Source organism: Acomys russatus, chromosome 19 (genome assembly GCF_903995435.1).
Source record: "Acomys russatus chromosome 19, mAcoRus1.1, whole genome shotgun sequence".
NCBI lineage: Eukaryota > Metazoa > Chordata > Mammalia > Rodentia > Muridae > Acomys > Acomys russatus.
Window position 1 is genome coordinate 16,625,034 of NC_067155.1, and position 71,508 is coordinate 16,696,541.

Sequence of the window (71,508 nt, forward strand, 5' to 3'; positions counted from 1 at the left end):
AACGCAGTCACTCTTGAAGGCTATCATGACTCAGTAGTATTGCTGGGTTGTGACTTGGAGTTTTCAGTCAGGATGGAGGGAGCAGCCCCCATCACTATTGGTGACCGGAAGTCAAGGTCCAGAACCTGGGTGTTTCCTGGGCTCTAATTGGCTGATACGGAGGCCTCTGTAAGGGAGGGGTCATTACCAAAATCTGTCACCAAGAGGGGGGATACATGTATCTGAAGAGAAATCTGGGACCTTTAGGCAGGATTTTAGGATACTTAGCGATGGACAGACACTGGAAAATGGTGGAACAGCCACCAAACAGGAAAACAAAACTGACCACCAAGACAAACTGACTGCAGTGGGTCTAATGATCTTCCAAAGGAATCCAATGTCTTGGGGAATGCTGGGGAATGGTGGTACTAAAGGAAATTTCACAAATTGGCCACTATCGGATTAAATAGATTCCAACTGTCCTAGAATGTGCAGGAACAGTGTCTGGGATCCTGTACACCCATCACAATTATTATCCCAGTGATGGACACCAATGTAAGGGAGGGTGGTCCCTTTGGATTTGGTACAGGGTGGCCAAAACCAAGTTCTTGGCCCAAAGGATACTTATTATCCTGGAGGCAGAAGCAGGAGAAAGGAGTTTTCAAAGGCAGCAGCTGCGGCCACAGCAATAACAGCAGGTGTTTCTGCATGAGGAGGTTTATTTAGCAAGGGGGGAGAAGCGTAAAAAGAGAAACCTGTCCATACTATGTTTGCCATGCTCGGGCCTGTTTTTTGTTTGCTTTTGTTTTGTTTTGGTTTGGTTTTGGGTGTTTGTTTGTTTTGTTTTGTTTTGGGTGTTTTTTGGTTTTTTGGGGTTTTTTTGTGGGGTTTTTTTGTTTTTTGGTTTTTTTGGTTTTGGGTGTTTTTTTGTTTTGTTTTGTTTGTTTGTTTTTGTTTTGTTTTTTGTTTTGGTTTTGGGTGGGTTTTTTTGTTTTTTGTTTTTGTTTTTTTTTTTGGTTTTGTGTGCTTTGTTTGTTTGTTTGTTTTTTGTTTTTTTGGTTTTGGGTGTTTTTTGTTTTGTTTTGTTTTTTTTGTTGTTGTTGTTTTGTTTTTTGTTTTTTGGGGAGAGTTTTTTGGTTTTTTGTTTTTTGTTTTTGTTTTTATTGGTTTTGAGTATTTTTGGGTTTTTTTTGTTTTATGTTTTTGTTTTGGTTTTGGTTTTGGGTGTTTTGGGGGGTTTTGTTTTGTTTTTTTGTTTTTTGTTTTTGGGTTTTTTTTTGGTTTTGGGTGTTTTTTTGTTTTTTTGTTTTTTTGTTTTTTTGTTTTTTTTTGGTTTGGGTTTTTTTGTGTTTTTTTGTTTTTTTGTTTTTTGTTTTTGGTTTTTTTTTGGTTTTGAGTGTTTTTGTTTTTGTTTTTGTTTTTTTTTTGTTTTGGGTGTTTTTTGTTTTTTGTTTGTTTTTTGTTTTTGTTTTGGTTTTGGGTGTTTTTTGTTTTTTTGTTTTGTTTTTTTTGTTTTTTGGTTTTTTTTTTTTTTTGGTTTTGGGTGTTTTTTGTGTTTGTTTGTTTGTTTTGTTTTTTGGTTTTTTGTTTTTTGCCGTGTCAGGCCTGTGAGAATCCTTCACCTAGGAGCATGTAGTAGTTCGAACGAGACTGAAATCCATAGCCTAGTACACTTGCATATTTTGGCCCCAGTTGAAGGATCTTTGGGAGGATTAGCAGCTGGGTTTCTGTTGGAGGAAGCCTGTTGCCAGGGGCAGGGTTTGAGGTTTAGGAAGTGAACGTTGCCCGTTGTCTCCATTTCCTGTGCAGAGAAATCTAAAAGGAGATTGATCAAGTGGCCGGTTCACACCGACTGTAACAGGACCGCACTGGTTCACACTGACTGTAACAGGACCGCACCGGTTCACACCGACTGTAACAGGACCGCACCGGTTCACACCGACTGTAACAGGACCGCACCGGTTCACACCGACTGTAAAAGGACCGCACCGGTTCACACCGACTGTAACAGGACCGTACCGGAATGCCTTTCACTGAGACAGTCATCCAAGAGATTCACAGACTTTCAGATCTTGCCCCAGCAGGTCTGCCACACACAGTCACCAAAGACACAGCGAACCTGCTCCCCAGGGTGAGACCCACTGTGATTTTCTATACTTCATGTGAATACTCCACTCTCATAATCACCACCTATTCCTGAGTTTGAATTCCCAGAATTCTGTGTTTCTTAGGGATTTACAGCCCATTTGGCATAGGAAGTCAGGATATGTTAATTTTTTTTTTATCTTGTAACTTCCCCTAGAACACTGAATTGTACCCCATCCTGAGCTCATTTCTCTGTGACCCACGGTTCTTTGAACAATCAGACACCTTCAATCCTGACCACTTCCTAGAGGCCAATGGTTCACTGAAAAAAGGAAACTTTTCTACCCTTCTCCATAGGTGAGACCGACCTGTGATTCCATTCCTAGATATCAGAGGGCAGGCCCAGCCTCCTGGACAAAACAGATATAGCTCCCTGCTTGCTGAGCTATTCCAAACATCCCATTTACCCAGACTACCACACATTAGGAAGAGTTTGGGGAAATATTTTAGAACTTCTAACCTGAGCAAATCCATTTTCTATTTTCTTTGATAACTAGACTAGACTAAAACTTTTTTAAAGAAATAAAACGATTTCTTGATCAAATGCCTGACAAAGCAAAATCATTATGGAGAACAAAATGACCTCAGTGCAAAGGCAGGTTTCTACTGCTGCTAATTATATATATATATATATATATATATATATATATATATATATATATATATATATATATAGAGAGAGAGAGAGAGAGAGAGAGAGAGAGAGAGAGAGAGAGAGACAGAGAGAAAGAGAGACAGAGAGAGAGACAGAGGGAGAGAGACAGAGAGACAGAGAGAGAGAGACAGAGAGAGAGACAGAGAGAGAGAAAGAGACAGAGAGAGGGGGGGGGTGGAAGCACAAAGTATTCCCTTGTCAGAAAGTTCAATATATCTTTAAGCCAACACAGTAGTTCCTATGTAAAGTCCTAAAAATGGCAGAAGATAGCTTCTTCATTTTAGAAACTGTAATGACCTGAATACTCCATCAATTCATTTTAGTTTCACCGAACCCATTAATTCTGTTAACTTTCCCATGAGACTTACATTTAATTTTTCCCTTTTTCCCTTTTATTACAAACAGATCCTTTTCTCACACTTTCTTTTTCACTCCCTCTGCTCTTCCCAACCCCCCCACCTCCTCTTCTATCTGGATCCACCCCCTTACTGTCCTTCATTGGAAAGAAACAGGCTTCTAAGAGGTAACGAGATCCCATAACCATTTCTTTCCATCTATTTCCTTGAAATGTGACTTCTTTTTGTTTTTGGCCAGCGGTCTCAACCTTCCTAATGCTGAGACACTGTAACACAGTTCCTCACGTTATGACACCCGCAGTCATAACGCTACTTTTGTTTCTACTTCATACTGTAATTTCTCCGCTGTTATGAGTTGTACTGCAAATGTCTGATCTGTAGGATACCTGATATGCAGTCCCTTAGAGGGTTACCACCTACAGGGTGAGGACCAATAATGTTCTAGAGGTCTCAGGTGTGTTACTAAGTTGCCTCTACGAGATTGCTCCAGTCTTTATTCTTAAATTGAAGTTAATTAAATAGAAATGTGTAAAAAAAAAAATCTGAGAGAAAGCTACCACCACTTAGGACTTCATTTCTTTGGCATATGTACTTTGACCCATTTAGGCACACAACAAAGACAATGTGTAAAGAAACCCCAACCCCCACACACACACTCATAAGTGCCATGTGAGCTGACAGAAGTCAGTCCAGTCAGTACTCCAATTTAGAGAATGCCATGTTTCTTTCATGTGAGGCTATGGGGACTGTCCCTCCTCTTTCAGTTAGCTTGGGCAATTATGGTTCCGGTTCTGTAATTGGACAATGTAGCAATCACCTGTGGGAGATCAAAGCCATGCTTCCAACCTCAGTCCTGCCAGGTGTGGCTGTCATTGAGGTCCACTGCCCAGCTCTCTGCCATGGCCCATTGGAGCGGATTCACACAATAGAGTGTGTGGAAGTCAGGTGTGTGCATGCTGATGGCCTAGCCAAGCTCCTTGGGCTGGAAGCTCGTGGCTCTGATATTTAGGTCCTGATGGATAGTGACTCCACATGGTTCTCCATGCCTCCCCAAAGGGCCCTGAGGTAGTGGCCTATGCACAGCCATGGGGAGCCTGTAGCTGGCCTCGAGGAGTTTGCACTCAAATGTGCCATTCTTTGCTGCTGTGTGGAATAGCTAAACCTCATAGTCTCTTGTTCCTCCTCCGGTGTGGGAGGCTGCAGACATGATTCCAGGATATCTCAGGCACCAGAAATCTAACCCATACCTGTAAAAACAGTATTCTACCATGACGTCTGCATGGACCTTCGATAACCCATAAATGGCCCTGGGCCTTTGAACACAAGAGAGGCATCGCAGCGTTCTGAGCAGAGATAGGTCCAGAACTCCCAATCATGCTTGGCACAAACAATCTCACACTGTATTTCACTGCAGCATCTAGAGTTTTATGCAATCCAGTTATATTCACATGTCTGGCCACGGACACGCGGGCTTCTCTGAAAGCACTCAGCAGAGCCCTGGAATGAAACAACCAGCTAATAATGTGGCTCACAGTGATCTTCTGAAGGTTCCTATAATCCAAGCTGGCCACATAACCAAACAGGCCATGCGCAGGGGCTTGATTGTGTCTCATAATATCACGTTGGCCTTCACAAACAGATCCCCCAAAAAGCTAGCAAGTCCTACTCCCAGCTGGCCAAGACACCCTGAGATCAACACCCAGGGGAGTTCTGTTTCAGAGAAGAAGGTGGCATGGAAGTTGGCATCTCCAGGCTTGGGAACATGGTGTCATTAAATGGTTCTGGGAAAATTTGTGTCACAGAACCAAATATATATATATATATACATGATGCCCAAAGGAATATTATGCTTTCCCTAAACACTCCCACAAAGGCACAATTTCCTAACAACTTGGAGGGCACAGGGCTTGTTGGGAAATCCCTCCTCCACCTGGAGGCATCCGTAAGTCAATTGCAGATTGAAAAATCACTGTGGGATAGGGCAGTCGCTGTTACCTGTGCATGGGTTTTCAGGATCCCATTGCTTTACGGTGCTCTATCCCTGGGGTTCTAAACCAGCAAGTGCTCCCCACACCTTTGAGAACTTACTGGGTGCCACTGAACCCTTGTCATATACGCCTGCCCAGCCTCAAATGTATTATTAACAACTGTGCTTTAGAGGTTGTTCAAGGTTGGGGGATGAAGAAGAAAAGTGGGAAGACAGAAGAAGAAAGAGAGAATGAGAGACAGAGGGTCAGAGGAAGAGGAGAAGCAGAAGGGACGGGGGTGGGGTGGGGGATGTCTTGCTGTGTAGCCATAGATGTTCTGAAACCAGTATCTTCCTGTCCATGTCTCCCTTGTGTTGGGATCACAGGTATGAGCCTCCATGCCCTGCACATGTAGGATTAATTCTAAATAGAGCCCGTACTCTCGGGCAGCCCTGTAAGATGGATATCTATCTCATCATATGAGAAGTGACAGACACTAAAAATATTGCATTATAAATACTTACATGGCCATAATTCAATCTACTGGGTTATTAGAGTCTGGAGCAAGGATGCTGGTTACCTAACAAAAGCCACAAATTTGCCAAAAAGTGTCCATGAAACGTACACCAACATTCTTTCATTTTACAATTTACTTGATATGTGTATTTTTTTTTTCATGTGCATACATGTGGGCTACAGTTTAATGTGTGTCAGAGGACAACTTGAAGGAAGGGGCTCTCTTTTTCTAGCACATGGGTCCAGAATATTGAACTCATGTCCTCAGGGCTGACGTCAGACTCCTTCCCATGCTAGGGCATCTCACTTGTTTGTGCATGGATTCTTTAAGGTGATGAAAATCTCTTACATTCTCTCTTGAATTGCAGGATGGGGGCAAAACTCATTCTTATCCATGGCAACTGGCAGTATTGTCTAAAAGAGTGTAGGGATAGAACAGTCCAAAAGTTGTATAGCGACCCGGGGCTCACATGGATCATCTCGTGTGCCCACAGGAGAGCGCATTTCTCTTGGTGAAGACATTGTCCACAGCTAATTGTTTCTTTTCCTCACCATTGTGCCCCACATCATCTCGGTGGCCATCCTCATGTCTCCTAAGGAAATTGACCTCACTCCCAAGGAGAGTGAACATTGGAACGTTCATTGGAAAGTTATTCCCAACAAACCAGATTTTCTTTGTGGCCCGCTGCTGTTTGGCCTAAGATGGCTAGGTGTTTCCACTTCTGTAGAGAGTGGCTCATCTTTCTGCCTCTGAGAACACTGCAGGAAGCCAGACTCTAGGTCACTGCCACACCCTCCTACCTATTGTAGAGTCTCGAGAGCCCTGACATGTTTGATTCTCCCCCTGGTGAATTGCACTGGAGGAATCCAGCAAGCAACTGTGTGAGCAGAGGTTTCTCAAGGCTATATCTCATGCCGAGTCACTTCTCTGTTTCATTCAAAAGGGTGCAGTCCCCGAGTATCAGCTCACTCGGCTCCATGTTCTGTGGCGTGGACTCCATACGGTCTGAATTCTCTGTCTGCGTATTGGCCTAATATGTATGGTTCATGTCAACAGAATCACATGGTGTGTGATCTTTGGTGTCTTGTTTTTTTTTTTTTTTTTTTTCTTGACACAATGTTATCTAGGTTTCTTTATTCTGCAGGCCAAGTCACACACCTTCCTGTGATTTTTCTCATGAGCTGTCTCAGTATGCTCTTCCTGCATTGTCACTTTATGTGGGAGCCCTCCCCAACCCAAGTCTCCTGGACTGCATGATTCTTAACACCAACCTCAGCCTCCCTTAAATCTCGGGGTTTTTTTTTGTGGGGGGGGAAGTGTTGTTTGTTTGTTTGTTTTTCATGTGCATAAGTTTTTTATAATTTTAAATAATTTATTCAGACTACATCACAAGTGTTATCCCCTCACTTGTATCTTTCCACTCCGCCTCCCTCCCTCTTTCCTCTGTTCCCCTCCCCTAGATCTGTGACAGAAGGGGACCTCCCCCCTCCCCAATATGTTCACAGCCTGTCAGGTCTCATCTGGATAGCCTGCTTCCCCTTCCTCCGAGTGCCATCAGGATTCCCCACCAAGGGGAAGTGGTCAAGTAGGGGGCACCAGAGTTCATGTCAGAGACAGTCCCCACCCTCCCCCACAAGCATGGAGAATGCGCTGTCCATTGGGTAGATCTGAATAGGGGGTATAAGCTTACTGCATGTATCGTCCTTGGTTGGTAGAGCAGTGTGTGCAAGCCACCCCTGGGTCCAGATGTGCCAGCTTTGATGGTCTTCTTGTAGGGTTCCTGGACCCTATGGGTCCTTCTATCTCCCCATTTTTCTGTACCACTCTCACCTGGAGTCCCAATAGCATGTCCCATCAACTGTCCCAATCCCTTGCTGAATGAAGACTCTCAGAGGATGTCCATGTTAGGCTAATATCCAATTACAAGTAAGTATAAAACATAGGTATCTTTCTGGGTCATGGTTAACTCACTCAGGATGATCACTTCTTGTTTCATCCATTTGCCTGCAAATTGCAAGCTTTCCTTGTTTTTAATAGCTGAGTAATACTCCATGGTGTAAATGTACCACAGCTTCTTTATCCATTCTTCAGCTAAGGGACATCTAGGTTGTTTCCAGATTCTGGTTATTATGAATAAGCCTGTAATGAGCATAGATGAGCAAGTGTCCTTGATGCACAGTGGAGCATCTTTAGGGTGTATACACAGGAGTGGAATAGCTGGGTCTTGAGATAGGCTTATTCCCAATTTTCTGAGAAAGCGCCAGATTGATTTCCAAAGTGGTTGTACAAATTTGCACAGCCACCAGCAATGAAGGAGTGTTCCTCTTTCTCCATATCCTTGCCAGCATGAGGTGTCACTTGAGTTTTTGACCTTAGTCATTCTGATGGGTGTATGAAGGAAAGATAAACCTGGTTTTGTCATGATCCCCAGTGTGGGATCGGAACGGTCTTGTGAGAACAGGTGAGGTTAATCCATTAGAAGACAAACCACTTCATGCGGGAGCTTGATTGTTGCCAGCTGAAAAGTCCCATGAACAGACTCTTGGAGGAGATATATAAATGAGCCTAAAGCTGGCGGTGGGGCCCTTTGGAGATGTAGGATAGTTTTGGCAGTTCATCACTCGACTTTGAGACGCTCCTAGAGAGAACCACTCAAGGGAAGGCTTCGGGGCTCTGGGCTCCTGCTGAGGTTCCCTGTTCTGATTACTCCAGGTTCCAGCAGAAGAAATCCTGCTGATTACGCCAGGAGAATTGTTCCTCTGAACTGATATCCTTATGGTTTTGTTATTCTTTAATCCTCTTTTCCTATTGTTTCGGTTAGTCGGGTTATAAGGGACGTACACTCGGTTAATAAGTTCATAATAAAATATATTGGTTAAGAAAAGTGAACCAACAGGTGTAAGATGGAATCTCAGAGTTGTTTTGATTTTCATTCCTCTGATGACTAAGGACATTGAGCATTTCTTTAAGTGTTTCTCGGCCATTCGATATTCCTCTGTTGAGAATTCTCTGAGAAGGAGAGACAGGAGGCTAGGAGAAAGGATGTCCCCGGTGTAATGTATTTCTTTCTGATACATCTTCCATGTAAAGGATTGCAGAAATTCCTTAAAATATTGTTGGTTAGTGACCAACCATTCAAACGCATAGAGCCACGGGAATTATTTTCCCTTTTATCTATTTACTTATTCTTCACTCCTCCAATACATCCTGACCATAACGTCCCTTCCTCCTATCCCTGCCCATTTTCTCTCATTCCTCCCCTTTCTCCAAGATTCACTCCTCTCCCTCTCCCCTTCAGAAGAGAGCAGTCCTTCCAGGGATAGCAACCAAACACAGTGTGACAAGATACAGGGCAAGACACAAACTCTCCTATCAAGTCTAGAGGAGGCAATCTAGTAGGATGGGAAAAGGGTCCCAAGAGCAGGAAAAAGATTTAGAGACAGCCGCACTTTCTTCTAACTATGGCACTTTGTGAACCGATTGATGCCGTCATTGTAGCAGTGAGTCCATTAGTGTGGAGTATTCAGTCTCTTTTTCAGATCTCCTAATCTCGCCCTTTTGTCGTGTTAGACTGCAGCACCAGTGGCCTCACCAGGTGCCGGTGATGTGTTCGTGGGAATAACTGCTTCCAGAACCACAAATTCAAATTATATTCTAATCATAATCACCTAGTTTACAGTATTATTATTCAATAGAAAAAAAATGGACTAAGGAAATCACTGCATCTTACACCACAGAGTCTACAGGGGGAAGAGAGATATTTTCAGGAAGCAAAAAGGGAGGTCAGAAAGGTTCCTTTAGTGTCAGGCAGCCAGGAGGAGGCAATTACCAGTCACAGTGATGAGAGACCTAGAGACCCCAACAGCTCCTCTGCCAGGATGAAGCCTCTCTCTCCATCCCACTGCTGAGCTGCACCAGTTATCTATCTTTTCTCTTCCCTCACTTCTTTATTCCCATCTGTGGCTGTCATAACCTAGATATTGAAATGGAGACTCTGGAGAAATGACATCTGAACTGGGTTTGGAGTATGTACAAACACACAGAGACACAAACAGTAACACAAAACTCTACCCTGCCACTTGTGAAATCAATCCCTCTTGGAATAAGAATACACAGAGTAAGTCCCCAATGCTAGCATATACTTGTAAGCCATGCACAAAATTTGAATCTCAAAAGCCAGGAGGCAGAAGCAAGAGGTTCTCTGAGTGTGAGAACAGACAAGTCTGTAGAGCAAGTAACAGGAAAACCATAGCTAAATAAAGAAATTCTGTCTTCAAACACCGAACAATGAAAGCACACATAGAGACACACACAGAGTCATAGCCACACACACACACACACACACACACACACACACACACACACACACACAAACAAACACACACACACGTACACGCAAATATATCTAGGGAAACACAGAAGCACATACCCGCATTTCCGTAGATGACATCTTCACGTATGCAGCAGCATGCACATAGGTCCAAGGCTGAGGAAACAAACAGATAAAACTGAGCTGACAAGTGCACACCCAACCCCGGAAATCAAGCTATATTACTCTGAATATCCTTTGGCCCCGTGTATCTGTATCACAGTGTCCTTGGCAACATCTAGGATTGGAGTAAGAGAACAGGGAGTGAGCAGATCACCAGCAGCCCAAGCATGGAGTCTGGGTCTCATACTCTTGGACAGTGATGATATAGAAGGCGGGAACAGCTAAAGTTACATAATGCAGTGGATAGTTGGGTTCGTTATAAAATATATAACTTGAGTGTGCAGAAGTCAACGGTGGTTATACCAGGGCCATGGAGCCCAGTGTCTTGACTCTCCCCACTCTCTGTGCTGGCCTCTTGTTACACTTAGACAAGGGCCACACAAGGCTGCTGTCCACTTCCAACCAGGACTTCCTCCTTGGTCCCTCTAGAGTAACCCCTTGAAGATGGACACAGGAGGCCTCCTCAACTCTTCCATACAGGTGAGATATGCAAAGGGACGGAGCCCTGTGTGCTTCGCCCAGTGTTCATTCTTGGAGGTCACTCAACAGGAAGAGCAAGGGACTCCTTCCCGGCAGCAGGTGAGAGTGTTGCTGAAATAGGTGAGATGGTGACTTGCAATGGGGTGGGGGTGGCTCAGATATGCAGGCAAGCCTTGCTCTGTCGGAACTGTGTGAGACCACGTGCTTAGGGTATGAAAGGTGTTGAGGTATAAGGTATAGAGTTTAGTCCTTGGGAATTGCCTTTTCCAAAGGGGTAAGAAAAATGTCAGAGGCGTCAACAAAAGGTTTTGTTCCTGCCAACAAAAGAGATTATCTTGCTGTGTTCCAGGACAAAGGTGAGGAGAGGCAGGGCAGGTGGTGGTTAGGTAGGAAGGTAGGTACAGATAAACAGTTACAAATACCTTCCAGAATTCAAGCCAAGAACAACAGCATGGTCCATACCAGTCTCTGCTTCACAGGTGATATTCCATTTTGAATTACCACTTGTTTTTTTTTTTTTTCAATAAACATCCATAGCCACATTTTGCATTAAGAAAGATAGTAGAGTGGCAATATTCTCAACTTCCTCCTACATTTTTGTTTTTAACAGACTACCCACCTTGATTCTGTGCCATATTTGTTTATTTTTATTTAGCCTTTAAGACAAGGTTGCCCTCTCTTCCTAAGCTACAATAGAATTTTTTGAATTTTTTATTAATTTATTCATATTACATCTCAATGGTTATCCCATCCCTTGTATCCTCCCATTCCTCCCTCCCTCCCATTTTCCCCTTACTCCCCTCCCCTATGACTGTGACTGAGGAGGACCTCCTCCCCCTGTATATGCTCATAGGGTATCAAGTCTCTTCTTGGAATTTTTTTTAAAGCCTACAAACCCATGAAAACTGAACGATGTTCTATTCGATGACAGCTGGGTCAGGGATGAAATGGAGAAAGAAATGAAAGATTTTATAGAGTTCAATGAAAATGAAGGCACAACATATGCAACTCTTTAGGACACGATGAAAGCAGTGCTAAGAGAAAAGTTCATAGTACCGAGCGCCTTCAAAGAGATATTGGAGACATCCTGTACAAGCAACTTAGTAGAACACCTGAAAACTCTAGAAAAAAAAGAAGCAGACACACCCAAGAGGAGTAGACAGCTGGAAATAATCATATTCAGGGCTGAAACCAATATCCTAGAAACAAACAAACAAACAAACAAACAAAAAAACAGTTCAAAGAAAAAAAAACCCAAGAGGTAGTTCTTTGAGAAAATCAACAAATTAGACAAATCCTTAGCCAAAATAACTAAAAGGAAAAAGGTAGAGTGTCCAAATTAAAAAAGAAAATCAGAAATGAAAATGGAGACAGAACAATGGATAACCAAGGAAATCCAAAGAATCATTAGGTCTTACTTCAAATGTCTATATGTCACAAAATTTGAAAAATCTATATTATGTGGGCAATTTTCTTGATAAATTCCACTTACCAAAGTTAAATCAAGATCAGACAAACAAATTAAATTCACCTATATCCCCTAATGAAATAGAGGCAGTCATCAAAAGTCTCCCAACAACAAAAGCCCAGGGCCAAATAGAGTGCAGAACTCTACCAGACGTTCAAAGAAGAGCTAATCCCAATACTCCTCAAACTATTCCACAAAATAGAAACAGAAGGAATTCTACCAAATTCATTCTATAAAGCCAGAATCACCTAGATACCTAAGCCACACAAAGACCGAAAAAAGGGAAAGAGAATTTCAGACCAATTTTCCTACTGAACATTGAGGCAAAAATATTCAATAAAATACTTACAAGTGGAATCCAAGAACACATCGGAGATATCATCCACCATGACCAAGTGAGCTTCATCCCAGGCATGCAGGGGTGGGTTCAACATACAGAAATCCATCAATGTAATCAACCACATAAACAAACAGGGGAAAGAAAACACATGATCATCTCCTCCAAAGTTGAAAAAGCATCTGACAAATTCCAACACCCTTTTATGTTAAAAAGTCTTAGAGAGATTAGGGATACAAGCCACATACCTAAACATAGTAAAGGCAATATACAGCAATCCTATAGCCAACATCAAACTGAAGGGAGAGAAACTTAAATCAATTCCACTGAAATCATGCACATGACAAGACTGTCCACTCTCCCCATATCTCTTGAAGGTAGTACTTGAAGTCCTAGCTAGAGCAATAAGACAACTAGGGCATACAAATAGGAAAGGAAGAAGTCGAAGGATCACTATTCAGAGATGATATGATAGTACACATCAGTGACCCAAAAAATTCTACCCAGGACTTCCTACAGCTGATAAGCACCTTCAGCAAAGTGGCAGGATACAAAAATCAACTCAAAAATTCAGTAGCCCTCCTGCGTACTAATGACAGATGGTCTGAGAAATAAAATATGGAAACCACACCCTTCACAATAGCCTCAAACAATATAAAGTATCTTGGTGTAGCTCTAACCAAGCAAGTGAAGCATTTATATGAAAAAAAAAAACCACACTTCAAGTATGTGAATAAGGAAATTGAAGAAGATACCAGAAAATAGAAAGATCTCCCATGCTCATGGATTGGGAAAAATCAGCACATTAAAAATGGCCATCTTACCAAAAGCAATCTACAGATTCAATGCAATCACTATCAAGATACCTACACAATTTTTTTTTACAGACCTTGAAAAATCAATTCTCAACTTCATGTGGAAAAACAAAAATCCAGGAATAGCTAAACCAATCCTGTGCAATGAAAGATCTTCTGGAGTAATCTTCACTCTCTGATATCGAGCTGTAAGAAAACCAGAATGATACTGACATAGAAATAGGCTGGTCAATCAATGGAAGACCCAGAAATAAATCCACACACCTATGGTCATTTGATTTTTTTTTTTTTTTACAAAGAAGCCAAAACCGTACAATGGAAAAAGGACAGCGTCCTCAAAAAATAATGCTGTCCTAACTGATGTCTTCATGAAGAAAAATGAAAATAGATCCATATTTATCACCTTGTACAAAACTAAAGTCCAAATGCATTAAAGACCTCAGCTTAAAACCAGACACACTAAATCTATTAGGAAAAAAAAAAGTCAGAAAGAGCCTTGAACTCATTGGTGCAGAAGACAACTTCCTGAACGGAACACCAACAGCTCAGGCTTTAAGATCAACAGTAAATAAGACCTCATGAAACTGAAAAGCTTCTGCAAGGCAAGGACACTGTCAACAGAACAAAGCGACAGCCTAAAGATTGAGAAAAGGTTTTCACCAACCCTACATCCAACCAAGGACTAATATTTAAAATATATAAGGAACCAAGAAATTAAACACCACCAAACCAAATAACCCAATTCAAAAAATGGGGACAGAGCTAAACAGAGAATTTTCAACAGAGGAATAACAAATGACTGAGGAAAAAAAAAAAAAAAAAAACAAAACAAAGAAAAGCTCAGTATCCCTAGTCATCAGGAAAAATGCAAGTCAAAACGACTCTGAGATTCCAGCTTACACCTATCCAATTGGCTAAGATAAAAAATTCAAGGAACAGCACATACCGACAAAGATGTGGAGAAAGGGGAACACTCCTCCATTGCTGGTGAGAGAGCAAACTTGTACAAACGTTTTGGACATCACTCTGCCTCTTTCTCAGATAATTGGGAATAGTGCTAACTCATGACCCATCTATACTACTCCCAGGCATATGCCCAAAAGATGCTCCACCTCACACGGAGGACATTTGATCGACTATGTTCATGGCAGCTTTATTTGTAATAACTAGAATCTGGAAACAACCTAGATGCCCCCTCAACTGAAGAATGGATAGAGAAACTGTGGTACATTTACATAATGGAACACTACTCAGCTATTACGAACAAGGAAATCTTGCAATTTGTAGGCAAATGGGTGGAACTAGAAACGATCATCCTGAGTGAGGTAACCTAGACCCAGAAAGACATGTGTGGTATATACTCCCTTGTAAGTGGATATTAGCCCAACACAGATGTCCTCTGAGAGACTCCACCTAGTGGCGGATCGAGACAGATACCAGGATTCAAAGCTGGACTCTGGGTTTAGCGGTGAATGTTGTAGGGAAGAGTGGGGGATGGGGTGTCAGGGGGGTGGGATTGAAGGTCCAGGAGGGAGCATGAGCTCCACATGGGGACCCACAAAGCCTGCAGGTCTTGGCACAAGTGGGGGTGGGCTGTACAGACTGATGCATCAACCAAAGCCAATGCATACAGAGAACCAAGATCCCCTGCTCAGATGGACTGCTGATTCTCCACATTGGGGAGAGGGGGTTACTGCTGCTGAACCTCCGACATGTACTCAGGTACCCACAAATTGATCACTGTCCCTTGGCGAGATGGAGATGCGGTCTATGCTGGTGAAACCTAATGGGCTGTTACCAGAGGCGTAGGGGAGGAGACTAGGCAGAAGAGGGAGGGAACGGGAAGAAAAGAGCAAGGGGATAACAATCGGGGTGTAATTGGAATAAATTATAATAAATAAAAATATACGTTTAAAAATCCTGGCAGAGCAATGGACAGGGCATTCTTCACAGTTGAGTGGAGAGTGGGTACTGACTTTCACACGAACTCTGTTGCCCCATATTTGACCATGTCCCCTGGATGGGGAGGACCGGTGGCACTCAGAGGAAGGACAGCAGGCTACCAAGAAGAGACTTGATACCCTATGAGCATATACAGGGGGAGGAGGTCCCCCTCAGTCACAGTCATAGGGGAGGGGAGTAAGGGGAAAATGGGAGGGAGGGAGGAATGGGAGGATACAAGGGATGGGATAACCATTGAGATGTAATATGAATAAATTAATAAAATATATTTTTTAAAACTCCAGGCGGAGGAGGGGTTTGTTGCAGAGACTGATGTACAACCAAGGACCATGCATGGCGAGGACCTAGACACTCTGCTCAGCTGTAGTAGGTAGGCAGCACAGTCTCCTTGTGGGACCCACGATATGGAGAGCAAGGACTACTTCTGACATGGACTCTGGCTCCACAATGTCTATCACTTCCCCCTGGCAGGACGGTCTTTCCAGGCCACAGAGGAAGAGGATACCAGTAATACATACGCGTGTTAATAGGCTGAGGTCAGATATTAGAGGTGGAGGGCTCCCCTTTCTGAGGACTAGGGAAGGCAGGGAGATGGGATGAGGGAAGGAGGTTGGGATCGGGAGGTGATGAGGGAGGGGCTATAACCGGGATGCGAAGATTTCAAATCGCAGAACAAGCAGGAAACTTATATTGCTAATCCCACTACATGGGAATAGCTCTGAGACTGGCTGAGGCATGAGTGTCTACGCGTAGATAATGTTTCTTGTTGGTTACAGACTCCCTGTGATTCTGTGGTGCCCTTCTTTGTATGGCATGAATGAAGACTTACAGATGTCTTTCTCCTGCTCATGCAGAGAGCAGAGAGCCAGCCATACTCGTTCTGTGCGTCCCACACACCTCCTGCACTTATAATATTAGGATTGCGTGATGCTTGTGAGAAATTATATGTTCTTAGAACGAAAGAATTGGACACTGGCACTGCATCAGAGCTGACAGGATTCACTCCTCCCAGCGTGCTGGACGCTGACATCCTGCATCCTTCATGTTCCAGCACCAAGGGCTTCAGTTGCTGTTCCTCATCAGAGCAGGGCAGCTCCCAGGACAGCTTCAAAGAAAACTTCTGACCCCAATTAGTCAAGCGTTTCAGACTGTCGCGCGCAGGACTCCTGTTAGGCCTGGAGTTTCTCAGCCTTAAGAAACTGGACAACAAATGCTGTTCCTAGCTTGTGTAGTCATTTTCCCCGATTTTATTTGGACTCCTACAAAGGTATTATTCATCACAAACAAGCCATAAGAAACCTTAAGAGAACAATGCCCCATTTCCCTTAAGGCGGGTTGGGTAGGTTTTTGCTTGCTTTCTGGGGCTATAGATGTTTATTTTCATTGGGCGTTGGTTATAAATTACTATTCGTCTTATTCAAAGAGAAAACAAGGTTGGACTCAGGGATGTCTCTTTTCCTATATCTTTCTTAGGTTTGGCGATAGGTGTTGAAGAGAAAGAAAGGGAATTGTGGGACAAAAAGTAAGTTATTAAATCTACTCCTTAACCTAAGGTCTTAGTTGTTACTCAAGGTATTTTAATTCACTGATACAGAATTTTATATATAGATGCAAAATAAGTTTAATTTTGATACATTGGTATAGAATTCAAATGTGAGATTATTTTTGTACATTATACATATATATGTTATATATATGTATATATTTCTACTTAGTATGAGTTATTGTTCCCATACAGCTCAAGTAGAATACAAGGTTGCCCTCCAATACTTTGAAAATGGTATTGCAGGCTGTTTAGAATAAGTAAGTTATGCAAGTTAATTATCAGTTGGTCAAATCATGGTCATGTCAATTACTAATCTATCTGCATTAGAAGAATATACATCCTAGGTTTAACAGAGAGATATGATTCTAAAGATAGGTAAGGTAAAATAATTAGATAATGCCGTCAAACCCCCCAGAGACATACAGAATTTGGCATTTAAAGATGTCTTTATTATTTTAAAGATTTGTCAACAATAAGGCAGGTTAACTCCTGGCAACGCCCAGCCTACCTCGAAGAAGATGACGAGCATCAAAGAATCTCCTTATGGAGATGACTTCAAATGTGGCAAACCAGCCACTGGGCAAAATGTCCTCATTTCTGCCACAGACAGAATTCTGCCTGAAAATGGGCAAGCTTCCATGCAGGCAGAGTTAGTGACCAAATTCTGCCAAGACAGGGTAACTAAATCCTCAATAGTTCCTGCCTCACAAATACATCTGCCAGATATGCTGGGCCAAATGGGTGAAGATGATGCTCCGGCATTGTAGAGAGTTTTGGGTGACTGCTCAGGCAGTACAACTGTCTCTGTCATCTTTTACACTTGGGAGCTGCTAACCTGCAGTTACAGTTTGCTCGGGCAATTAATGTTTTTCCTTCTCAAGTCTCCGATCAGGCTGAAGATCAGATACTTTAGTTTTACAGTTAAGCTTAGTTGTTTAGGGGTTAGGATATTTTGGGTCTAGATAGGTGTTTTAAGTTGGTAGAGATGAATATGATAGATATTGATTTACTTTCAGAATTTTAGATTCGCCAAGATAGAAAAAAAGACCAAAAAAAAAAAAAAAAAAAAAAAAAAAAAAAAAAAAAAAAGAGAAAAACAGAGGAAGATCGAATAAACAGAGCCTAAGAGGCAAACAGATAAATGGTACAAACTGCTAAAAAGAGAAATGCAAAGTGATCAATAATAGTGAGACAAAAAGACTGTGACCAGAAATGCGCATGCGTCTGGCTGCAGGGATCCGGAAAGCCTGACCTTCCTCTTCTCTCTCCCGTCTGGACCCAGGAAATGTCCAGACAAGACACGGAGTCCATCGCCAGAACCTTGTGATCCCCTTGCTCTCGCTCTTCATTGCTGGCGCCGAGTCCAGCAGCACCACACACCGCCTCCTCGCTTTCTGCTCATGCTCAAATACCCTCACGTTGTAGGTGAGCCACAGGCGGACACGTGGGGCATCTTTTAACACCCTTTTGGTTGCAGAGATTTGTGTGCATGAGGGAGACATTTTCCTCCTTACATCTGGAAATCTGAAGGCTTTGGTGTACTTCTAAGCTGAGGTAGTGCTGTGGGTGCTGTGTGAATGAACACTTGGCTGACCTGTTTTCTGCTGCTTTCTCCTGTCACTTAAAGGATGATCTACCCACCCGTCCACCCTCCCATCCAACCACCCACCCATTCAGTCATCCATCCTTCCTTCTTTCCTCATCACTTTACAGTCACCCATTCTCTCGTCTTTCTATCCTTCCAGCTCATAATCCATCTACCCATTCTAATAGCTCACCAACTCATTTATTACCCATTTATCCACGTACCGATTTTTTCCCAAACTTTCATCTATATATGCCGATTCATTGCGTGCGTATAGCGCTCGGACCATCTTCTCTGCATCCATAGATTGTTAATCCTTGATTCTTTCATCTCTAGTTCAACAAAAGACATGTACTTCATTCATTCGTTTGGATCGATCAACTCACGAATTTTAATCTTTGATCAGAGATAGCTGAGGGAGCTATTTATCAATGAGTCATTGGATCATTCATATGCAAATCTATTTCATCCTTAAACCTTCCAGCTGACCTATGAATTTGCCCTTCGTGTGTCCACCCATTCCTCCTTTCAAATAATTAACTCATTTATCTGTGATTTTATTTATCGTTCAATACATCTTCCTGTTAATACCTATATTACTCTCAATCATTCATGTATTCCTCCTAAAATCTAACATTTTCTTGCTTTTAGATTAGCTTTTTTTTTTTACTTACTTATTCTTGTATGAATGATTTACTTAGTTCATTAATTGATTTTTATAATGAGTGATAAGTGTAAAATACTAATCCAGTTTTTAGCTTGCTCATTTTTATCGTTCATCAATACATCCTTTCATTAACAACTCATCAATTTCTTGAATGACTTACAAACTCACACTTTAAAAAAAAAATGTTTAACGAGTTGATGTTGTCGTGAGTATGCCTCCCAAAGCTCATGTGTACAGGTAAGAGGACATTTTTTTTGCATATTTGTGTCTCTCCTTTTACCTGGGTTCTGGGTCTCAAACTCAGGCTGACAGGGTTGCAAGTCAAGTGCATTTACTGGTTGACCCATTTTATCAGACAATGTATTCATATTTTGTACGTTGTTACATACAGATTAATTTACTTCTCTTTTATTCCTGAGGACATAGCTCCCACCTCTTCTCCGAGTCTTACCTTTCCCCCTCCCCCTCCCCTATTCCTTGGAAAAGGGGAGCCCCTCTACCCATTCGCCTCAGATCATCAAATCAAATCAGGACAGAGTTCATCCTTATCCCCTGTAGCCTGACAGGCAGTCCTTTCAGGGTGAGTGATAAAAACGCAGGCAACAGAGTCCATGTCAGCATCTTCCCTCACTCCCCTTACTAAGGACCACATGTAACCTGAACTTCCCAGTGGCTGCATCTACGTGGAAGACCTAGGATCTGTCTATGCAGGCTCCTCGGTGGTTCATTCAGACTCCTCAAGCTATAAAATCAAAATCAAAAATTAAATCACATTACTTCCAACATATGATGGCACAGGATATACATTACTATTTCAAAACACAGAAAAGAGAGCACAGCGAGAAAGACTGGACTGTGGAGGAATGCTGAGTGAGTGTATCAACCGTCAATAAAATGCTGTTTAGCCAATCAGCTGGGCAGAAGGACAGGAAGTGGAAGGCGGAACTTCCTGGAGGAGAGGAGAAAAGTTTGATGGTTGGAGAAGGACGAGGTTTTTTGACGGTTGGAGGAGGACGGTGGGAACTGGACGCTAGTGGCAAGTGTTTGGAATATATGTATGTTATGAGGTTTAGAGTAGTTTGTTTAGTTTATGAGTAGATTAGAATCAGTTCAGACTCCTTCCTGGCGAAGTGCTGGCAGCTTTAAAGTATGTTTCAGTCTCCCTGTGTCAACTATTTGCTTTATAGGCTGAATGGATACAAAATACTGTAACACTGGACCAAAACAAGACCAAAAAATCCCAACTCTGTCTGCACGTCTATGTCAGATGTTAAAATGCTCTTCAGATCTCCAACTCCTTTAAGCTTTGGAGATTACAGGAAACTTATTTCTGGCCAGCTGGTTCCACTCTTCTGTGTTAGCAGATTTTCTCAGCAGGTTTCCTATGGCTCTGGCATCACTAAACATTTTGGGTCTCCAAGGCAATTCAGGCTACAAACAATGCCATTTCACAGATTCACATAACGGCCACTCTGGGCCTCCTTGCAGAACACACCTGCCATACATCCGACCTCAGCAAATCTCCTTAGTCACAGAGGGCATCCTTGACTCTAAAGCATGAACAATGTGGCTAAAGATACCATGATCTCATGCTGGCTGAGGTGGATCACAGCCCCTTTATTCAATAACGTCTTCGTCAGCTTTCTGTCTTCAGTGGTTTTCTTCACTGCCTAAGCTTGGCTGTGATGTAACTTGCTCTGAAGATGAGGCTGGCATTGAAATCAGAGATCTGCATGCCTCTCTCCTGAGTGCTGGGATTAAAGGTGTATACTACCACACCTGAACCTAACCTTTTCTTCAATTGTTTTTTTTTTTTTTTTTTATAAAATGGAAGCTTACTTGAGAAGGAGCTTACCCTGAGGTCACAGCTCCCTTAATTCTATTTAATATCTTTAATCTGTTTATATCCTGGACACAAGATTTATCCCCACTTCATTTACTTGTGCCTTTTAAACCTTGAACCATACATTTTGGTTTTGTTTTTTGTTTGTTGTTTTCCTTTTTGAGCCTGCTATGTTTAATCAAAAATGTTATTCATAAGAGAGAACACAGAACAGAGTCCATAGTAGGCTGTTTTGATATTTCCTTTGCCAATGCAATTAATCTCAGCCTCTTTGCTTTAGCCTTGGGCAGACTCTTCCGAAAAGGGCAAAAGGCAGGCACTTTTTTTTCCCCACTAAAATACCACAAGAATGATTTCTATACAATATAGTAAAGTTCTTCTCCTTGGAAACCTCCTGACCAAGGCTCCCCACAGTTCAAGTCGCCCTCAGCATCCCTGTCTTCAATTTTCACACTAGGACATCCCATTAAGTCCCACTTAAAGCAATCTACTACTTTTCAAGGTCCAAAACCAAACCAAAACAAAACCACATTCCTCCAAGCAAAGACTTGATCACGCCTATCACAGCAATACCCCAGGCCCTGGTACCAACTTCTGTCTTAGTTTGGGTTTCCGTTGCTGTAAAAAGACATCAGGACCAAGACATCTTTTATAATGAAAACACTTAACATGGCTGGCTTACAGTTCGGAGCTTTAGTCCATTACAGACGTGATGGGAAGCGTGGAAGCATCCAGGCAGACATGGAGCTGAGAGTTCTCCATCTTGCCCTGAAGGCAGCAGAAAAAGACTGGAGTCTACACAGGGTGCATCTTGAACATATGTGACCTCAAAGCCCTGCCTCCACAGTGACACACTTCCTCTAGCAAGGACACAGTTCCTAATATTGCTGTTCCCTATGGGCCCAGCATTCAAATACACAAACCTACGGTGGCCCAAACCTGCCACCGGAGCTCCCATCTGTGGCTGTCACAGGCTGGAGAGTGTAATGGAGACAATGAGCCATCCTATCTGCTCTGGGGCTCGTGTAGGAGCAAATGCGCAGAAATTCACACACAGTAAGATGCAACTATACCTCTGCCGGTCAAGTCATACGTGAAACTAAGAACATACAGAGTAGCTCCACAATCCAAGAGTGTACTTGTGCGCCATGCACACACCTCGAATGTCAGCATCCAGATGGCAGAAGCAGGAGGTTCACAGAGTTTGAGGCCAGGCTGGTCTATAGAACAAATAACAGAGCAGCCATAGCTACACAGAGAAATTCTGTCCTGAAAAACCAACACACACACACACAGAGACACACAGACACACACACACACACACACACACACACACACACGTGCGTGTGTGTGCACATGCAAATATATATAGAGGAGCACAGAAGCACACACATGCACGTTCACAGAAGAAATATCCCTTCACAGATGCAGCACACACAGGTAAACAAACAGACAAAACTGAGCTGACAAGCGCACGCCCACCCCTAGAAATCAAGATACATTACTCCCTCAAAGCCCTTTTGTTCTGTGTACCTATCTCACGGTGTCCTTGCCAACATCTAGAGTGGGCAGGAGGGGAGGGGATTGGGAATGATCATGTTACCAACAGCCCGAGCAGGAAGTGTGGATGCTCAAAGTCCTGAACAATGAGAGACAGGAAGTGGGAATAGCTGAAGTTGTGTAACTAGGTGATGAGGCGGGTTTGTCATAGACGGTCCTGCTGGGATATGCAGTAATATCAACAGTGGTTAGACCAGTCTCCTGCTCCTCCTTGGGAGCTACTTGCTACTCCTGGTCAGGAGCCACTCAAAGACCCGTGCGCATCTTCCACCAGGACCCGCCCCCCCGCCCCCCGTCCCTTACCCATCTTGGGGAACCTCCTGCAGAAGGACAGAGGAGGCCTCCTCAAATCTTTCAATCAGGTGAGACTTATATGGTGCCTTTAGTGCGGGCTTGCCCTGACTTCCTCGTCGAAGACCCCCTCAGCAGGAAGAGCCAGGGACTCCCTCCAGCCTGTAGGTTTGGGTGGGTGGGAAGGTTGCTGAGGGACAGGTGAGATGCTGACGTGTGATGGACGGTGCTCACTTTGGCAAAGACGCTTTCTCTGCTGGAATTGTGTGGGGGCAGTGTGCGCAGAGTGCGAGAAGTGTGGGGTGCTTAGGTGTGAGCGTGTAGAATTTCACTTCTTGGGGCTTCCTTGTTCCAGAAGAGAAAGAAAAATACCAGAGGCGTCAACAAGGAAGGTTTGCTTTTTGCCAACAAACGAGATTAGCCTGGTGTGTTCCAGGACAAAGGGAGGAGAGGCAGGGCATGAAGTGGGTGGGGGTAGGAAAAGCTTCTCAGTTGTAAACACGTACCCTCCAAGCACCATCCTGCCACTGTCTTTCCAGTTCTTTGTGCACTCGGTCAGTTCAGTTTTGCCTATTTGGTTACAAGGGAGATTCCGTGTTTAATTACCATTTGTTTATTCATCAATAAACATTCATGGCCCCGCTTCTCATTAAGGTGGCTGCTGTAGCAGCAACAATCTCGATTTCCTGCTACCCGTTAAGTTTTTTAATAGATCACCCACCTAGATCAATGGTGGATTTATTTTTTAATTAGTTTTTCAGACAAGGTCACTCTACTTTTCCCAGCTAATGGTCTCATGTGATGGGATTAAAGATGTGTGGCACCTCTGGCCACAAGTGTTTAAAAAACACGCTTCCTAAATGGGGGAAATGCCAAGTTAACATGGTATTTAACTTGCTGGGTATGGTTTTTTTTTTTGTTTGTTTGTTTTTTTTTTTTTATTCTTTGAAAAAAATCTAATTTCTTCCTTTCTCATTCTCATCTACAGCATTTTCTCTGAAGCCCCCTTCCCACTTAGATGTAATTATGGTTGCTTTAATGAGTATGGATGTGGAGACTTGTCGCGTCCCTTGCTTACCAGCGGAAAATAAGGACACGACCCGAACGTTCTTCTCCAGGCAGCTTATTCAGAAACCTTTTCAGCAAGCTTCTTCTCCCGCTCGCTTGCTTCTCCTCCTCCCAACACCTCCGCGCCCCTTTATATCCTCTGCCTCAACCAATCAGCAGCCCTTACGTCGGTAGCTCCAATTGGTTCCCGACAAGGCGGGATGCATACGTCAGAGCAAAGCGGGGCCCACAACCCGAATAAGGACTTGTTTACCAGGAGCAGAATTGCAAGTCATCCTGCCTGGCAGGTTGCCAGGCGCCACCTTAGCGAGGGCGATAGCTTCAGCTTCCCACAGTGACTCTTTACTGGAACATGAACAACTTATGAACAGTTACACCGCTGAAGAAAGTGGAACCCTCCCCCCAACACCCTAGCTGCCCATAGACTCACAGTGAGGGCTGGTGACATCCTGTCATGATAGCATGACATGTTGCATCTTCTTCCTGTAGGGACAGTCAAAATGCTATACGCAAACAAGGTACCCAGGGGGTAGGCAATGTGCGGTGAAAATGAAAGTACTGCCAGCTACCGGGCGCTTTAAACAATTGTTCAAGTCCACGACCCACTGCATGCGACAAGGTCAGAGAGCTGAGCTGGATTCCTTGGCCTTCAGGAGCTGAGGGTCTGGTGGAAAATATAGAATAAACTCATAAAACGTAATTAGGCAAGTGACTTGCTCACGTGGGTGATATTGGATACAATAATTGGATACAATAATTGGAACATAGGGATTTGCTTGGGAGTTTTACAGACTTACATAAGAAGCAGGACTTGAACTGAGCTGCAAAGCCTTTCTAGAACGATGACAGGCATGTTAAAAAAAAAAAAAAAAAGCCATTCTTGAGCACCAGTTGGTGCTAGGGCAAGAGTGGACCCGGGTGTATAGTGACATGATATAACAGGGGAGAGGCAGGTTTTGAACTTTCAGATCTTGGGGATGAGCTGGCTTGACTGAAGCCAAAGATGTTAAGAAGTGGCCGGGCATGGTGGCGCACGCCTTTAATCCCAGCACTCAGGAGGCAGAGGCAGGCGGGTCGCTGTGAGTTCAAGGCCAGCCTGGTCTACAAAGGGAGTCCAGGACAGCCAAGGCTACACAGAGAAACCCTGTCTCGAAAACTAAAAAAGAAGTGAAGTGCTATGGTTCAACTAAGCAGGCAGGATAACCATCTCCTGGTGTCTTTCTCTTGCTATCACAGAAGTCCAGAGTCTAAGCTCTTTATAAATTAAAGGTTTATCCAGCTCGTGATTGACAGTTTAAGATCAAACAGTAAATTTATTATTTTTTTTTCCCAGACTCTGATGAGGACCCTTCTCATGTGTCACAAAGTAGAGGAAATGAAGAACTGTCACATGCGGAAGAGGCTAACCGTGGAGGGCGAGCTTGTTTTATAATAATCAATTCTCTAGAATTCCAGCCCTCTGTGGGAGACCAGTCCCACTCTGGGGACCATGCATCCAGCGTGTGAACCCATGGAGGACACTTAAACCATGTTCAGGCAAAGCACATGGAACAGGCTAGAAGAAAGTGGCAGCCGGCCCAGACAGAGGGAGCTGGTTTCCAAGTGGTTGTGATGACTCATGGTGAGCCCCAGATGCAGGAGGAGGCAGCAGAGAGAGGGGGTGCTGCTGAAAGACCCTGAAGATGAACAGGGTCCGTGAGCAACATGGGCCTCTTGTCTGTGAAGGGCAAGAGACGAATGGAGAGGCAGGAAGACTGATGGGATCACGTCAGGGAGGGCTGTGTGGACCACAGTGGAGTCTTTGATCTTATTTTCAGGAACATGGGTACACGTGGAGCTTGGGGGAATGTTAGTGGCATTAAGTAACATGGTTCAGTGAATGCTCTAGCTTGAGTTGTGATGAAACTGCTTTTTACAGATGTAAGAACAGAAGAAGAGAAACCAGGAAGGGGCTTGGAAAAGGATGGGTATACCACTTTAAAGAAACCTTAACAACCCTGAACAACCAAACACCTTCAAATCCTGACCGCTTCCTGGATGCCAATGGAGCTTTTATGCCCTTCTCTGTAGGTGAGGCAGACCTGTGATTCCATTTTTTGACACCAGAGGGCAGATCCTCTCTCTGGGACAACAGATGTAGCCATGTTTATTGAGTGTATTTCAGTTGCTTTGCCTGAACCCTGGCTACAGCCCCATGAGGGGACTCTAGATCTAAAGGAAGGACCGTCCTGACCTTCAGGTCTTTGCGGGAAAATATTTAAAAGCCTATAAACCCGAGAACATTCATTTTCTTTTCTTTTGTAATTAGAGGAAACCCTTTTTAAACAAACTGAAACATTTCTCTTCAACTGTGATTAAATACCCGACAAAGCAAAATCTCCACACAAAAGACAGTTCACTCAGTGCAAAGGCAAGTTTCTACCACTGTTCCAAAAATAAATAATAAAATAATAGAGGAGATGAGTATCACAGAGTATTCCCTTGTCAGGAAGACCAAGATGTCTTTGAGCCAACACAGGAGCCCCTATGCAAAGTCCTAAAAATGGTAGAAGATAGCTTCTTCACTTTAGAAGCTCTAATGACCTCAATATTCCATTAATTCTTTAGGTCGCATCAAATTCATTAGCTGTGTTACTTTTCCCATTAGACTTATGATTATGTTTTCTTATTTACCTTTTATTACAAATGGATTTTCTTTGTTCCCCCAGTTCCTCCCCACCCCGTCTCCCATCAGGACCCACAAAGAACAGGCTTCTGGATGGATCTAGAAACGATCACACTGAGTGAGTTAACCCAGAAGCAGAAAGACTCACACGGTATATACTCACTTATAATTGGGCACTAGCCCAAAAGGCACGTCCCATGAAAGTCTCCACTTACCAGGAGATTGGGATAGATGTGAGGACATCCCACTGGGACTCTAGGTAAGAGAAATATAGGAGATGGGGGAAGTAGAAGGATAGAAGGATCCAGAGGGTCTTAGAACCCTACAAGAAGAGCAACAGATAGATCAGGGCCCAGGGGTCTCTGCTCAAACTATTGCCCTAACCAAGGACAATACAAGTAGTAAACAGATACTCTGATCTAGCCAACAGACAGGGCACTCTCCACAGCTATGTGGAGAGCAGGAACTAACTCTGACATGAGCTCTGGTGCCCCATATTTGATGCCCTCCCATTGGTGGGGAGCCCTGGTGGCACTCAGAGAAAGAATAGGCAGGCTACCAAGATGAGACTTGATAGCCTGTGACCATAAAGTGGGGGAGGAGATCCCCCTCAATCATGGACCTAGGGGAGGGCAATAGGGTGAGAGATGGGAGGGAGGTAGGAACGGGAGGATATAGGGGATGGGAGAACAATTGAGTTGTAGGCTGAATAAATTAATTAATAAAAATAAAGATGAAGCATGTAGGGAATTCAGAAAAAAAATAGGATCTAAAAACTCATGTAAAGCCTTCTTGCCCCTCCCCCGGCCCCCCCCCCCACCCCTCCCCCTGCCCCTCCCCCACCCCTCCCCCGCTTTTTAAAAATTCTGAAACAGACCTGTTTTGTACTGAGTTATTTTGGGGATACATTTTACTGGTTGCTGCTGTTGGGACATCACTTCCGTCTCACTAGGGCTTGTAGGTCTGGCTACGTTCTTTATCTGATCTGAATTTAACTCTGGTAAGAGATACCTAATGAGAAAATTGCCCATTTCTTTTAGATTTTCCAATTTAGTGGAATACACGTTTTTAATGTATGTCCTTACAATTCTCTGGGATTCCTCGGTGTCTGCATTTATGTCCCACCCCCTTTCACCTCTGACTTTGTTGGTTTGGATATTGTCTTTGCATCTTTTAATTTGGATAAGAGGTTTTGGGGTTTTTTTGTTTTGGTTTGGTTTTTTGTAGGGTTTTTTGTTTTGTTTTGTTTTGTTTTACTGATTTCTTCAAAGAACCAATTCTATGTTTCATTGATTCTTTGCGTTGTTCTCTTGGTGCCTGTTGTATTGATTTCGACCCTGAGTTTGATTATTTCTTGACGTCTAACTCCTTTTGGATGTGACGCGTTTTTTTGTTTTTCAAGCAGTGGTTCTTAACTTTCCAGTCGCTGAGACTCTTTAACAGGGTTCCTCATTGTGGTACCCCTCAATCATAAAGTTATTTTGTTGCTAATTCGAAACTGTAATTTTGCTGCTGTTATGAGCCATAATGTGACTGTCTGATATGTAGGGTACCTGATAAGCCATCCCTAAGGATGTTACCACATCATGGTGAGAACCACTGTTCTAGAGCTTTCAAGTGTGCTATTAAGATGTTAATATGAGATTACCCCAGTTTTTTGTTTGTTTGTTTGTTTGTTTTAACAGAGGAACTCAGTGCTACGAACTTGCCCGTTACAGCCACTTCCATTGTGTCTAAATTTCAGCATTCTGTTTGTTCATTTTCGTTGAATTCTAGAAAATCCTTAATTTCTTTCTTTATTTCTATCCCTTTGGGAGCGAGGCAGTTCCAGACAGGGTTTCTCTGTGTAACAAGCTCTCGCTGCCATGGACTCGCTTTGTAGACCCCACTGGGTTTTGAACTCACAGAGATCTAGCTGCCTCTGCCTCCGGAGAGCTGGGATTAAAGGCGTGCGCCACCACGCCCGGCTACACCTGCTCCATCGCGCTGGGTTTTTTTCTTCGTTCAGTAGAAAGTTGTCCAGTGTGTAAGCTTTCTTTTGTTGTGATGTCTAGTTTTAGTCCATGGTGGTCTGGTAGGGTGCATGGTGTTAATTCATTTTTTTTTTTCTGTATGTTGAGACATGCTTTATGTCTCAGCACATGGTCAATTTTGGGGAAAAAAATCTCCATGATGTTCAGAGAAGAACATATATTCTTTTGCGTTTGGGTGAAATGTTCTGTGAATATCTGTTGGGTCTATTTGGTTTATAACATCTGTTAGCTCCAGTAGCTTTGTGTTTAGTTTTTGTCTGAGTGACCTATCTACTGGTGAGCGTGGGGGATTGGAACCTCCCTCTATCAGCGTGTGAGGGTCTCTATCTGACTTAAGCTGTAGCGGCGTGTCTTTTACAAACTTGGGTGTCCTTGTGTTTGGGGCACAGATGTTAGGAACTGACATGTTCTCTTGGTGGGCTTTTCCTTTGATGAGCATGTATTGTCCCTTCCTTATGTCTTCTGGCTGAAGTCCATCTTGTTAGATGTTAAAACAGCTACCCCAGTTTGCTTCTTGGGTCCATCCGCTTGGAATATCTTTTCCTACCCTCTTAATGCAAGGTGATGTCTATGCACTATGTTGCGGTATTTTTCCTGGATGAGGCAGTGGAATGGATCCCTCTTTTGCGTCCATTCTGTTAGTCTGTGCTTTTTAATTGGGATATTGAGACCACTGATATCGAGAGATATCAATGACCAATGATTTATTCCTGTTATTTTGGTGGTGGTGCTGGTGCTGGTGTGTCTGTCTGTCTGTCTGTATGCATGTATGTATGTATGCATGTATGTATGTGTCCCTTATTTTCATTTTACTGGTCTGGATTACTTATTCCCTGTATTTTCTGTATGTAGTTAATCTCTTCGGGTTGGAGTTTTTTTCCAGCACTTTCTGAAAGGCTAGTTTTTTTTAAAGATTAATGTTGTTTAAATTTTACTTTGTCATGAGGGTATCTTGTTTTTCTCTATCTATGGTGACTGGAAATTTTTGCTAGGTATAGTAGTCCGAGCTGACACCTATAGTCTCTTAGAGTGTGCAGCTCATCTGTCTCGGCACTTCTGGATTTTATAGTCCCCATTAAAAAGTCAAGTGCAGGCTCGATCCGAGGCCCGAATCCGCGCCCGCCATGGCGGACAAAATGGATAGGTAGTCGAACGACATCACTAAACTGAACCGGAGGCAGCGAGCCAGGCGGCCTGCCCTGGCGGAGACCTGGATTGCGGCAGGGCCGGCTCCCAGGGCGGGGGTGCAGGGGGTGAGCCGAGGCGGCGGCGCATCCATGAGGAACCGGCATGCCATCGCTTGCCGGGCGGCGGCGGCAGAAACCGACAAGTGGCAGCATGACCTGTTCCACAGCGCCTTCTGGGGTGGAGCCGGGCGTGGAGACGGGTGGGAAGCTGCTGGTGTCAAACCTGGGCTTCGAGGTGTCGGACGCTGATATTCAGGGGACTCTTTGCTGAGCCTGGAATGTTGAAGAGAGTGGCGGTGCACGGCGATGCGCTCTGGACGAAATTTTAGGGACAGCAGATGTGCACCGGTGCCCTGAAGGCTGTGTATGAAACAGTACAATGGGGGTCCCTTTGGATGGCCGTCCTGTGAACATCCAGCTTGTCACATCACAGACTGATACACAGCGAAGACCCGCACAAAGCATAAACAGAGGTGGCATGACAAGAAACCTTGGATCTGGTGTTGGGTGGTGGAGGCGGCCTGGGAAGAGGTAGAGGCACAGGCTGGAACTCAAAGCAGCAGGTTTCTGCGGAGGAGCTGCACGCACAGCTGGATGCTTATAAAGCAAGGATGGACACCAGCCAAAGAGCCGAGCAAATCCGCACAGAACAGGATCCAGAAGCCTCGGCCGTGATCCCTAGAGGGAGGGTCGGCAATTGGACTGTGCAGACAATGGTGGATTTCTTTCTTTCTTTCTTTCTCTTTCTTTCTTTCTTCCTTCCTTCCTTCCTTTCATTTATTTACTCTTTTAAAATAGGATCTAAAAACTCATGTAAAGGCTTCCCCCGTCCCCCCCCCCCTTTTTTTAAAATTCTGAAACAGACCTGTTTTGTACTGAGTTATTTAGGGGATACATTTTACTGGTTGCTGTTGTGAAGACGTTGTCATTTTCACCTTTGCCATAATAAAATAGAAATATGTGTTTTAAAAAAAAGTGTGATTCTAAGAAGTCTGCCTTTGTACGTTACTTGTTCTTTTTTACTTTATAACTTTTAATATTATTTATCTGTTCTGTACATTTAGTGTTTTGATTATTATGTACCAAGGGGTACTTTCTTTTCTGGTCCAATCTACTTGGTGTTCTGTATAAGTATCTTCTTTAGGTTAGGAAATTTTTCTTCTATGACTTTGCTGGAAATATTTTCTGGACCTTTGAGCTGGGATCCTTACCCTTCCTCTATGCCTATTCTTAGGTTTGGTCTTTTCATGGTATTCAAGATTTCCTGGATGTTTTGTGCCAGATGCTTTTTTTGTTTGTTAGGTTTTTTTTCCAAAAAAAAAAAAAAACTGTTGGTTAGTTTTAATAAAAACTAAAATACAGTCACTAGATCAATCGCAACGGCTTATAAAAACCAAGATGTAAAAACTATCTTTAACTCTAAGGATTCCCACAAATTAAAATTTTCGGTACCTGTCGATTGCTGCATCAGACATTGACTTACTGGTTGAGAGGTGTTAAGAAATCTATTCTGAGTTTAAACCTCTAGGTAGAAAGGTATGTGGTGTCTGTCCGTCTGCTCTGTCTGTCATGTCCGTCTGCTCTGTCTCTGGACAGAGCACAGAGTTACAAGGCAAAGGTTGTTCTTGGCTTTATGAACTGCCAGGGACGACGGGCGTGTGCCAGGCGTTTTTATGGCTTAACATTTTCTTTGACCAATGCATCCATTTCTTCCATCATATCTTCAATGCCCGAGTTTCTTTCTTTCATCTCTTGTATTTTGTCGGTGAAGCTTGCCTGCGTAGTCCCTGTTTGAATCCCTAAATTTTTCATTTCCAGAATTCCCTCACTTTGGGTTTTCTTCATTGATTCTATTTCCATTTTCTGGTCTTGAATAGTTTTTTTTTTCCTTCTGCTGTTTGTGTTTTCCTGGATTTCTTTAAGGAATTTATTCATTTCTTTTTCTTTAAAGACCTTTATCATACAGGCTATTTTAAGATCTTTTTCTTGGGCTTCGACTCTGTTGGAATATTTGGGGCCACTTGTGGTAGGGTTGCCAAACTTCTGTAGAGACATATCTTGGCTTTATTGATTGTGTTTTTATGGTGGGTCAAGGTATGTGCAGCTGGGATATTTATAGGTCTCGATGCTGATATCTGGTTTTGTCTTTGTTGGGTGGGTGTTTTGTATTTTTCGTTTGTTTCCTCTCTGGGTTTTAGGTGAGTGTCATGGCTGGTGTTGCCTCTCGTAGGATGTTTTCTGTGGACTCCTATGCCTCGCCTGCTCAGCTGGTGTGTTTCCAGGGACTGTCTGCTGGTGTTGGAGGCTGGGGTAATGGGATGGGTTGTGTGAAGGTGGGTTGGAGGAAAAGATCTTTGTGGTCCTCTGGGGAGGGGGTCATGGAGAAAAGGGAGGTGACAGCAGGTGTTCTGCGACAGAGGTGGGGATGGAATGGAGGCAGTTGGATCTGGAGAAGCAGAAGGAGAGGTGTGAATTTACTGTCAGTCTGCTTGCTGCCTTGGCAGTAGTGGCAGTTGGGTTAACAGAAGGTGTCTGCTGGGGTTGTGGGGAGGGGGGGAAGCAACAAGTTGGGGTCATGTTAGGAGGGGGCACCTGTGGGAGTAGATGGTCCATGTCTTGGCACTCTTGTCCCTATTTGTATTAAACACTCTTTGGCTTCTTAAATTACAAAAGAAATTAAAATTACCAGCGTTCGTTTGAGCAAAGAAACCATTTGTGATGGGTTATATCCTGAACCAGAGAAAGTTCGGAGTCACAGCACCCATCAGTGTCGACAGGCGGTGTCTGGAGACAGAATAGGGAGCCGGGCCTGTACACTCAGCTTGACTGGTTGCCAGCACCACTTCTGCTTTACTTGGTCATGCTGGAGTAGTTGGCAGCCTGGGATTGGTCAACTGCTGTGAATGGTGGAGACTTGCTCTTCATTGGAAGAATAGAATGTCAAGTCGGGGCTTTGTTTGCCTAGCTAGGTTGCCTGCTATGTTTGGTTAGTTTGTTACACACAGAAGCCACCTTCAGGCAAATGAAGTCAGTTTAATGGGCTCTAGAGGAGGCAAACACGGAAACTTTGTGTTCAGGGTTCCTTATGTTTTGAGGAAAGGGATGCTCCAGAAACAATTCCCTAGCCTTTGGTTGTCACCCTCCACATCCTGACCATTCCTGTCCCAGGGATGAAATCCAAGTCTGTAAGTATTTTAAGCAGGTTTTCCTCCAAAGAGACCATACCTCCAGCCCCTCTCTGGTACATTCTAGAAGATGCTCTCCTTCTAAGCCTCACTGCCCTCATCCCCTCACTAAGGGATTTTAAACAAGCGCTCTCCTGCTGAGCCACGTTTAAGCTGAGAATTGACTAGTCTTGAGTGGCCAAGTGACTTCAGCGACTCTGGGCTCGGCCCTGCTCCTGGCTGTGTCCACTATAACGAATGCCCTCCTTTTATACTTTATCTTTAGAGTTGGAGACGCAAAGGCTGGTGGGATTTAAAAAAAACAAAACAAAACAAATTGTTCATATAACGGTCCCAAGTTTTTAAAAGGCAGGCGTGTGAAGAAAAGGGCCATAGAGAAATAAACAAGAGACAGAGAGAAATAAATAATAAAGAGGTAAGGATGTTGAAACAGATCCCAAGAAGGAGAGTCATAAAGATGGCGGGGGGAGGGGGTTACAACAGGAGGAGATACATTGTAAGACCACAGAGAGGAACATGAGACAGCAGAAAGGTGATGGAGGAATAAGAAAGGGGGAGAGAGAGGGAGACAGAGAGAGACAGACACAGAGACAGAGAGAGACAGAGAGAGAGAGACAGAGACAGAGAGAGAGACAGAGAGACAGAGAGAGACAGAGAGAGAGACAAAGACAGAGAGACAGAGAGAGAGAGAGAGAGAGAGAGAGAGAGAGAGAGAGAGAGAGAGAGAGAGAAGGAACCTGGGGAAGAGCAAAACTAGAAACAGATAAAGGAACATGAGGGCTAGCACGGAAGGAGTGAGTGACAAGCTGTCCTTAGACAGAGAAAAGGGTGGTTAGGATAGTCCCTAGGGAAGACACAAGCTGAGCGAATAGATCAGAAGACACATGATGGTGCTAGGTACAGACCCAGGCTCAGGCTACCATGGGCATAAAGAAAGGAAGAAGGAAACAGGAAGGGAGAGGGAGAAAAAGCCAAAAAATTACAGCCAAAGAGCCACGAAAGGAGTCCAAATCGCCAGCTCTAGACAAGGGAACATTGTGTTGAGAGTGAGATAAGTCATTAAACTGTTTGGGAAAAAAAAATATAGCTCGTAGAACCAGTTCTGCGAGAAACATCTCAGAGAGCTCCCCTACAAATTTCTAAGCTTGAGTCACCTAAATTCTGAAAGGCAGATGCCCAAAAAGATAGGTGCTTTCCCTAAGGACTCCTACACAAGAGAGATTTCGTAACAACCTGAAGGGCACAGGGGTTGCTGGGAATTCCCTCCCGCACCTAGAGGCCCCAGGCAGTCGGTTGCAAACTCAGAATCACTAGGGTACAGGGCAGGTGGTGGTGTCCGTGTGTGGGCTTTCAGGCTCCCGTTGCTCTGTGGGGCTCCTTACCTGGGGTTACAAATCCCAAATGTTCCCTTATACCTCTGAGAACCCAGTGGGTGCCATGGACCCACTTGCCATGTATACCTGCCCGCTCTCGAATGTATAAAAAAAAAAAAATAATAACAAACTGTGTTTGGGAATTTGTTCAAGGTCGTTCAAGGTGAAGAAGAAAATGGGGCAGACAGAGAGAAGAGAGGCAGGGGTGAGAGATAAAAGAGATAGAAATGGAAAAACAGGAGTCAGGTGACGGTTGGGGAGGGCGGTATCTTGCTCTGTAGCCCAGGCTGTTCAGATACCATCATTTTCTTTCCTCAGTCTCACAAGTCCTGCAATTGCAGGCCTGCGCCCCCATGTCCCACTCATATAAGAATCTTTCTAAACGGCACCTTAGCCCTCGGGGCAGCCCTATGAGATGGGTATCCATCTCAACATAGGAGAAAGGGTGGACACTGAAGATGTTGCGTTGTAAATGTGTACAGCAACCACAGTTCTTACAGTTCTGAAGTGGAGACTCTGGTTATCTGACAAAAGCTACAAATCTGTCAAAAGTGACCAAGAGATATCCACCAACAATTTGTTCTTCGTTTTATGATCCATTTATTATATAAGGGTTTGCACGTACATGCATGTGCGCTACATTGTGTGTGTGTGTGTGTGTGTGTGTGTGTGTGTGTGTTTGTGTCAGACCACAGTTCTCTCCTTCCAGCATGTGGGTCCGGAGGCTTGAACTCATGACTTCGGGAACTGATGGCAGGCTCCTTTCAGGTGTTAAGGCCTCTCATTGGCCCTTGGCACCAATTCTTTAAGGTGTTGGAAATCTCTTAACATTCTCACTTGAATTGCAAGTTGGGGAACAAACACATTCTTTTTTGTTTGTTTGTTTGTTTGTTTTGTTTTGTTTTGTTTTTTGAGACAGGGTTTCTCTGTGTATCCCTGACTGTCCTGGACTCATTTTGTAGACCAGGCTGGCCTTGAACTCACAGTGATCCGCCTGCCTCTGCCTCCCGAGTGCTGGGATTATTCATAGCAATGGGCAGAACTGTCTAAATGGGTTTAGGGATGGGACAGTCCAAAGGATGTACAGTGGCCTGGGGCTGACATGGCTCGCCTTCTGTGCCCACAGGAAAGCGCATGTGTCTCGGCGAAGGCATCGCCTGCAATGAGCTGTTCCTTTTCCTCACCGCCATCCTCCAGAATGTCTCCGTGTCCAGCCCCGTGGCTCCCAAGGACATCGACCTCACTCCCAAGGAGAGCGGCATCGGCAGAATACCCCCAACATAGCAGATCTGCTTCATAGCCTGCTGAGTTGGGTGAGGTGGCCAAGTGTCCCCAGTTCTGTAGGGAACAGCCCCATCTTCCGGCCTCTTAGAGACCTTCTGGAAACCAGGCCCTAGGACGCTTGGTCACATCCTTCTACCTATTGTGGCTTCTCCAAAGCTCTGAGGAATGTTCTTATCCCCTATGAGTTGCACCAAGGAAATAAATCAAGTGCCTTTATTGACGAGCGAGTAGAGACTCCTGCAGGCCGCATCTCACGCTGAGTCACTTCTCTGTTTCTTCCAATGGCTTCAGTGTCCATTCACCAGCCCTGTGTGCTCCGTGTTCTGTGCTGATGGACTCTGTGGATGGTCTGAGTTTTATGTCTACATGCTTGCCCAGCGTGGAGGGTTCACTTAAATGGATTCACATCGTGTGTGACCTTCGGTGTCTTGTGTCTTTTGCTTCACACATTACCTAAGTCCCTGTATTCTACAGGCCAGTCTTACGCCTTCCTGCATCTTCTCTCTAGGGAGGGGTCTCCTTAGCAACGGGTCACACAAACTTGTCAGTGAGAGTATGGGCGGGCAGGGCAGGCAAAAGTCCTTTCTTTCCGTCCCTGGTTCCGGTTCAGATCAGCCTCGCTCTGTGTGTGTGTATCTGTGTCTCCTTTCTCTATCTGCCTTTCTGTCTCTCTGTCTATGTCTGTCTGTCTGTCACTCTGTCTATTCTTTCTCTGCTACTGTTATCTGATCAATGACAAGTGACAAGTCCTCCATATCAAAGCTAGAGCCCAAACTACCGAAGAATTTCAGCAGAGGGACAACAAGTGGAGGTTTATTATGTAATAACCCCACTCCTTGTACTGCTTTTTTTTTTTTTTTTTTTTTGCATTAGTTCCTTTTCTGTCACTGCTCAGGGGCAAGTGTGAGGAAGGATTTATTCATGGTCAGGTTTTGGGGTGCTGTTGTTGTTGGCAGGAAGGCATGGCAGCTGGGCCTCTGTGGTTGCTGTGAAAGGGTGTGGCAGCTGGGAAAGACAGACAGGGGCTAGAAGTGAGGAGCTCCCTGAAGCAATCTTATTTCTTTCTGCTAAGTCTTCGATGTGAAAGGTCTCGGAACATCCTAAAAATACTGTTGGTTAGAGAGCAAGCACTCAAACACAGGGAGTCGTGGGAGATATTTTACATTCCCTTTTACCCCCTTTTTACCTATTCCTCTCTCATACAATACCTCCTGACCACAGCCTTCCCTCCTTCCATCCCGCCCAGTTTTCTCCCATACCTCCCCTCTCCCCAAGAGTCACTGCTCCTGTTTCCCTTTGGAAGACAACAGGCCTGCCAGGGATGTCAGCCAAACACAGTATAGCGAGATGCAATAAAACCAGGCACACCTTCACATCAAAGCTAGTTGACGCAACTCAGTAAGAGGAAAAAAGGGGCATAGGCAAAAGAGTCAGGGACAGCCCAAATCCCATCTAACCGCGGCACTTTGTGAACAGATTGGTGCGATTGTTTGTAGGACTGAGTCCTCTAGTGGGAAATATTGTCTCCTTCTTAGTCCTCCCACTGTTAGGCGCACTCGCCTGCCCGCCTTGGTCATGCCACAATGCAGCAGCAATGGCGTCACCAGGTACCAGTCATGTGTTCTTGGGACCAACTGCTTCCAGGGCCACAGAATCAAAATGTCTCCTAGGGGCTGGAGAGATGGCTCAGTGGTTTAGAGCACCGCCCGCTCTTCCAGAGGTCCTGAGTTCAATTCCCAGCAACCACATGGTGGCTCACAGCCATCTGTAATGTGATACTAATGCCCTCTTCTGCAGATAAAACGCTCATATACAATAAATAATAAAGAAATAAATCTTAAAAAAAATGTCTCCTAATTATAATTGCCTAGTCTCCCGTTTTCCACTTTAGTAGAAAACAGACTAAGACAGTCTCTGCACGTTCTGCAGACAGAGTCAACAGGAAGAGACAGATACTGTCAGAGAGGGATGGCAAAAAGGGAAGGTCAGAGAGCTTCGTGTGCTGTGAGACACCCAGGAGGAGGCAGTTACAAGTCTCAGTGACCAGAGCCCTAGAGGCTCCAACTGCTCCTCTGCCAGGCTGAACCCTCCCTCTCCATCCAACTGCTGAGGTGCACCACCCCTGTGCCTCTTGTCTCCCCTTCACCTGTTCCTTTTCTCCCATCTGTGGCTGTCACAGACTGGGGTGTGAAATGGGGACTCTGGATAAATCACCTTTGCACTGAGGTTGTTGTCTGTACATACACACACACACACACACACACACACACACACACACAGAGAGAGAGAGAGAGAGAGAGAGAGAGAGAGAGAGAGAGAGAGAGAGAGTCAAATAGTAACGTGCAACTCTACTCCTGTCACTCAAGTGTAATCAGTTAGATATGACACTAAAAAAAAAAAAAAAAAAAAAAAAAGTACAGAGTAGCCCTGTAATTCTAGTATATAACCGTGGGCCATGCACACACCTTGAATCTCAACAGTCAGAAGGCAGAAGCAGGAAGTTCTTTGAGTTTGAGGCCCGACTAGTCTATAAAGCAAGTAACAAAACAGCCATAGCTATACAGAGGAACTCTGTCTTGAAAAACCAACACACACACACACACACACACACACACACACACGGACACGGACACGCAAACATATCTAGAAGAACACAGAAGTACATGCCTGCACATTGACATAAGAAATATCCCTCACATGTGCAGCACGTGCACAAGTCTGTGCCTGAGAAAATAAACAGACAAAACTGAACTGACAAGTGCATTCCTATGCCCAGACATCAAGATGCATTACTCCCAATGCCCTGTGGTCCTGTGTATCTGTTTCGCAGTGTCCTTGCCAGCATCTGAGGTGGGGGGTGAAGGACTAGGAAGTGAGCATGTCACCAGGAGCCAAAGCGGAGAGTAATGAGAGACAGGAGGCGGGGAATAGCTGAAGTTGCCTAACTGGGTGGAGAGTCGGGTTCATCATAAAGCCTTCAGTGGGCATGTGTAATAAAGTCAACAGCGGTTAGACCAGGACAATGGAGCCCAGTGCCCTACTTTTTCTTGCTTTTCTCGCAGGTCTCTTGTTACTCTTAGTCAGGAGCCACCAAAAGACCCCTGGCCACTTCCCACCAGGACCCCGTCCTCTGCCCATCTTGGGGAACCTCCTACAGATGGACAGGGGAGGCCTCCTCAACTCCTTCATGCAGGTGAGACACGCACAGGGTGTGAGGCCTGTGGGCTTAGCCCCGTGTTTGCTTCTGGAGGTCACTCAGCGGGAAGAGCAAGAGAATCCTAGGCTGTACGTTCAGGTAGGAAGGCGGATGAGTGACAGGGGACAGGTGAGATGCTGATGGCTGGTGCTCGGGTCAGTAGATGAGTCTTGCTCTGTTGGAATTGTGCGGGGGGTGGGGTGGGTGCTGTGCTTGGGGTGCGAGAGATGTAGGGATGTTGAGAGTCAAACGTGTTGAATTTCACTCACTGGGGCTTGTCTACTACAGAAGAGAACGAAAAATGGCAGAGGTGTCCAACAATAGGTTTTGCTCCTGCCAACAAAAGAGATTAGCTTGATGTGTTCCAGGACAAAGAGGAGGAAAGGCGGGGCAGGAGGCAGGGAGGGAGAGAGAGAGAGGTAGTAATTGTTATAAACATCATGCCTGGCCTCAGCCAAGAGCAGTGACACCATGGTTACCAGTCTTCTGCACTCTTGCTTCCCAAGTGGTGTTCTGCATTGAACTACAAGTTGTCTATTAATAATGAATAAACATCCGTGGACCCATGTCTTGCAACTTTTGGTTCTTAGCAGCTTACCCGCGTGGAATCTGTGCTAAATTCATTTATTTTTATTTAGCTCTTGAGACAAGTTTGCCCTACTTTTCCCAGGCTAATCTCAACTCATGATCCTCCTTCAAGTTTTATATAAGATCTTTTTATCTAATCTGTGAGTCAGTATTTCATGGTTGCGTAAGGTTTGATGGTGTGACCTCGCCTAAAAACATGAACACACTGACGCCAAGCGCGTATTAATATGTTTCTTAGCATTATCGCCTAGACAACATCAGGCACTGACCATTTTCATAGCATTGAATCCCCATTGGCTGCATCAAAATCTAGACTGAGCTAAAGGTTACAAAGGGAGGGAGGTGGGCTATTTGCAAACATGCACCCATCTATTCAAGGGGCTTTCGGCACCGGAAGGTTTGGAAATTCCTGGGACCAATTCCCTGTAGGCGCCCAGAGATGGTTGTATTGCCAGGTAGCTGTCCAAATGTCCTTACTGTAGTCAGGATTCGCATTCAGGGCCACCACCAAGGGGCATCACACCTCACCCCTCCGTGTCATCCAGTGGGTGGGTCAGGGCCGTTCTCTCTGAATGTGGTCAGGAGGCACTAAACAGTTTGTAGCTGTGTCGCAGGGACAAAAATGGTCTTGGGTGAGATGCCAGAAACAGCTGGCCAGACTGAATGGTCTGAGCGGAATTTTATATCTATAACTATACCTATGTCTATATCTGTATCTATATCCATATCTATATGTAGAACTATATCTGTTTTTTTTTTTAAATAGGGCCTTAGGTAGCCCAGGCTGTCCTCCAACTGTATATATACATAAACATAACTACTGATTCTCTTGCCTCTACCTCCCCAAGGGTAGGATCATAGTCATGTGTTTAGAGCCCTTCAACTCTACCATAATGGTGCACTGGCTAGAACATCCAACCAATCAGTGCAGACCTGCTGAGTGATGAAATAATCCTTCAGCTCTTAGATCCTCTGAAGGGGAAGAATGGCCAGGGCGAGGCGGGACGGGGGAGACGGGGAGGAGGTGTCTAGCTACCAATCTGTATCTAAGTGTTTTTTAACAGTTCAGCTGACTAACCACAACCTCGGTACCCTTATGGTTGGCAGCTGCGAGAAAAATATGGAGATGTGTTCACAGTGCACCTGGGGCCTAGACCTGTGGTCATGCTGTGCGGGACGGAGACCATAAAGGAGGCCCTGGTGGACCAAGCGGATGCTTTCTCTGGCCGGGGGACAGTTGCTGTGATTGAGCCAATTGTCCAGGGATATGGTGAGCTATGGCACGGGGTGGAGGAGAGGATGTGGCCCCAGGAAGGTGAGTCTGAGGGGTGGAGTGCAGGATGTGGGGAAGCCTCGGGAGTTTCTGAATTTCCGATGTAACCCATCCAGGCTTCCCCTACTTTCTTAGGTGTGATCTTTGCCAATGGCGAACGCTGGAAAGCCCTTCGACGATTCTCTCTGGCCACCATGAGAGACTTTGGGATGGGGAAGCGAAGTGTGGAGGAGCGTATAAAGAAAGAGGCCCAATGTCTGGTGGAGGAGCTGAGGAAATCCCAGGGTGAGTTTTGAAGAATGAAAATAAAGGAATACATGAATGCACGGCCAAAAGGAGGAAAGAGACACACGAGGGTAGAAAAAGAGAGTAAGGACAGAGGAAAGATGGGAGAAGGGTGAAGGGTAGCCATGGACAAAGGTGGGGATACAGAAATACAGAGACAAAACTAGAAAAGTCCACAAATAACTCAGAGACGAAGGTTGTCCATGGGGGTCCCTTGTGAACAGAAAAATGAAGCTTTGGGTTGATTTTGCTTGTCCGTGAGGCATGGTGGTGCACGCTTGTCAGCTCAGAACTCAGGCGAGGCAAGATAATTATGAGGTCAAGGTCAGTCCTGTCCACGTCGTGAGGTCCTGTCTCAAAGTGTGTGTGTGTGTGTGTGTGTGTGAGAGAGAGAGAGAGAGAGAGAGAGAGAGAGAGAGAGAGAGAGAGAGAGAGAGAGAGAGAGAGAGAGACAGACAGACAGACAGACAGACAGACAGACAGACAGACACAGACAGACAGACAGACACAGACAGAGACACGGACAGACAGACAGAGACAGAGAGAGAAAGGAGAGAGAGAGACAGACAGACAGAAAGACACAGACAGACAGAGACACAGACAGAGAAAGAGAGAGACAGACAGACAGACAGACACAGACAGAAACACGGACAGACAGACAGAGACAGAGAGAGAGGAGAGAGAGGAGACAGAGAGAGACAGACAGACAGACAGACAGACAGAAAGACACAGACAGACAGAGAGACAGAGAGACAGACAGAGAGAGAGACAGACAGACAGACAGACAGACACAGACAGACAGAGACAGAGAGAGAGGAGAAAGAGAGAGAGACAGATAGACAGACAGACAGACAGACAGAAAGACAGACAGACAGAGAGACAGACAAAGAGAGAGACAGACAGACAGACACAGACAGAGACACAGACAGAGAGAGAGAGAGAGAGAGAGAGAGAGAGAGAGAGAGAGGAGAGAGAGAGAGTGAGAGAGAGAGAGAAGGAAGGAGGAAGGGAGGGAGGGAAGGAGGGAGGGAGGGAGGGATGGAGAGAAACTATAGGTGAGTTCTTTCAGTACCATATATAGTGGGCATGATGGACTGTGGTTGTAATCCCAGCATCCAGTGGAGGCAGGAGGCTGACCTTTTCAAGGTCATGTTCTACTACACATGGAGTTCAAGACCACCTTGCCTTAGCCTTTCTCATGCCCTCCCTGTACCACAATGGTCTTACTCCAGTGGTCCTCAACCTTCCCTCCGCTGTGACCCTTTAACACGGGTCCTCGTGTCAATGGTGACCCCACCCAATCATAAAATTACTTTATTGCTACCTCATAACTGTGATTTTGGTGCTGTTAAGAACCGTAATGTAAATATACCTGTTTTATGATGGTCTTAGGTGACTCCTGTGTTGTTTGATCTCCAAGGGGAGTGTCAAGCCACAGATTGAGATCCCTGGTCTCCATCGAGGCAAGTGCAGAGCTTAGGTAAATGAAAAAGGAAAGGGAAGGAGGAAGCGCAGCAGATGCTCTAAGCAGGGACCGTGGTTTCTCCTTGCACTGATGAGCCGCAGGGAGCACAGAGGCGGATGGGGAGTTTCACATTAGTGGAACTCGGAGGCACTCCTGGGTGCGTCACAATTCTTTATAACAAGGGTGTCTTGGTGACATGGACCTTGGTTTGTACCTCCATTTCTTTTTTCTTTTTTTTTCTTTTTTTTTAAACACATTTTTATTGAAAAATAAAAATAATTCATATTACATCTCATTTTCTATCCCATCCCATGCATCCTCCCATTCCTCCCTCCCTCCCACTTTCACCCCAATCCCCTTCCCTATGACTGTGACCGAGGGGACCTCCTCCCCCTGAATATGGTGCTAGGGTATCAAGTCTCCTCTTGGTAGTCCACTATCCTTCCTCCGAGTGCCATTGGGCCTCCCCAACAAAGGGACATGGCCAAATATGGGGCACCAGAGATCTTGTGAAAGTCAGTCCCCAGTCTCCACTTAACTGTGGAGAATGTTCTGTCCCTTGGTTAGATCTGGGTAGGGGTTTGATGATGACTGCACGTTTTGTCCTTGGTTTGTACCTCCATTTCTTTACACTGGGCCTTTGCCATCTCTTATTGACCCAAGAAAGCTGAGGTGTCAACGCAGAGGCAGGAGAGGAGGAAAGATGTAAAGACTGGGCCGAATGACTGCGGAAGAGTGTCATAAAGATGGAGAGGCCCAAAGGAAGAGACGCTATAACACTGAAAGGGAAGCTGACTAACCTCAGGGAAGGTTCTAGAAGGGAATCAAGAGTCTAGAGACCAGGCAGCCCCAGGGAGAAGGGTAACAAGAGCCCAATACTGTTGGACTGGCAACCACCCCCCAACCAGCAGGGTCCATGGCTAAACCTGGTATATACAAAGGCAGCAGGCACCAAGTACTGATGACTTCTGGCATACCACAGAGTCCAGAAGTTGGAGACGGCGTGGAGGAAGACCGGCAGATGGGAGCTAAGTGTGCGGGGCTTGTAAATCCACACAGGCAATCTCTGAGCCTTTCTCCGCAGCATTCCTGCCAGTGGGAGTTAACTGTCGACTCAGAGTGAAGAAGGAGTGTGGGATGGGGTGCAAGGCCGAGACTAACTTACGGATGCTCTTTTTCTCATCTCCCTGGGTCTCATCTCCCTAGACATGTGTAGCTATGTTACCTTGGGGAAGCTAGCTCTCCTTTCTGTGTGCTAATAGCCATGCACCTTAGGTCCAACGTCCTTCGGGAATTGAATAGAGGGGTGCATGCAGCGCTTAGACTAGGAATTGGTGCGTTGTATGTGTGAGTGTTGTTAGCTAATGTTGCTTTTCCTTGAGTAGTGAGTGGGAGGGAGGGCAGCCTCACCAGATGGAAATGAACTCTAATATTCCCCTGATTATGTTTCTCCTGTCTGCTGTCCTGCTTCTTTACCCTCCAGGAGCCCCCCTGGACCCCACTTTCCTCTTCCAGTGCATCACAGCCAACATCATCTGCTCCGTTATCTTTGGACAGCGCTTTGACTACCAAGACCGCCAGTTCCTGCGCCTGCTGGACCTGTTGTATCAGACTATTTCACTCATGAGCGGGTTGTCCACCCAGGTCAGTGGGTGGGAAGAGAGGAGCATCCAGGGAGAGGAAACAGGAGGCTTCTCTGTGGGTGAAGAAGGGAGTGTCTTGTGGCTGGGAGAAAGGCAGAGACAACATGGAAGAGACAAGGAGGCGGAGACATGGAGGCAGGGAGAGCGTGTGGTTAACAAGGCAGAGAAACCGGAATGTAGTAATACAGACATCCAGACCTGAACAAATGACAACAAGTGATTCGCAGCTGTAGTTTAGAGACCAGAAGACTTTGCTTTCCTGCATGAGCCCCTCAGTTCATCCCCAGCGCTGTCTATCCTGGGTGTGGTGGCATCCAACACATGAAATGCAAGCACTTTGCTGGTGGAGGCTAGGCGATCAGAAATTCAGAGCGGCTGCTTATGAGAAGCCACTACATATCGCTACATACTGAGTTTAAGGAACGGTCTTGCATAAATGACATCCTGTATCCCAGCACAAAACAAAACAAACAAAAACAAATCTCCACAAATCAAAACAAACAATGGCAAAAGCAGCAAGGGGGTGGAAGGAATTTGGAGAGACCAGAGAAGAGGAAAAAGGAGATAAAGAGATTGCAAGACGGAGGTTAGAGACAGATTTAGAGATGAGATAGGTGTGTGTGTGTGTGTGTGTGTGTGTGTGTGTGTGTGTGTGTGTGTGTTCAGGAAGTGGGAGTACCTAAGACCACTGCCCACTCATGAGACACCCTTGGGTCCTTCTTTCTTGCAGCTGTTTGAGCTCTTCTCTGGCTTCCTGAAATACTTTCCCGGTACCCACAGACAAATCTTCAAAAACTTGATGGAAATTCTCAACTACATGAGGCACAGCGTCGAGGAGCACAGGAGAACTTTGGACCCCAGTGCTCCACGAGACTTCATCGATACCTACCTCCTACACATGGAGAAGGTAACTCCCGCGTGACTGAGAGGGGATGGGCCAGTGTGAAGAAAAGGGCGTGGATGGAGGAAAAGAGCAGAGGAGACAGAGGACAAGGAGGAAACACAGGACGATGGAGGGGAAGAGATGCCCAGGCATATGGAAGAAAAAGAGGAAGGGAGGGAAAAAATGAAATAGCAAGAAGGCAAAGTGACACATCTGGAGAATGTGATGGACCAGCGATGGAAACCTGGCAGGATCATAGATCTGGTCTGCAGAGGTGACTCATGGCTTAGAAACACTGCTCAGGCAGAGGGCCTGAGTGCATTTCATAAAACCTATGTTGGGCAGCTCATAACTATATGTAACTCCAGCTCCAGGGGCTCCAGTGTTGTCTTTTCTGGCCAACACACACACACACACACACACACACACACACACACACACACACACACACACACGACAGACAGACACCCACACTCAGATATACATAAATACACAGAAAATAAATCTTTTAAAAAGGATCTTGGGATAGCAAAAAGAGACAAAGAGTGAGAAAGATTCTAAAGAGCCGCATGAAGATCGAATCTAAAAAGCCTAAGAGGCAAAGAGCTAAATGGTGTGGGCTGCTGAGAAGAGGAATATGCCAAGGGATGGGTATAGTGTGAGACAGAGTCAGTGACCAGAAATGCACATGCGTCTGCCCGCAGCGAGCCAGAAAACCCTGACCCCCCGCCCCCTTCCTTTCCCATCTGGAATCAGGAGAAGTCCAACCAACACACGGAGTTCCACCACCAGAACCTCGTGATCTCCCTGCTCTCTCTCTTCTTTGCTGGCACCGAGACCAGCAGCTCCACGCTCCGCTACGGCTTCCTGCTCATGCTCAAGTACCCCCGGGTTGCAGGTGAGGCACAGGTGGCCGGTTGCGGGGGGATCTTCTAGCTCCCCTTTGGCTGCAGAGTTTTGTGTGAAGTAGAGAGACATTTTCCCTCTTACACCTGGAAACTCTGTAGGCTTTGGTCTACTTCTAAACTAAGGCGGTGCTCTGGGTGGTGTGTGAAGGAACTCTGCTGACCTGTTTTCTGTTGTTTTCTCCTGTCACTTAAAGGGTGATCTACCCACCCACTTGTCCATCCATCCATCCATCCATCCATCAACCCATCTATCCATCTATCCACCCATCCACCCATCCATCCCCCAGCTATCCATCCATCAACCCAGCGATCCATCTACCCATAGCCATCCATCAGCAGCCACCACCACACCCATCCATCCAGCCAGCCAGCAACCAGCAGCCATCTACCCACCCATCAGCCATCCAGCCACCCACACCCATCCGCCATCCATCCATCCATCCATCAACCCATCTATCTATCTATCCACCCATCCACCCATCCATCAATCCATCCATCAACCCATCTATCCATCTACCCATCCATCAGCCATCCCAGCCACCATCCATCCACCCACCCATCCATCCATCCATCAACCCATCTATCCATCTACCCACTCATCCATCCATCCACCCATCCACCCATCCACCCATCCATCCATCCATCCATCAACCCATCTATCCACCCATCCACCCATCCATCCATCTATCCACCCATCCATCCATCCATCCATCCTTCCATCATTCTTATGCCTTTGTGTACATCCATTCACTCATTTTTCTATCCTTTTCTATCACCTCTTCATCCATTTACCCAATCTAATCATCTATCCACTGATCTATTATCCACTCCTTCATTTATCCATTTTTCCAAACATCCATCTATAACCTATTCACCCATCCATACAGTCATCTTCCCGTCTCCTCTGAATCCATAGATAATTGATCTTTGATTCTTTCCTCTCTGGTTCACCCAAGGACATATGTTTTATTCATTCATTTGGATTAATAAACTCATGACTTTTACTCCTTGATCAGGGATAGCTGAGTGAGCTCTTTGTCATGGATTCATTGGATCATTCATACTTGCAACTGGCCTTTGAATTCGCCCTTTAGGTGTCCTTCCATTCCTCCGTTTAGTAACTGTGATTTATTTATCATTCAATACACCTATCTGCTAATTCCTGTATTACTTTTTTATTCATTAATATATTCCCCCACTAAATCTAGCATCTTTGATTGATTTACTTATTGGTTTATTGATTCCTTAATTCATTATTACGAGTCGTATACATCCAGTTTTTAGCGTTCTCATTTTGTTCGCTCATCAGTGTTTCATTTCATTAACTGACTCATCCATTTCTTGGTTGACTTACATCTACTCACTTTTTTAAAATTTAGAAACAGGTTGATATTACTGTGAGTACGCCTGCCATAGCTGGTGTGTAGAAACGAGAGGGCACCTGTGTGTGTTTGGTTCTCTGCTTTCAGATGTACATAGGTTCTGGGTTTCAAAGTCAGGCTGACAGGCTTGCAAGTCAAGTGCATTTACTCAAATATAAATAGATTAATTTGCTTCCCTTTTATTCTTTTTTGGGGGGGTTGGTTTTTTGGTTTTTTGAGACAAGGCTTCTCTATGTAGCCTTGGCTGTCCTGGACTCACTTTGTAGGCCAGGCTGGCCTCGAACTCACAGCGATCCACCTGCCTCTGCCTCCCGAGTGCTGGGATTAAAGGCGTGCACCACCACGCCCGGCCCCCCCCCTTTTTTTTTTAAAGATTTATTTACTTACAGGACATTCTCCACAGTTGAGTGGAGAGTGGGGTCTGACTTTCACAGTACTCTGGTGCTTCATATTTGACCATGTCCCCTGGAGGGGGAGACCTGGTGGCACTCAGAGGAAGGATAGCAGGTTACCAAGAAGAGACTTGATACCCTATGAGCATATACAGGGGGAGGAGGTCCCCCTCAGTCACAGTCATAGGGGAGGGGAATAAGGGGAAAATGGGAGGGAGGGAGGAATGGGAGGATACAAGGGATGGGATAACAATTGAGATGTAACAAGAATAAATTAATTTTTAAAAAAAGATTTATTTACTTATTATGTATACAATGTTCTGCCTGCACATATACCCGCAGGCCAGAAGAGGGCACTGGATCTCATTATAGATGGTTGTGAGCCACCATGTGGTTGCTGGGAATTGAACTCAGGACCTTTGGAACAGCAGTCAGTGCTCTTAACCACTGAGCTATCTCTCCAGCCACTTCCCTTTTATTCTCGAGGACATAGCTCCAGTTTATTAGGCTGGACTTTAACATTTATTTTAATGTGATGTGTACTGGTGTTCTGCCTGCATGCATGTCTGTGTAAGGGCATCAGATGTTCTAGACCTGGAGTTACAGACAGTATGAGATGTCATGTGGGTGTGAGAATTGAACCTGGGTCCTCTGGAAGAGGGGTGAGTGCTCTTAGCCATTGTGCCATCTCTCTAGCCCCCCTGTATTTTCAAATATACATTCTGTGCAAAGGTGTGTGTGTAAGTGTGTGTGTGTGTGTGTGTGTGTGTGTGTACGTGTGTGTGTAAACCTGTGCACGCAGGAATACAAGTTATAACATTTCCCCTTCGATCCTCACTCCAGACTGACAGTTTCAAATGTCCCATTGCTGTAGGTTTTCTTTTCCTCTCTTTCTATAAGCAAGGTTGGAGCTTGTTGAGAAGAGAGTGTAATCCGCTCTAAGTGTGGCCGGAGACACTGGTGCTTGAGAGAAGCACAGGTGTGCACCCAAGAGTGCGCTGCGTCTTTCTAAGCAGTCTCCTTGCTCTGCACTGTTCCTGGGTTATTGGCTCCCAGAAAATAAAGTCTCTGTGCATCGCCTCCATAAAGCAGGCGTTGTCTACTGTCTCCCTTTTCCGTGCAGAGAAAGTCCAGAAGGAGATTGATCAGGTGATCGGCTCACGCCGCCTACCCACGCTGGATGACCGCACCAACATGCCATACACTGAGGCAGTCCTCCACGAGATTCAGAGATTTGCGGATATTATCCCACTTAGCCTGCCACACAGAGTCACCAAAGACACCGTGTTCCGAGGGTTCGTGTTTCCCAAGGTGAGAACAGCTGTGGTTCCGCGTCTCTGAGTGCCCCACATTCCATTCAACCCCAGAATCAGCCTGTTCGTGGCTTCCCAGAACTTACCGTGCCTTATTGATCGATCGATTGGTTGATTGATGGGTTGACTTTTTGCATATGGGAGTCAGAGTATCTTAACTTTGTGGCTTGTCACTTCTAGAACACTGAAGTGTACCCCATTCTGAGTTCAGCTCTTCGTGACCCGCAGTACTTTGCACAACCGGACACCTTCAATCCTGACCATTTCTTGGATGCCAACGGGGCACTGAAGAAAAACGAAGCTTTTATGCCCTTCTCCATAGGTGAGACTGACCTGTGATTCCATTCTCAGACACCAGGGGGCAGGCGCACCCTCTGGGACACCAACAGGAATAGGTTCATGTTTACTGAGACTGTTCCAGCTGCGGTGCCCGAACCATCCCGTTCACCGTGGCTACGGCCCCATGAGGGAACTCTTAAACCAAAGGGGCCTCCTGGTCAGGAGGACTTTGGGGAAGTATTCAAAGGCCTCTAAACCCAAGCAAATTCATTTCCTTAAGAAACAACGGCCCGAACAGTGAACGCCATCTATGAACACTGCCTAGAGCCGGGTCTGGTCTTGATGGCTGAGGAGACATTTGTCTGTGAGCACTGGAGAGATGGCACATGTCTTGACATGCGCTTTCCTGTTTGCATTAAATGCCGGGCGTGGTGGCGCACGCCTTTAATTCCCAGCACTCGGGAGGCAGAGGCAGGCGGATCGCTGTGAGTTCAAGGCCAGCCTGGTCTACAAAGTGAGTCCAGGACAGCCAAGGCTACACAGAGAAACCCTGTCTCAAAAAAGCCAAAAACTCAGCCGGGCGTGGTGGCGCACCCCTTTAATCCCAGCAATCGGGAGGCAGAGGCAGGCGGATCGCCGTGAGTTCGAGACCAGCCTGGTCTACAAAGTGAGTCCAGGATGGCCAAGCCTACACAGAGAAACCCTGTCTTGAAAAACCAAAAAACAAAAAAAAAAAAACAAAAAAAAAAAAAAAAAAAAAAAAAGCCAAAAACTCTTTGGCTGTTAAATTGCAAGCGAAATAAAGATTACTCGCATTTATCCCTGAGGGCTAGAACCCTGAGCCAGAGCAAGTTCAGAGATGTAGCGCCCATCAGTGTGAGCAAGTGATATCTGTCGATGAAAGGAAGCACAGGCCACGTGCACACAGCTTGATTGGTGACAGTTCCACGTTTGCCTTACTTGGCCACGCTGGAGTGATTGGCAGCCTGGGCTTGGCTCGCTGCTATGTCTGCTTGTGACTCAGTTATTTGCTAGTGCAAAATAACCTCAGCTTTAGTGTGCAGGTCACTGCTAACGAAGTGAGGTGATTTTTTTGTTATGTAGAAGGGCAGCCTTATGTCAAATTGAATACATTTTAACAAGGTCTAGCCATGAATAACTCTATTTATCTAGATAGCTTCCTCGTCTTTGGAGAGAAAGGAAAGTCCAAGAAAGAATTCCTTTGACCTTTTCATTCTATACTGATGATTGTACTTAAGGTTTTCAAATATTAGCCAGGGGCTCTACCACTGAGCCACGTCCCCAGGCACTCATTGGGGGATTCTAGGCAGGGGCTCTACCACTTAGCCACACCCCCAGCCCCTCACTGGGGGATTCTAGGCAGGGGCTCTACCACTGAGCCACGCCCACAGCCCCTCACTGGGGGATTCTAGGCAGGGGCTCTACCACTGAGCCACGCCCCCAGCCCCTCACTGGGGACTCTAGGCAGGGGCTCTACCACTGAGCCACACCCCAGCCTTCACTGGGGGATTCTAGGCAGGGGCTCTACCACTGAGCCACGCCCACAGCCCCCACTGGGGGATTCTAGGCAGGGCTCTACCACTGAGCCACGCCCACAGCCCTCACTGGGGGATTCTAGGCAGGGGCTCTACCACTGAGCCACACCCCCAACCCCTCACTGGGGGATCTAGGCAGGGGCTCTACCACTGAGCCACACCCCAGCACCTCACTGGGGGATTCTAGGCAGGGGCTCTACCACTGAGCCACGCCCCCAGCCCCTCACTGGGGGATTCTAGGCAGGGGCTCTACCACTGAGCCACACCCCCAGCCCCTCACTGGGGGATTCTAGGCAGGGGCTCTACCACTGAGCCACGCCCCCAGCCCCTCACTGGGGGTTTCTAGCCAGATGTTCTACCACCAAACTATATCCCTAGACAAAACAGTCTATAGTTGGGTGTCAGTAGTGACTTCAATGATTCAGGGATCAACTCCACCCAGATAAAACCCCTTTTTACTCTTCATTCCTCTTTAATCTTTATGCAGTGTGGGAACACGTAAAAGTAATGGGATAAAAAAGTAAATTTCTACATTCCATAGCTGTAAGTTTAGAGAAAAGGAGAAATGTTGATAAATAAGGCTAGAAACAGATGGGTGATAGAGAGATGACAAAATTGAAACAAATCTAAACAAAGAAACACACAATGAGACCGGGACAAGGTGTACTGCTCAGGATTAAGTGACAATGTGACAACCTAGAGTCATCTGGGAAGAGATATGAGGTCCAAGCTGAGCTCCGAGGAAGTAGGCAGCACGCTCCTGGCTGTGGATTTGGAGGTGACCAGTTGTCCCCAGCTCTTGTGTCTTTAACTTCTCCGGCATGACAGTCGGTAATCTGCAATCGTTAAGTCAAAGGGAGGCCATTTCCTCTTCATCTATGTTGGTTTTGTCAGGATGTTTGGTCACCACAATGGAATGGAAATCTCAGGACACGAGAAGACCATGACAGGAAGGGGCGGTTCAAAAAAAACAAAAAAGATACACAGTGAAGGGAGACAACAGAAGAAAGGGCAGGGAGGGGCATAGTAAGGGTGCTGAAGATGTAAGGACAGGAGAGAGGAGGATCCTGGGAAATGAAGAAGAAGAGGAACAAAATAAGAAGTGGACCAAAGGCGCACAAAGAGGAAGATGCTAAACGAACAAGTGACAAGGAAAAGATAAGAGGGGGAGAGAGAGAAAACATAGGGAGTTTAGACAGAAATAAACAGGGAAAAAAAAATGATGTCTGGTAGGTAAGAATATACAGGTTGACTGCCCTGTCTCCCCACCCCCACCCCCCAAAAAAAATGGAGCTAGAAAGTGTTAGAGCCAAAGAGACATTGAAGGTGTTCAAATCGCCAGCTGCCAGGCATGGGATCATTGTGTTGAGAGCGAGATAAGTCATTAAGCTGTTCTGGAAAAAAAAATCTGGGTCACAAAACCTGTTCTAGAAGAACCATCTCAGAGAGCTGTAATTTCCAAGCTCAGGACACCTAAATTCTGGGAAGCAAGAAGCCCAAAAGGGTAGGGTGCTTTTCCTAATAACTCCCACACAGGTGCCATTTCCCAACAAACCCACGGGGCCACAGGGGGTTGCTGGGAAATCCCGCGTGCACCTGGAGGCCCCAGGCAGTCAGTTGCAGATAAGGGACAACTGAGGGTACAGGGCGAGAGGTGGTGCCTCTGCCTGCCCTTTCAGGCTTCCTTTGTCCTACGGCGCTCCATACCTGGGTGCTCACAAGACAGCAGGGGCTCCTTACACCTTGAGAATCCGGGGAGTACCATGGCCCCCTTGTCGTGTGCAGGCCTGCTCATTCTCAAGTGTATGAACAATTGGAGACCAGAAAGTGGGTAGGGATAGTGGGGGGGGAGGCACAACACCTTCTTTCTTCTTTTCTTTCTTCCTCTTCACCTTCCTGTGTTCTTCCCTTCTTTCTTACCTGTCTCACACTCCCTCCTTTCCTTCTTCTGTTGTTTGTTTTTTTTTTTTTTAAGATGGGGTGGGGGTGGGGTGGTCTCCCTGTCCAAGACCCTCTTTATCAACTTTTTTCCTGTGTGTCAGAGTTGAAGGCATGCACCATCATGTCTGGCTCATATCTCATTATTAATATAAGTAGGTGTCAATTTAAGAGTCATCGCAGGCATCAACGTTACGATATCCCAGTGGCCTTGTGAACCGGGTGCCTCCGTCCTTATGAGAGAAATTACCAATACTAAAAATACAGGCTGGAGAGGTAGCTCAGCGGTGGAGAAAACGGCTGTGGTTCTCCCAAAGGTCCTGAGTTCAATTCACAGCAACCACATGGTGGCTCACAACCATTTACAATTGTAATCTCCAAGTCACAAAATTTCACAGACTACCAGAGACCAATCAGATGCAATGTACACAGGGTCTTTTTTTTATTGATCTTGCACCGGAGCAAGGACCGTCCGTTCCCCAGAGGCTGAGGAAGGTGGGCGGCCTTGATTCCTTAGAATACAAGGTTTTAAAAGGCAGAAACCACACGCAGGACTTCCCAGCCTTGGCATCACATAGTTGGGCAAGGACCTTAGGGGAAGTTGGCCTTAATTGATAAGGTACAGGGCAGAGGAGCTTTGAGCCATGCTGCAGGGGGACGCTTATCTAGACATTTCATCTGCGGGGTCTCCCACACAATTGGGGAAGGGGAAAGCTGGCCCTAATCTGACAAGGTGAGCTTTTGTTTGGATCTCAGGGATGCGAGCCCCTCATCTAGCTCCCAGGGAGGTTGACTTCAAGCTGATGAAGCTGAGGGCAGGGAGGGGGCTTCTGCTCAGGAAAGCCAGCCTTGTCCAGTCCCCACACAACGAGATCTGGTGCCTGGGTAGTCATTGTACATGCAGGCAGAAACACTGTACACTGTATACATAATAAATAAATATTTTTAAAGTAATAAATAAATGTTCACACCACACACACACACACACACACACACACACACACACACACACACAATCTACATTCAACTCCAAGCTGGTCCTTACTCTTTCTGGGGCAATGGATGCTTTGCAGCTTTAACTCTGTCACAAGTGAATGCTGGCCATGCACCAAATATTTTACATGCCCTTTTTTGAGGTTTGGGGAATTTCTTTATATTCTCTTAGAACTGTAGATTAAGAGGCTGACCCGCACTTATTTGTTGCAATGGCCACAGCTGTCTGGGTTTAGGGATGGGACAAACACAAAGGCTGTGTAGTTCCCTGAAGCTCACACGACTTGGCCTCTGTGCCCACAGGAAAGCGCATGTGTCTTGGCGAAGGCATTGCCCGCAGTGAATTGTTCCTTTTCTTCACTGCCATCCTCCAGAACTTCTCCGTGGTGAGCCCCGTGGACCCTCAGGGCATCAGCCTCACTCCCAAGGACAGTGGCGTGTGCAAAATACCCCCAGGGTACCAGATTCGCTTTCTGCCCCGCTGAATGGGCCGAGAGAAGAGAGTCAATGATTTTCAGGTGTCTCAAGTGTCTACGGCGGCATACTCTCCTCTGTGATTGGAATTGGAAAAGCCCAGCCAAGCATCTTTCTTAACGTGTGGACAGAGAGAGACTTGTGGAGGCCACAACTTGTCAGTCACTTTTCTCATGCTTGTTAACAGCCCCAGTCCCTGCTGGTCAGCAAACTGTGGTCCCATGATCTGTGCTAATGGACTGGAGATGATCGTTCTTGAATCCTCTTCATCCCATCGTAGCCCCATGGGTTGTGTTGGAGGGTCATGACCCCCTTTACAGATGAGGAACAGAGGCCACGCGTGCCGTCACACTGCTAGTGGGTGCAGGAGAAACATCCACACTGCGAGTCTGGAACAAATTCTTTGCTACAGCACCTCCCCTCCCCTACTTGTGTTTAAATTGAAATGAAATTCATATAACAAAGCTAATTTTTTTCTTTTTCTGTTTTGTTTTGTTTTTTTTTTTTTTTTTTTTTTGGTTCTGTATTTCAAGACAGAGTCTCATGTAGCTCAGGCTAGCCACAAAAATCCTATATTCATGCAAGGATTATTTGAACTCTGGATCTGCTTCCCAGTACTAGTGTTACAGGCACATGGGCCTACATCCAGATTTTAAACTTACTACATTTTATCATTTACATTATAGTGTCTTTTTTTTTCGATCATATTCCTTATTAAAAATTAACAACATTGCATTTGTAAACACTGATGTTAATACATCTTGCAAGTGAGAAATGAAAGCATATCTCCTCATGAAAATGATATTATTAAAAATTTAAGAGACCCATAAGAATTTTGAACTTAAAAATCAGCTATGATGAAATATTTCACTCATGTAACCAGATTACAGCCTGGCCCAGTGTTTGCTTTTATTTAATCTTTCCCATATGAAGAATTTCTTGGAAATAAATTATATAATTTTACCATCTGGTTTTAGTTGCATGATTAAATAAATTTACTGCACCCCATTTTTTTTTTTTTTTTTTTTTTTTTTTTTTTTTTTTTTTACAAATAGAAGATCCTGGCAATCCTGAATGGGCTGTCTATGCAACTGTTTAAATACTCCAGATAATCATTAGCTTTTTTAAAAAATTGTAGTTTTTGGCTATTACAAATAGAGCTGCTATGAACATAGTTGAGCAAGTGTCCTTGTTGTGTGGTGGAGTATCTTTTGGGTAGATGCCAGGAGTGGTATAGCTGGGACTTGAGGTAGCACTATTCCCAGTTTTCTGAGAAACCACCAGATAGATTTCCGCAGTGGTTGCACAAGTCTGCACTCCCACCAGCAATGGAGGAGTGTTCTGCTTTCTCCACATCCCTGCCACCATGTGCTGTCACTTGAGATTTTTATCTTAGCCGTTCTGATGGGTGTAAGATGGAATCTTAGAATTGTCTTGATTTGCACTTCCCTGATGGCTAATGACGTTGAGCAATTCTTTTTTTAATAATATTTTTTTAACCTATGCATTCATATTATTATACATATATAAAATGAACTACGTAGAGCAAGAAGAACCACGAAACAATCCCAAGTTACATTAATGTTACATTCGAAGTGTTTTGGCTATTTGTATTTGGCAACTTTGTAGGAAACATTTTCCTATCTTGAGGAGTCTAAATTTTTGAATGTGAGTCAATATCTAGCATATCTCATCCCTATCAACTTAAAGCATCTATCTGGACCTAAAGACATCTTAACCCCTAAGCAGCTTTATAAAGCATTATAATTTAATTAATTTATTCATAACTACAGCACCTAATTACAGGTACTTTCCCTCCCCGACCAACTTCCTCTTCTTTCTCTCTTTACAAAGAAAAAAAGCCACTTTAAAAAAAAAAAAAGAAAAAAAAATTTTTTTTTAAAATGTGGAATCCAATCTGAGTCGGCCAACTTCTGGGCGTGAGGGACTGCTGCAGAGTGTGGCCAGCATACCTAGTGTCATGCCACTGAAAAAAAAGAATGTTTGTTTGTTTGTTTGTTCTTCTGTCTCAGCAGCTGACATTTGTGAATTTCCTTGGCTAGGGGTGGAGCTTTGCCTCCACTTCCCACATTTCCATCCTGGGACTCTGTGTGGCCTCGGCTTGAGCGTGCCCTAAGCACGCTGCTGTCACAGCCTCTGTGAGCTCACATGTGCATCTGCTCTGTTGTCCCTGCTCATTTGTCACCCTTCGTTCTTACAGTCTCTGGATTGATAGTGTGAACGCGGTCATGGTACCAAAAGCGATGCGCAGATTCCATCCAGTCCCCATCAAGATTTCAATAAAACGACTCGTGAGCTTGAACAAAAATAACCTTAAACTTCATATGAAAACATTTCATGAAACTTCACTCGTCTTGGACTTCCTCTTAAGAAGAGATTTTTTTTTTTTTTTTAATGACACATGGGAGATGTGAAAGGATCGGCTCAGGGCACCCCAAGACCAAGTTCTCAGCACAGAGGAGATTTACTTGCCCCAGGGGGACAAAGGACTGCCTCTGGACAGAGAGGAGACACATGTGCCCCATAGACAAATGGGGACTTATAAAAGTAAAAAGGAAAAACCCATGTTAGGATGAGGTGTTTAGTTTTAGTTGGGCGCGTTAATTAGGTGAGCCAAAGGGGGCTTTGGATTTTGGACTTCAAGACTCTGGTAGTGGCCAGATGCCGACCTTGACGGCTAACCAGGAGTGCAATCTAACTGGTTAACAAGGCAGAAAGAGCAGGGAGATTGGCCAGGCCTGCCAGAGCCTTGAAGGTGTATGGCACGCCTGGTCCTCTGTGAGGCATGTCATCCAAGGCGTGTGACTACTGACCAGCCAACGCTCAGTGAGCCTGCACTACATGACAACGGGCGCGCGCGCGCGCACGCGCACACACACACACACACACACACACACATACACCCCTTATATTTTCGTGCCACATACTTTACAGCCTGAACCATCTCCCCAGCCCAGGATAGGTTCGTTCGTTCGTTTGTTACTATTTTTATAGCGTAGTCCAGGCTGATCTTGTGTCTGGACCTGAATGCTGGTGTTACAGGAAGTGTGCCTGGCTCAGAGCACTAATTTCCTGTTGCCCACATTTTCTCGTTCACTCACATAGACTCCCCTCACTGTCTGGAACAGTGCCCGCACCTTGTGGGGGCTCGCGGCAGATAATCGTGAAGTAAATAAAATCCATATCATCAAGGGATGAGAAAATCCTTGGGACACAGTTTCTCCAGGCAGGTGCAATCTCCTCTGGAGTTCATAGATTTCTTTGGAAGATCTTTAGACTCTAGGCTCTCTGCCACATCTACACATTGCCTGTCCCAACGACAGAGATGCCTAACGTACATTTCTCGGGGCCAAATCGGAGCTACCAGGTGACTTGAAGACGTGATTTGCCCCCGCCCCTGCCTTATTTGTGAATTTGTAAAGTGATAACAGGCTCACTTACGTAAACAAAAGAGCTGCTGGCCGGATTAGCTTTGGTGTGTACAAATACTTGCACGTGTCTGGGATCCAGCCAGCGCCCTGGAGAACTGGCTGTCCTCATCAGCGTTGAAGGCAGCCTGTTGTTGCAGCTAAGTGAGCTTTGGTTCGTGGTAGCCTGGAACTAAAGAGGAGCCAGAGAAACAACCGCGCTGGCTGCTCCCAAGGCTTCTGAGGCCAAGCTGGCATGCGGCTTGCTCTCTGATTAGACTCTCCCCTCCTGCCACCCTGTTTCTGCCCAAATGTGGTCTTTCCTTGGTCTTCCTCTTTCTCCCTGAGCTTCTAGCTCACACTCTAGGCCTCGGACAATGACATTTGAATCTCTGTTTTTCGCTCATCCAGGTCTTTCTGTGGCTCCAAGTCTGTCTTTAGCTGTACCTCTTTCCCCATCTCTGCATTTTGTCCATCTCTGTGTGTTCTCTGTGCTTTGTGTCTTTCTTCCTTCATTCCTTCCTTCATTCCTTTCTCCTTTCCATGACTACGACTGTGGCCGTGGCCATGGTTGTGGCCATGGCTGTGGCCGTGGCAGTGACCATGGCTGTGACTGTGACCAGTGTTCCTATCTTGTTTAATGCAGCTAGGGAAAAAACTGCATCATAGCAAACTGCTTCATGGCTTTTAATGATCTTTCCATCAGAATAATTCCTCAACAGAAAAGGCCACTGTAATTTCTCTTGTAGAGATGTACCTCTGCCTTACAGATATTTCTTCTGAGTTGAAACATCCCCTCCTGGAGGGAAGAGGCAGAGCCATAAAATCCAGGAAGCTAACCAAAACTTACCAGACTGGGACAGTTCAGAGACACGTAACTTCGACACCCCACCCGCTCCAAAACCACAAAAAAATAAAGGATGAATGCCTCCCAGAGTTCCAATAGTTGATTTTTTTTTGTCCTGGCTATCTGAAAAGAAAGCCGGTCGTTCTACTGTATTTGATGCTAATTGCTGCTTGCTGTCTCTGCCCACCTGTGCTTGTCTAGAGCCTAACCTATTTGACCAATAAAGGCCATCACACCTGGGCAGGGTAAATGAGGTGGGCGTGGCTAAGGCTCCAAGGATTAGGGAGACAGAGAGAATCTTGGGAAGCAGAGAGAAGGAGGAGAGGAGAGGAAGAAGGAAGAAGAAAGGCCGCCATGGGTTAGATGAAGGAGAAGCACGTGGCCGGCGTGGATGGAGACTTGGCCCAGATGAAGAACATTGGCAAGTACGTGGGATTATGGGTGGGAGGTAGCTTGATAGAAGTTATTAGAAGCAGATGGCATGGGCTAGAGGCAGGGATCCCAGACCTGCCCCCCACTATGGGAAGTCGGTTAGGGGATTGATGATCTGCCCTGCCCCAGGTTAACTAAGGCTATTTTAAAATATAACAGCTATCTGTGTCTTGATTGATTGCTAGTGGGTTAGAAAATACTGCCGTAATAATAATTATTAAGCCATACTGGTATTTTAACCGCAACAGAAAAGTGTGTGTGTGTGTGTGTGTGTGTGTGTGTGTGTGTGTGTGTGTGTGTTGCCTATTAGTATTTGCATATTTGTTTATGGACATACCAATGTAACTGCCCCCGCCCTCAGTCTTAGCACAACCAATGCCATATTAGAGGCTATCTGACCTAAAAGCCCAGCACATAGACCCACACACACACACACACACAACTGTCAAAACAAAACCAAAGACCTAATCCATCATAGCCTGTAATTCTGGGAAAGTCCCTAAATGTACTAACCTTACTTTTAGCTTCTATATCTGTACTCACTGCTAACTGTTCCTTCTCATTGAAATGCGTCAACCAGGAAATGGCTTTTGTGCATAAAAGAGAAAGAATGGTAAAGCTTGGGCCTACACAATTTGGCTAAGTATCCCATATAGCCTGCTGGCCAGCAAATAAAACCCTCTATTGACTTTAAGAGTCTGTATGTCTACAAAGCAAGTCCAGGGTGGCCAGGGCTACACAGAGAACCCTCTCTCAAAAAACCATTTAAGAAAAAAAAAAAAAAAGTCTGTGTGTCTGCCGAAGGAGTTACCTCTCAAGACCAAGAAGGTGCCGCCACAGGACCTTCTGCCCTGTTCTGATGTCCACAGCCTTTCTTATATTACTCTTTCTTCCTCTGCCCCATTCTCTTTCCCTCTCCCTCTTTTTCTTGCACCCCCCCCCTTTCCCTCTCCCTCCCCTTCCCCACCCTCTGTCTCACACACTTTATTTCTCTACCCACAAAACTGGCACAAAAAGTTCAACAACTTTACTCATAGCAATCAAATCAAAAACACCAGTGCCACCACCACAATGACAAAGGACAGAATAGCCCAGGTGTTCCTCTATAAGAAAGCTAATAAACAAACTGAAGTTATGTTTGGCCAGCGGACTCGGCAACAGTTAACCGTTGATAAATGAAACAAGAATGAATCTCGGAACCGGGCGTGGTGGCGCACCATCTTTAATCCCAGCCCTCCGGAGGCAGAGGCAGGTGGATATCTGTGCATTCGAGGCCAGCCTGGTCTACAGAGTAAGTCCAGGACAGCCAAGGCTACACAGAGAGACCATGTCTTGGGAGAAAAAAAAAAAAAAAAAAAAAAAAAGAATGAATCTCGGTCATGCTGAGCTAAAGACATTGTGTGCTGCTCCTGGGGGTGGTAGCTCAGTTGGTAGAGCACTTTCAGAGACCGTGTGCAAGGCCCTCAGCTCAATCTCAGCACAAAAGGAAAAAATAAAATAAAGCAAAAACAAAACAAAACAAAAACCCCCACCCCCACCCCCACCCCCACCATTTCTGTCTGCAGGATCTCCACACTGGGAACCCAAGATCTGTCTCTTCAGTGCCCAGTGGGGAAACAGAGAGACCCTTCCATCCCATACTAGGGTAGACCGGTGTCAGAACTTAGGTATGACACTGGGGCAGATGACCAGGCAGTGTGGGAGTCACGAGAGAGGTAGCCGGAGCTACTCCTGGGTTTATGGCCCACTGGCGTTCAGCTCACAGGCTGCCCCTGCTAACATGCACAGGCAGTAGGTACTCTAAGGAAACAGAGCAGGGAGAAAAACCGGCCCTCAGACCTGATCTGTTTCCTGCCCACCCCAGGAATGTGGGGGGGGGGGTGTCTTCTTTGCCATCCTGTTAGATTCTAAATAAAAGTAGTAAAGTTTTAAAGCTGTGTGAGATGGGGGGGGGCAACGGGGTGCAGGGGACAGGGGGAGTGAGGAAGGCAGAGGACACAACAGCCAACTGGTGTGCACTGTGGGGTCAGAGGTCCTGTCCCTCCTTGGTGACTGGAACTTCCTGCTGTGGTTTTGTTGTACAGGCCCAGGCGACAGCTTCCCATCCAAGCCATCCATGGAACTTCTGCGGGGTCCTTTGCCAAAACCCCAAGACAAAATCCAAGGGCCCAAGGCCATTTCCATCACATTCCCAGTTTCCTTTTCCATAGGAGTTTTTTTTTTTTTTTTTTTTTTTTTTTTTTTTTTTTAATTTAAAAACAAAGCAACGTGGGAAGGGGAGGGTTTATTTGGCTTACATACCCACACCCATGTACATATGGGTAACCCTTCATTAGTGGGTTATCAAAAAAAAGAAATGAGGTTTTGAGGGAAATAGGTTACGTGATGAGAGGATATGGAAGGAGCTTGAGGAGGAAAACCAGACAGTGAATATTATCGCTGAATATATGCACGAAATTCCCAAGAATAAAGAGAATTTCTTAACTGCCTGACTCTAATTATCCCGCCTTCTATTTAGTCACATTGATGCTTCACGTTTGAAAAGCGGTCGTTTGTAATGTAGGAGACCAGCACCACAGTGTGTATATTAGCGAGTGCATAGAGTCTGACGTTAGGACTAAAAATGAGATGCCACGCAACCGATATGAATCTGGAGAGATTTATTTGGGGGAATGGAAGGAGGGAGGAGTTAGGTGGGCCATCAGGAGAGAGAGAGAGAGAGAGAGAGAGACAGAGAGACAGAGAGAGAGATGGAGACAGAGAGAGAGAGAGACGGAGACAGAGAGAGGGAGAGAGAGGGAGACAGAGAGAGAGAGAGACAGTAGGAGAGAGAGGAGGGGAGGGAGAGAGAGAGAAAGGAAAAGGGATCAGGCCTTAGAGAAAGCTCAAGAGAGATAAAGGGGGGTGGCGGGCTTGTGCTTTCACAGTCTGGCACACACCTGGTGGCCGGCAGGCAATGACGTCATAGGCTGCTAAGCAGCCCAGAGAGGCAGGCTAATGAAGCTGCCCACAGGCCAACATTCCTCCCTTTCCCAGTAATTAAACAGTGAGGAACTAGGATGGGGTGGTGAGGTGGGAATGAGAGCTTTGGCCTGTTTCTAATGCAAGACTAGTTAAAGTATACAAATATAGGTTCATTGGAAGGAGCTCTTGGCCATCATGAAAGAGGAGGTGGGGAGAGAGAGAGACAGAGAGAGAGGGAGACAGAGAGAGAGGAGAGAGAAGACAGACGGAGAGAAAGAAGAGAGAGAGAGGACAGAGAGAGAGAAGAGAGACAGAGAGAGAAGAGAGAGAAAGGAGAGAGAGAGAGAGAGAGAGAGAGAGAGAGAGAGAGAGAGAGAGAGAGAGAACACAAGATGTCCAGATTATGAAGGAAAAAGCCCTTGCCCTGCCCTGGAGAATTCAAGGTAGAGGGCATGGCAAGCCAGTCATGTCCTGAAACAGAGACCAAGGACTGCCGGGAGAACCTGGAGCTCTTTGTCCTGGGCCTGAAGCCCATTATTCCAGCCTTTTGTTAATCATAAATGGATACGTGGTGAAGAAATCGTCTTTAGCTGCTACCTGCGGACACTAGGGTGGTGACAGGAGATCAAAAGGCTGAAATGTTGGCCAAGCCCAGCAAGGGCAGGCTGTTGTATTTGTTGTCCAGGATCTGAGGACATCTGCCACTAGGAGGGGGGACACAGGTCCAGCTGGCACCCTCTGTGATGCTGGGTTGCAGCTGGATAGCTGCTTTGGCGCTGTTCTGGGTGTAGGGGATCTGGCAGGATGCTGGGACGTATGTATGGGCAGAAGACAAAATTAAGTAGGGTAGGGAGAAAATCCCCTTTAGGTGAACATTTGAAACCTTTGGGAGAGCGAGCAGAGATGGAAGTTTTGTAATGAAGAAGAGAAAAAGCTTGCACGTAGGGGATCTCCCTAAATATGCCCGATTGCTGGTGGTAATTAAAAAGCTTCCATTTGGATCTTTGGAGCTGTCATTTAAGGGATGTTAAGGCCAAGTTTGGTTGCAGAGGCACGTAGGCTTAGCAGCCCTGAATGCGGGGTAGGGGAAAAGGAATTTGAAATTCTCCAGAAGGCATCCCAGAGGAAAACCTGAAGAGACAGTGAATGGACTGTCCCCACGGGAAGAGTAGAGTCAGTGGCCTGTCAGGGCACCCCCCTGAGCAAGGCTTAGCCCAGCGAGATTGGTACAGTCTGTCCCAGCAGGCATGTGGCCCAAGAGTGGACATGGTTACCCAGTGCTGGGATTTTGAACACAAACAAGAGGCGGGAGAGGGAGGTCTCACGTAAGGGAGAAGGTCCTAGATGAAGGGTTTGGATGCAAGTCTGCTTCACCAGATAGTAGGGATAAATAAATGTCAGCGTTTGGACTCTTGAACCTTCTTAGGAGCGTGTGTGTGTGTGTGTGTGTGTGTGTGTGTGTGCTTATTTTTAGTCAACACATTTGGTCCATGCCTTTAACTGCATCCTCTATTTGGTCTCTGCGTATTTTTCCCTTTATCTCCACTCCTCTAGATAACTTCTAGCTTTAGGACTCTTTGGACCCCTCCTTCGGTAATTCATGTTCAAGGACAGACATACTTCTCTCATACTTTGGATAAATTGCTTTCACTTTCCTTAGCCCCCCCCTCCCATGAACTCCAGAGCCCTGTAGAACAACACAATCCTGTTTCCTGATGCTTCTTCAAGCCTATAGCTTTTCTCAGAGTTGGCAGCCCGAAGATCGGCCTGTAGCAAGAAAAAAAAAAACAAAACATGTTTTATCAGGGACACTTGGAACATTTATTTATTTATGGCAATCTGCCATGCTTTTGCCTTCAGATACTTGATAGAACTCTATCTCCAGGACCAGAAGGCAACCCGTGCAGAAATCTTTCCTCCTTGCTCACGGATGTTGTTAGTTTGCAAGCTTATCCACCAGCCTGCCTCTAGGTTGCCTAGCAACCTCTGATGTCATCACTTGCAGCCACCAGGTGTGTGTGCCAGACTATAAAAGGGCCAGCCTGCCACCTTGTCTCCCCACCCCCTTCCCTCACCCCGTCTCTCTTGCACTCTGTCTCTCTGTCTTTCTCTCTGTCCCCCTGGGGCACCCCCTCCCCGCTTCCTTCTCTCCCCATGCATCTACAACAATCTCTCCATAGAAGACCGGTTGCATCTCTTTCTGTTTATTCTTAATAACAAATGTAATTTCCGAAGTCAACAAAATCTGTGAGACCTTCTTTTCAGAGTCAGGATCTTATGTTCGAGTCGGGCGTGTCTTTCTGAGCAAGAGCAAACAGAAGACCCTGGGAAGTTTTATTTGTTTGTTTGTTTGTTTTTCTGTATCTTTGCTCTCCTCCTGTACCTCTGATACAGAATCGTGGGAGGGCTCATGGGAATGCCTCTGACATACGGGGACAGTCTTCATATACCCTCCTTGGAGCCAGAAGGCCAGGGACTCATTGTTAGACTTAGTGAGGGAACGTCAAACTGGCTAGTGCAGTGATCACGGCAAGACACCTGCGAGCACATGTGTGCGCACTTCAGAAGCCGTTTCCTAAGAAGTACCTGGGAAGGATGGTGCTAGAACTCAAGGAGCATTGGTGGGCCCCCCGAAAACAGTGCATTATTGCAGAGCTCCGCCTGTCCAGATAATAACCTCATTTTTGTGTAACACCTTCTGTAAGAGTAACTTTTATTTTCTCGGCTCGGTAGTTGTCTGGGAGGCTAACTGCCCCCTTTCTGCTAACCTACGCCTAGTCCCGGAAGCTTCTGGTCTCCTGACAATCTAACCTAGGCCCAGAATGGTTTCTGCTTCTGAGATTGGCTGCTTAATAAGCTCACCCACCCTTGCTCGTTCTTTCTGAGCTCTGGGCTGCCTGGTTCCACTCAGCTGTTCTATCTCAAACTCCTCTCCCAGCTGACTTATTTAATCTGGCTTCTCTCTCCGCCCAGAGTTGCTCTGCTTTAATCTCCTGGCTTCTTCTCATTTTCTGGCCTGTTTTGTCTTCACCTGAGCTCTCTCTCTGCAACCCATCTCTCTATTACCGACCTGGTAAAACTCCCTCCTCTCTCTATAAAACTGCCTCTTAAGTAGCTTCCCTTTCCTCTCTCTTCTCACGGGAGTTAGGCATGTCCTATTTCTGTCAAATCTTCTCTGGTTCATCACCTGTTCTGCCACTCAATTAGACATCACTTTCAAACATGGGTGCGTCCTTCTACAAACTAACTTTACCTTCATTTTGGATTAAAGGCATGTACCCCCATGCCTGAACCTAAGCTTTTCTTTACCTGATACTTGCTCTATGCCAGGCTGACCTTGAACTTAGATCTGTTTGCCTCCTGTCTCTTGGATTAAAGGCATGTTTGTATTCCAGCCAGATCATAGAGACCATAGAGAATATGTTTGGATGTGATCTCTCGCCAGAACAGCCATGCTCTGAATTAACACTCTTTTACAGTCTTCCCTGGGGAGATGTCAAGAACTGCCTACTTGTCTAGATAGAGAATTGGTGAAAAATGAAAGTAATGAGAGCATCCAAGCCTAACTTGGTAAACCAATGAGTTTATTAAAGTCACATATAGGAGGTACAGGTGAGGACCCAAAGGGAGCTATTTCACTGAAAGTCCATCCTGCCATGGCCTTCTACAGACAACTCACAGACAGCCCTTCTGCTTTACCTTGAGTCTATGTAAACATCTCGCTTTTATCCCCTGGACCAGGCCCTTATACCTAGATTTGGGTGGTTCTCTCCTCTTTATCATCACATCCCTAAGACCCAACAGCATGCACCCGAATTTGATGTGCATCTGTTTAGAATCAAAGTTTCTTCTTGATGGATTGTTCCCATGATCAATAAAAATGACCTTATTATCTCTTCTTCTTAGTTATGGTTCGCAGTCTTAATTTGTCCAGTGTTAGAATAGTGATTGATGCCTGCTTGGTTTCTGGATCCATTACTTGGAGTGCCACTTTCTATTCTTTCATCCTAACATTGTGCCTACTTTTGATAATGAGGTATGTTCTTGTAGACAGGAAAACATGGAAAGATAAATCCAGTTTACCAATGGAACCTGATAGCCTATCCATGCATTTTGATTTGAAAATTGAGAACCACTAATATGCAGCTATTTCTGAAAGGCATACGTTAACTCTTGTCATTTTGATCATCTCATAGCATTTGGTGCCTTCTTAGTCATTGTTTGCCTAACAGCTGTGCTAGCACCACTTGTTTTTATGTTGTCTTTGGTTTGGTTTGGGTTGGGTTGGGTTGGCTTGGGTTGGGTTGGGTTGGCTTGGGTTGGGTTGGCTTGGGTTGGGTTGGGTTGGGTTGGCTTGGCTTGGCTTGGGTTGGCTTGGGTTGGGTTGGGTTTGCTATAGCCACTTTTAGCTCTCCATCTGTGCCCCTCTTCTCTTCCTTTCTTCTCAAGACAGGTTATCATACAGCTCGGGGTGGTCTGAAATTTGCTCTTTAGCAAGATGGCTTGATGAATTGATCTGTCTTGCCTCTGTCTTACTGGTGCTGAAATTACAGGTGTCTCCCACACCCACCACCTTTAGCCAGTGCCTTTACTTTTAGTCTTCTGATCTTTTTTATTTCTTATTCTGAGCATGAAACCCAGTGGCTTTGCACATGCCAGACAGGTGCTCTATTGGTGACCTATGTACGACCCAACCCATCTTTTCAATCTCTCAAATTATTCTTGCAAATAGCCTTTGTTCAGATAGGTGACGCCTATTCATGTTTACAGTGTTAGATGTTGGAATTGAAAATTCTTTAAAAAAAAATATTTGCAGATTCATTTGAAGATAGATAGCAGTGATGAAAGAATTGCATAGTTACATAAGGACTATCTCAGCATCTGTATGAACATTTTTTGATCTTTTACAGAGAGAAGAGTAGGGGTATGGGTGGGAAATGGAGGAAGAGAGTCATGGGGCGTGGGCAGAAGGAAAGGGTGGTAGGGGCTATCCTTGGGTAAAATTTCAACTAGTCTGAGGATATAAAGGAGAAAAACAAAAGATAAAACTTGGAGAATGACCCTTGCTTAGCTTAGATTATAGCTTCTGAGTTTGGGTTGAGACTGAGAAATGTTGAAATGTTGACAGGAGCCATTCAACTTTGATGTTTTTAATCATTAATGATCTGGTCTTTACTTTTCATGTAGCCTGTCCAAACATCAAGGATTCTGTTTCTCACTAGAGTAACCTCCCATGTTTTTTGTTAAGCTTATTCACAATCTCCACTAGGCATTGTTTCTAGGATATGATTGGTCCTAACTAGCATCCAATTCTCTTATTTTTACCTTCCCAATTTGAAACCAAAATAAATAAATAAAAGCTTTGTGCTATATTTTGCACTTAAAGTTACTCTTGTAGTTTCTGAGAGGGGACCTGGGAAGGCGGGAAATCACAGATTAACCTTTCCAAAATATATATATTTTTTTAATTTACTATAATTTATTTATATCCAAAATATATTATTATACTAAAATAATTACACAGGTTTGAAATTTTGCATATGAAGATGAGCCAAGATAGGCCTTAAGTCAGATCTTCCCTAATTTCAATTGCCATAAATAAAAGTTTTCTGTGGGTAAAAGCATGTTGAAATTGTATATTTTACGGAGAGCCCTTGATGTTTTGTCAATGTTCTGTCCCAAAAGAGTATGCAATCAAGATGAACATGTCATTACCCAACAGCTCTGTTCAGCTTTCCTGTATTTTCTGAAAGGTCTGTTAGTGTTGTGTCTAACATCAAGTAAGATTAGCATAGTGCTGTCATTCATAATTCCAAGCATTATACTAAAGGCTTAGTTGGCCACAGCTTTTCTTCTTTAGTCTGACTCTAGCACCTTCTAAAGCTGGGTATCTGAACTACTATATAGTGTATATTTTTTGTTATTTGAGTGATGCGGGGCACTTTCAGCAAATATGACCATTTGGACCTCCTGTGTTCTGCTTGACAAAACCTCTCCTGCCCCCTCCCTTTCGGTGACTTCTCGGAAAACTCTCCAGGAGACCTCCTGTCTTTAGATTTCTCAATAACCAGATATAGATCTGTTTCACCTAAGTTAGTGGCCAGTCTCGCTGTCCCACTCTTCTAGGAAACTGCCAGCGCAGCGCCACCTGACCATGAAGGGAATATTGTGCGGTATGCAGCAGCAGGGGGCTAACCTCGCTCTCACCCTAGTTCCCCCTCTGCCCACACCCAACGTTCTGCCTTGTGCTTATAAGCAGCCTGAGAAAAATAAAATTTTGTCAGCTTGATCAGATCTTTTTGACTTCCGGTTTGTTCTTTGCGTCTCTTGGCCCCCATTCTCTCCCTAGGGGTCCATGGGTCTCGGGTGATTGTCCGGCGGGCTCGGACATTTGAGAATTTCATATAACGTGTTTTGATCAAGTCTACCCCCCATTTCTTCCCCTCTAATTTCTTTCCATCCCCCATGTTAGGATTCTTCTTCAATCTGCCTACCTGCCACGGGGATGTCATTGCTTAGCTGCCATGGGGGCGTGGCCCTGCCCAAGGCCATAATAAAGACAGACCCTTCTCTCTCTCTCTCTCTCTCTCTCTCTCTCTCTCTCTCTCTCTCTCTCTCTCTCCCCCACTCTCTCTGGGGGTACCTCTTCCCCCCTTTCCTTCTCCCCCCCCAAGCTCATTTAATAAACTCCTCTACAACATAATATCTGCTGCCTAGTACCTTCTATCTACCACCTGCCTTCATTATTAAATATAAGAATTGGGGGCTCGTCTTATCATCTTATTTTCTTTTTACTAATCATAACATAACCCACCAGCCAGAGGAAGGGAAGAAAGAACGTTAATAGGAAAAAGAGGCTGTGGACCTGTTTAGGTGTAGAAATTGGGCCAATTCCACTCTCCGTTGTCAGGATACGGGCAGTCCAGTCCAATAGCCAACACCCAACAGCAACACGAAATCCGTAGCAGTGGCATGATCCGGAAGAAGCCACTCGGCTCTGCTGAGTCAACAGGAGCCCGGGGAAGTGTCCAGAATCAGCCACAGTATCACGAGGCGTTCTCTGGAACGTTTCTCTTTTCAAAGTGAAGACCCCAAAGACCAACAATGACCAGGAAAGACCCGGAAAGTGTTGTACGGTGTAAAAAGTGCCAAAAACGCCATCCCAGCGTCCATTTTAATCTTTTATACTCCTTGCCGCCATCGCATGCCCTCTTGCGTGTCCGCTCCCAGCAAAACACCATATGCCCTCTCAAGAAGACATCTTCCAGAAACACATCACATGGCATCTCACAAGACAGCTTTCAGCAAAACGCCCATGGGACACAACTGAGTCTTCAAGGAAGCCAGAAAGTTCCACTTGAGGGCCTCATAATCAACTAAGCATTGCTCGGATTAATGTCCTGGGGAGTTTTCTTGGAGCAGTTCCAAGGTTTAAGTTTTTAGTTCATTCTGAGTTATATGGAACTGGTAAAAAGACAATGGTCTGGTTTCTTTCTTCAACGTGCAGGTACCCAGCTCCTTTGGTTCCATTTGGTAAAATGTTACAGTTAGAAGAATAAGCTTTGGTGGTCTTTAAACAGTAAAGTGACCATTATTAACAATAATTCACTGTACATCTTAAAATAGAAGAGGAAGTTTTGGGTTTACTTATCTTAAAGAAATAGAAGATGATTCTGATGATAGAGACACAAACCTTACTTGGCCACCACCCAGTTTATACATGAAGGAACACTGCATTGTACCCCACACGTGCATGTGCAGTCATGATGCACCCAAAAACATAAACTAAAACAAAAGAACATTTCGTTGTTATCATGGGAAAGGCTCAGAGGGGAGGCTCACTTTCCTCTGACTGTCACAAACATTTCTTTGGTTCCCATCAGCTTTGCGCAACAAACACTTTTACCTGCTGAGTCATCTCACTGCTGAGCCATCTCACTGCTCAGTCATCTCACTACTGAGCCACCTCACTGCTGAGTCCCTTCACTGCTGAGCCATCTCACTGCTGAGCCATCTCACTGCTGAGTCACCTCACTGCTGAGCCATCTCACTGCTGAGTCACCTCACTGCTGAGCCATCTCACTGCTGAGCCATCTCACTGTTGAGTCACCTCACTGCTGAGCCACCTCACTGCTCAGTCATGTCACTGCTGAGCCATCTCACTGCTGAGTCCCCTCACTGCTGAGCCATCTCACTGCTGAGTCACCTCACTGCTGAGTCACCTCACTGCTGAGCCATCTCACTGCTCTCTTTGCCATCTCCAGTTCTAACTTTTCATTAGATTTCACCCCATCAGGGTTGGTTTTATTTGGAGGAGGGAGGGAGAGAGCTGGGCCTCTCTTGGATCTTTTCTCAATGACATTGCTTTCTCCTTTCTTTCTTTCTTTCTGAGACAGGGTTTCTCTGTGTAGTCTTGACTGTCCTGGACTCACTTTGTAGACCAGGCTGGCCTTGAACTCACAGAGATCTGCCTGCCTCTGCCTCCCTGAGTGCTGGGACTACAGCTATGTGCCACCACTTTCTTAATCTCTGTCTCACTAAGACTTTCTTTTTTTCTTTCCCAATTCTAACTCTATTCTCTGTTTCTTTGGATTTTCTTTTGGCCTTTTGGCCTGTTTGGCATTCATTCCTTACTCTTGGTGGGGGGTGGGGGATGGGGGTGGGAATGCGGGGGAATCTCAGCTCAGTGTTGGTGTCACTCTCATTTTGCTTCTTGTGCCTCTTCCTTCTTGGTTTCATTGGGTCTTGTTCTCCATCTCCTCACAAGATGGCTTCCATAACCTCCCTCTCTGTGTGCCTCTCTGTTTTCAAGTTGTTCTAATTCCCTTTTCTGCTGCTGCAAGGAAGGACTTTGGTTTCTGGCTTACACTTCTCAGTCATAGCCCCGGAACTAAAGCAAATAAGAAAGCTACCTATTGGCTTGCTACCTCTGCTTTCTGCTCATTCAGTTTTCGTATACAACCCAGAACCACCTGCCCAGGGGGCATTACCCACAGTGCACTGGGCCCTGCTACGTCAATTAGCAATCAAGATAAAAGACATGCTTCCAGATCCATCTGAGGGAATTCCTCAAACTCCCAGACTCCTGCAGAAAACTCTGGGCTGGGTCATGTTGTTAGTTGAAGCTAACTAGGAAGCAGGCATTCTGTAATCATTACTTCTCTTTAACTTGATTCGAGATGTGAATTCAACTCCCCCCCCCCACCCCCTTCTACTACAGAGCTGTGTGAAGGAAGCTTTCTGTAGGTCCGTGTCTAATTGGGTAGACCAGACACAGCTGTCACTATGCATGACCATCCACACTTCATCACCACAACCATAGGATTAAGAGACTGTGTGTGTGTGTGTGTGTGTGTGTGTGTGTGTGTGTGTGTGTGTTGGGAAAGGTCATGAGAAGAAAGCAAAACAAAACTAAGAGTCAGGAGAGGGAGCCTAGAGCAGGGTCTCTATGAAAAACCTCCTAGGATCCACGTATGAGAGTTCTGGTTTATTTTTCTTCCTGACGGTATAGGGCCTTGATTAATATTAATATTATGTATTCTAAACCCACTCATTTTCTTGCATATTTTGTGGTTTCACCTTTTTTTTTTTTTTTTTTAGAGCTGACCAGGATTTGATTTCAGATATGTACTAGGTTTTCATCACCCAGTCACCTGTTGATGAGCGTGTGTGTTGGTTTTATTTCCTTGCTATCATGAACAGAGCAGCGACGGGCGGGGAGGTGCAGGTATCTCCATGGTAAGGAAGGTACGGGGTTCACTGAGGAGATGCCCAGGAGTGGAACAGCTGAACCATATGACAGGGTTTGT

At 45.4% G+C, this 71,508-nt stretch overlaps 2 protein-coding genes and 3 pseudogenes across 2 annotated transcripts; 4 read left to right on the forward strand and 1 right to left on the reverse strand.

Annotated features, from left to right (window-relative positions):
* Positions 1-2,002: 2,002 nt before the first annotated feature.
* LOC127203239 (cytochrome P450 2B1-like) lies at positions 2,003-35,484 on the forward strand (annotated as a pseudogene).
* Positions 3,896-10,054, reverse strand: LOC127202943 (L-threonine 3-dehydrogenase, mitochondrial-like; annotated as a pseudogene).
* LOC127202944 (aly/REF export factor 2-like) lies at positions 29,556-32,792 on the forward strand (annotated as a pseudogene).
* Positions 35,485-38,482: 2,998 nt separating the features above from the next.
* Positions 38,483-40,813, forward strand: LOC127203240 (cytochrome P450 2B2-like). Its single transcript, XM_051162031.1, has 3 exons — positions 38,483-38,653; positions 40,352-40,514; positions 40,653-40,813. Exons 1-3 carry the CDS (start codon positions 38,483-38,485, stop codon positions 40,811-40,813), a joined length of 495 nt encoding a protein of 164 aa, XP_051017988.1.
* Positions 40,814-40,927: 114 nt separating this feature from the next.
* Positions 40,928-54,075, forward strand: LOC127203241 (cytochrome P450 2B1-like). Its single transcript, XM_051162032.1, has 7 exons — positions 40,928-40,937; positions 43,751-43,911; positions 44,641-44,817; positions 45,550-45,691; positions 48,599-48,786; positions 48,969-49,110; positions 53,858-54,075. Exons 1-7 carry the CDS (start codon positions 40,928-40,930, stop codon positions 54,037-54,039), a joined length of 1,002 nt encoding a protein of 333 aa, XP_051017989.1. The 3' UTR covers positions 54,040-54,075.
* Positions 54,076-71,508: the final 17,433 nt, after the last annotated feature.

Coding starts and splice junctions, on each gene's coding strand:
- LOC127203240 (XM_051162031.1), top strand. CDS start 38,483: ATGGAGCCCAGTGCCCTACTTTTTCTTGCTTTTCTCGCAGGTCTCTTG. Junction 38,654..40,351: donor TCCTCAACTCCTTCATGCAG/GTGAGACACGCA, acceptor TATGGTTGGCAG/CTGCGAGAAAAATATGGAGA. Junction 40,515..40,652: donor GCCAATTGTCCAGGGATATG/GTGAGCTATGGC, acceptor CTACTTTCTTAG/GTGTGATCTTTGCCAATGGC.
- LOC127203241 (XM_051162032.1), top strand. Junction 43,912..44,640: donor TGAGCGGGTTGTCCACCCAG/GTCAGTGGGTGG, acceptor TCTTTCTTGCAG/CTGTTTGAGCTCTTCTCTGG. Junction 48,787..48,968: donor GAGGGTTCGTGTTTCCCAAG/GTGAGAACAGCT, acceptor TGTCACTTCTAG/AACACTGAAGTGTACCCCAT.